A 72,089-nucleotide genomic window follows, 5' to 3' on the forward strand; every position below is an offset into this window, starting at 1 on the left:
CCAGTTTAGCTGGACAGCCTCTAGTGGCCTCTAGTGATCTGCTGGTCATTGCAATCGGGCCGCCACGCTTCGTTTAGGTGGACATCGGATCGCCCTGCTCCAGTTTAGCTGGACAGCCTTTAGTGATCTGCTGGTCATTGCATCGGGCCCCCCTGCTCCAGATTAGCTGGACATCGGTCTGCACTGCTCAGGTTTAGCTGGACAGCCTCTAGTGATCTGCTGGTCGTTGCATCGGGCCCCCTGCTCCAGATTAGCTGGACATTGGTCCGGCCTGCTCCAATTTAGCTGGACAGCCTCTGGTGATCTGTTGGGTGTTGCACGGGCCGCCCTGCTCTAGCTTAGCTGGGCAGCCTCTAGTGGCCTCTAGTGATCTGCTGTCGTTGCATCGGATCGCCCTGCTCCAGTTTAGCTGGACAGCTTTTAGTGATCTGCTGGTCATTGCATCGGGCCCCCCTGCTCCAGATTAGCTGGACATCGGTCTGCACTGCTCAGGTTTAGCTGGACAGCCTCTAGTGATCTGCTGGTCGTTGCATTGGGCCCCCTGCTCCAGATTAGCTGGACATCGGTCCGCCCTTCTCCAGTTTAGCTGGACAGCCACTAGTGATCTGCTGGTCGTTGCATCGGGCCGCCCTGCTCCAGTTTAGCTGGACAGCCTCTAGTGATCTGCTGGTCATTGCATCGGGCCGCCCCACTCCAGCCTAGCTGGACATCGGTCCGCCCTGCTCCAGTTTAGCTGGACAGCCTCCAGTGGCCTCCAGTGATCTGCTGGTCGTTGCATCAGGCTGCCCCACTCCAGATTAGCTGGACATCGGTCCGCCCTGCTCCAGTTTAGCTGGACAGCCTCTAGTGGCCTCTAGTGATCTGCTGGTCATTGCATCGGGCCACCTTGCTCTAGTTTAGCTGGACATCGGTCCGCCCTGTTCCAGTTTAGCTAGACAGCCTCTAGTGGCCTCTAGTGATCTGCTGGTCATTGCATCGGGCCGCCACGCTCCAGTTTAGGTGGACATCGGTCCGCCCTGCTCCAGTTTAGCTGGACAGCCTCTAGTGATCTGCTGGTCATTGCATCGGGCCGCCCTGCTCCAGTTTAGCTGGACAGCCTCTAGCGATCTTCTCGTTATTGCATTGGGCCACTCCATTCCAGTTTAGCTGGACATCGGGCCGCCCCACACCAGATTAGCTGGACATCGGTCCGTCCTGCTCCAGATTAGCTGGACAGCCTCTTGTGGCCTCTGGTGATCTGCTGGTCGTTGCATCGGTCCACCGTGCTCCAGTTTAGCTAGACAGCCTCTGGCGATCTGCTGGTCGTTGCATCGGGCAGCTCTGCTCCAGTTCAGCTGGGCGTTTCATTGGTCTGCCGGGCTCCAGTTTAGCTGGACAGCCTCTAGTGATCTGCTGGTCGTTGCATCGGGCCCCCCTGCTCCAGGTTAGCTGGACATCGGTCCGCCCTGCTCAAATTTAGCTGGACAGCCTCTGGTGATCTGCTGGGCGTTGCATCGGGCCGCCCTGCTTTAGCTTAGCTGGGCAGCCTCTAGTGGCCTCTAGTGATCTGCTGTCGTTGCATCGGGCCGCCCTGCTCCAGTTTAGCTGGACATCGGTCCGCCCTGCTCCAGTTTAGCTGGACAGCCTCCAGTGGCCTCCAGTGATCTGCTGGTCGTTGCATCGGGCCGCCCTGCTCCAGTTTAGCTGGACATTGGTCCTCACTGCTCCAGTTAAGCTGGACAGCCTCTAGTGGCCTCTAGTGATCTGGTGGTCGTTGCATCGGGCCGCCCAGTTCCAGTTTAGCTGGACATCGGTCTGCACTGTTCTAGTTTAGCTGGACCGCCTCTAGTGATCTGCTGGTCGTTGCATCGGGCCGCCCCGCTCCAGTTTAGCTGCACATCGGTCTGCCGTGCTCCAGTTTAGCTGGACAGCCTCTGGTGATCTGCTGGTCGTTGCATCAGGCCGCTCTGCTCCAGTTTAGCTGGACAGCCTCTAGTCATCTGCTGGTCGTTGCATCGGGCCGCCCTGCTCCATTTTAGCTGGACAGCCTCTAGTGATCTGCTGGTCGTTGCATCAGGCTGCCCCACTCCAGATTAGCTGGACATCGGTCCGCCCTGCTCCAGTTTAGCTGGACAGCCTCTAGTGGCCTCTAGTGATCTGCTGGTCGTTGCATCGGGCCGCCCCGCTCCAGTTTCGCTGGACATCAGTCCGCACTGCTCCAGTTTAGCTGGACAGCCTCTAGTGGCCTCTAGTGATCTGCTGGTCGTTGCATCGGGCCGCCCCGCTCCAGTTTAGCTGGACATCGGTCCACGCTGCTCCAGTTTAGCTGGACAGCCTCTAGTGGTCTGCTGGTCGTTGCATCGGGCCGCCCCGCTCCAGTTTAGCTGGACATCGGTCTGCCCTGCTCCAATTTAGCTGGACAGCCTTTAGTGGCCTCTAGTGATCTGCTGGTCATTGCATCGGTCCGCCATGCTCCAGTTTAGCTGGACATCCTTTGGTGATCTGCTGGTCGTTGCATCGGGCCGCTCTGCTCCAGACAGCTGGGCGTTGCATTGGTCCGCCCGGCTCCAGTTTAGCTGGACAGCCTCTAGTGATCTGCCTGTCGCTGCATGGGGCCGCACTCCTCCAGTTTAGCTGGACAGCCTCTAGGGATCTGTTGGTCATTGCATCGGGTCGCCCCACTCCAGTTTAGCTGGACATCGGTCCGCCCTGCTCCAGTTTAGCTGGACAGCCTCTAGTGATCTGCTGGTCGTTGCATTGGGCCGCCCTGCTCCAGTTTAGCTAGACATCGGTCCGCCCTGCTCCAATATAGCTGGACAGCCTCTGGTGATCTGCTGGGCATTGCATTGGCCCGCCCTGCTCCAGTTTAGCTGGGCGTTGCATCGGTCCGCCCTGCTCCAGTTACGCTGGACAGCCTCTAGTGATCTGCTGGTCATTGCATCGGACCGACCTGCTCCAGTTTAGCAGAGCGTTGCATCGGTCCGCCCTGCTGCAGTTTAGCTGGATAGCCTCTAATGATCTGCTGGTCGTTGCATCACACCACTCTGCTCCAGTTCAGCTGGACGTTGCATCGGTCCGCCCTGCTCCAGTTTAGCTGGACATTCTCTAGTGATCTGCTGGTCTTTGCATTGGGCCGCCCTGCTCTAGTTTAGCTGGACAGCCTCTAGTGATCTGCTGGTCGTTGCATCGGGCCACCCCACTCCAGTTTCGCTGGACATCAGTCCGCACTGCTCCAGTTTAGCTGGACAGCCTCTAGTGGCCTCTAGTGATCTGCTGGGCGTTGCATCGGTCCTCCCTGCTCCAGTTTAGCTGGACAGCCTCTGGAGTTCTGTGCAGGGACGAACACCGGATAGGCATAGCTCTCAACTCACCCGCTTTTGGCGGGTGTCACCCGCCTTGCAAAGGCTGACTCACCCGTCAAGCCTCCTGCACGCCCATTCATTCCAATGGGCGTCTCACCCGCCAAAACCAAAATCGGGTGATTTGACCCGCCATTGCGAGACAAATGGTTGAGAGCTATGGATAGGGCCTGAGTGGGCAAGGCCCACCCATAATCTGTAAATGCCCTCTCAGAAGCGCTGTGTGGGTATTTACAGATGTTAATGTCACTGTGGTGGGCCCTACTACATCAGCTTCAGGCCCCAGTTTCTAGGCAATCCTGGCTACGCCTCTGGTTCTGTGCATTGCATCATTTGACACTGAGGACACTCAGGGTGGTCATAAGGTGGACACGGCTAAAACTCATCCTCTAATTCGGTGAGAACGTGGCAATATATGACTTACTGTAGGATCTGGGTGATCTGCCCGCTAACGTTTTGTTCGCAGGCAGACTGCCTGCAGTAAAAGTGCTCGGGCCCCCGTTTTTACCGTTCATTGAAAACGATGGCCCGAGCAATTTTTGTCCCCTGCCTCCATTGTTAAGGATTGCGAGGGACACCCCTGCAACCCCTGAGGCCACAGATACCGAACATGTGGAGGGGGGACACCCCCGCAACCCACGCTCCTCATGTCCGATATTTTCAGACCCAAATTGTTCAAAAAAATCTGAACTAATTGTAGTGACCAAATTCGGTCCAATCTACCCTGCGTTCACATTTTTTCGAACAAGTTGGGTAATAGGTTTCCATCAGTAGCGTTATTCATGGAATCCATTAATTCATATTTGAGTTGGAACATTCTTTCTTTCTCTCTGTGGACATCTACAGAGCGAATTTGCATTATCTAAGGAAGCACTGGCAAAGCAGTTGGCATGATGATTTTTGGTATTGGCATTTATAGTTGCGCAAGAGAGCCACAATGCTGCAGAGAGTTGGCATGGCAACTGGCAAAGCTATTTGCATCCCTTGGCTGCAACACGGATTGTTACTTTTTGTGTCCTGATACTCACTGTGCTGTCTTCTGCCAGTCTTATGCTTGAGATAGGAACAGAAGACTATAGAGCCTTGTCATTCATGGATTAGGAGTCACACTCCCAGTCCTCTGTAACCTTCCTCATCCTAATTCCTCTTCCTCATCCTAGTTGCTCCCCCTTATCCATCTTCCCATTCCGCGTCCTCGACCTCATCGCTTTCCCCTATCCTCTTCCACAACCATCTTCGTTTTCCACATCCTTTTAATTCCTCCTGATCCCAGTCCCTCATTCTAATCCCTTTTGCTCATCCTTTTCTCCCTCCCTCATCTTCGATCTTCTTCCTTTTTCACATAAGAACCTCTCCATGTCTTCTTGTTCTTCACACTAGGCCCTCACCCTGATGTCTTTCATTGCCCTATTCTCTCATCCTAGTCCCAGTCTCTGTCCCACTCTTTTTCCCTTTCTCAGACACAGCGTCTCTGACCCTGCAGGGCTTCATCTACCTCCTCTAGTTTCCCCCTCGACATGTTCCTCTTATTCTCTCTTGCTTGTTTCCTCTTTCTCTTCACCCCATCCCCTCACCAGTCAGGGTAGAACTGGCACAAGCGAAGGTGACATAAGAATTCAATGCTGCATGAAGAGTTTGTAAGAGGCAGGATGATGAAAGACACAAAAGTCATGTAATCTACGAGCATTTCACTGTGTCATGCTGAAAATTCCACTTCTTATGTATTTATTTATTGTTCACTTGTTAGGTGCTTATACAGGAAGCAAATACTGTTTCAGAGCGCCCACAGGGCAACAGGGAGGGGACAGGGGATGATAGACAATGTAATTACAACAATGTTAACTAAATAAATACAACAAAATAAGAAGAGAACGTGGAGGGGATGACAAACCTACTATGCCTTATGAGTTTTCAGAATGTGCAAGTGCAGAGGGGAGAGGGATATGGGATAGGTGCTGTGGTGCTCATGGAGAGCAGCAGGTGAAGTGCTATGTGAAGTGCTATGAAGAAAGGTAAGTGCAACCTCCAGGGTTGGAGGGTGAGCCGAGGCAAGTCCATAGGATAGACAGCAGCTGGGATGATAAGATGTGGGAGATCAGGGCCCGAGGATGCATATGGGCCCTGCACACCAGTCAAGCTACTGTACAATTAGCTGGGGAGAGAGGGAGGGAAGGAAGAGGTAAAGAGGAAGGTCTTGAGGCTTTTCCGGAACTTAAGGAAGTCCTGCTTAAGACGAGGAGGGAGGAGGAGGCTGTTCCAAAGAAGGGAGCCTGCTGAGGAAAGTGATCGATCACCTGCTCTCTGTTTAGCAAACCGCTTCACACGCAAGAAGTTGTTGTCAGAGGAGCACAGGAGTCTAGAGGTGGAATTTTTGGTCAGAAAGAGTTGCAGATATTGTGGTCCCTGGCCCCAGACAGCCTTGTGGATGATGCAGAGGTATTTGAATGTAATCCATGCTGAAAAGTTAGATGAAGGAGGAGGCTATTGCAATAGTCAAGCCTAGAGAGAAACATTAAGTCTCTAGGGGAAGGTGAGGAAAGGTAGAATTCCTTTCAGAAGATAAAGCTGAAAGTAGGACTTCTTGGCAATGTCCTTAGAATGAGGGAGGAAGGAGAGAGAGGAGTCGAAGATGATTCCAAGGTTTCTGAGGTTTCTGGCTTCCGAAGAGGGGCTGGTGTCCCAATAGGGAGGATCTCAGTTTTGCTGGCCTTGAGGCAAAGATCATTAGAGGTACACAAGGCCTGGATATCTGAGAGGCAGTCAGGGATGAAGGAGGGTGCAAGGGTGTCTGTAGGAAGTTTGAGGAAGAGTTGTGTGTCATCAGCATAGCACTGGAAGTTGGCGGAGAAGGAGGAAATGAGGTGTGCTAGCAGAGTAAGGTAGATGTTAAAGAGCCAAGGTGAAAGAATGGAACCCTGGAGGACACCACAGGCGGAGGAGGAGGTAGGGGAGGAGAAGATGTCCTGTATGAATTTGGAAGAACGGTCAGTTAGGAAGGCGGTAAGCCAGTCCAGCGTCCGCTCCGAGATACCAAGGGTGTCATGAAGCCTTCTTAAGTCTACTTATGATTTTGCAGGTGGGATTTAGCAATTTTGCAACTTTATCTTTGCTTGTTTGGGGGATTGAGATGCATGTGGCACTTAAGCCTTTTATTAAGGTTCCAACCTGCAAGTTGTATAGAGCATGACGTGGAGCCGCTGCTCTGTTCATCTAAAAGGTCAAGGGTAAGGGATGCATGCTTCTGAAATATTCCTCATCCTGGAATGGGAATATGGCCGTGACATTCTCTGATCCACATTAAATCAGTAATAACTAGCATGTTTGCATTGCCCCTGAGTGGGTTTTTTACTGTGGAAAAAATGGAGCCCAGCCCACACAATATATTTTCAAAGAGCAGCAAAACCAGAGCAGGTTTATTACATTCCAGTGGAATAACAAGACCAACCACATGTCCCCTTCTAAATTGACATCATCCCCCAATCACAAGCTTATATAGAAATATATATGCTAATTAAATGGCAACCTTATCTAAAACAATGACTTCATGTGGCCTTGGATGATAGCCGCTCCTGAAAAGGCACTTCACGAGTGAATCTTTCTGTTTCCCTATTAGTTGGTCACCATCCTTCTGTGCACCTACCTGATCACGTGGCAGGAACTGTGACAGAATGGCCATCCATGTGGGTGGTGTTGTGATGGAATGACTGCTGCTCTGCAGAAGCACTAGGAGGAGGAGTGGCTAAACCACCTACTCAGCCCAAGCCAACAGTGATCACAATCACAAAGGTAAAACAGGCACAGACAAGAGATATGCTTTGCTCGTCTTTTGTGGTAACACTTGTTGAGGGCAGGCTATATTCTTTAGAGTGGTGTGAATGCGATAACAGTAGAAACGCAAGCAGCAATAGTACAAACCCTCCAAAATAAAGCAATGTCCATTCAATATTCTAGAAAAATATATACATACTTAACTTAAAAAACATACATTCAAATATTTAAAAAAAAACACTACCAAAATAAAGACTCATGCGTAGAGAACACAGACAAAGAATAACATATATGTGAAAGCACTCTGGAGCAGGGGTGAAGAGACTTAAAAAGGGATGTCTTTAGAAAAAGGTGTAAATAGGTGTCCCTATGGTCCCTACAGTTGACCAGAGGGCTTGCACCTCTCAATGGTGCCTTATTCTATTCCTGGTGGTTAGACAGCCTCGAACTAGGCTTCTCGGTGCTGTTCTTGCAGGGCAACCTTTCCCCCTGGCCCAACATTAATGGTCCTAGTGACTTGTAAGACCCCACACTGTACCTTTTTCCAAAGACATGCTCTTCATTCAGAGATTACTGCTGAGCTGAATGCCTGTCTTCAAGGCCCAGGCGGCCATTTCATGACAAACGTCTAGACACTCTTTGTTCTCTCCAACAGGGGTGGGTGTAAGCATTGTTTAGGTTCTGTGCATTCATTGTACTAATGCTGTTTGGGTTGCTTCTGTCGCCGGCTCACAATCCCCTTTGAAGAGTACAGCCCGCTATCCACAGAGGCAAAGGAGGGGTGTGATTTACGTTGTGTTCTGTTTCACCTCCATGATTAGGATCACTGTTGGTTGAGTAGCCGTGTGCGGTTGAGTTGGCGTTCTATGCACTACTCATCCCTGCACTGCTGCAGAACAGCAGTCATGTTATCGCAAGATCCTTCTCGAAGTGTTCATGCCCAGCAGGAAAGGCCTCCCTGGCGGTCAGTAACTTTTCACTATTCCACAGTCTGTATAGAATCTCCTATACTTGGCAGGTCCAGGCCCATGATACTCCCAGGACGAAGGCCCTAATGCAGAGTCAGCAGTTCCTTCTGCCAGCAGCCCTACCAGCGGGGCCTCGTAAAGGTGCACCAGCAGCCTTATGGGAGGAGGTCTCCTGTGAATGTACCAACAACCCTCATGGCAGACATTTCATTGTGTTACTCGTTTATATTCATTCACACCTATGTCAACAGGGTATCCATAGGAATGATCAATTATGAAAAATAGAATGGAGACATGACTGCACCTTTTTATTTTTGTACTTTTGGGACATTTTTCTAAAATATAGGTGTAGGATGGGGTAGGTGTAATAGTTAAGGTGTGGGAGAGGGGGGGGGGCGAGCGGTCTCCCCCACATTGTTAATTAAAATAATGCAGTAATTTCTCCATTGATCTTTCCATGGACATCCTGGTAACAGAAGGTCCATCAAGAATGCCTTCAAGGACTGCGCATGTGCGTGAAGCGCATGCAGAGCTAAATACATCGGCTCCCGGCGGCTGCAACAATCATCCTGATTATATTCCCTTTACGCGAATCAATCTCGCCCCAACTGCTCACAAGCAGAATCGGACCCACTGGAGCGGCTGTCGCTGCACCCAGGAGAAGAACGGATCGGGGGACACCAGACCCAGACCGAAGACCGCCAGCTGGAGGCCCACTGCCATTGCTGCACGGGCGGGAGTGGCCGCCCACCCCTCCCGCTCCGAGACACGGTGAGCGCCGAGGCTCCTAGGAGAGGAGACGTGCCGGAGACACGCCGACGGACCGCCAATCGAGGCCCCTCCCACCCGCCTGATCCTGGTAACAGCGCAGAGGTACAGTGTAGGGGCCAGAACATCCGAAGCCATTCACAAAACGCACCTCTCTCGACCCCGGCAGTGCAGCTGAGACGCGGCACCTCCGACCTCTGCAGCCGCGGAAGACCACGAGGGAAACACTCCGTCACATCCCGCGGACGGACCTGGAAACCATTCTACGCGCCTGCCCGAGGCCCGGGCCCGCACCGCCAGCCCCCCCCTTGCGATCTCCTCCTCCCCCCCTCATCAGCAAGACTGCAATGCCCGGGGTCAAGTCACGGCATGACAAGAGGATCTGGGTGCTGCGCTCCCCTGTTGGCGAACGACACGCCGGTTATGGACCCGACAACAGCAAGGTACACGTGTGAGAGGGGTGGGGGCTCTCTACATAACTGGACCAGCAGCAGGGCCCACGGAACCCTTGAATGGAACTGTGGGGTGCAGGGATAAGTATTGGACAGTGCTACGTTTGTGAGTGAATCAGAGGCATTACCCCACACTAGTGGGGGAGACCATATTCCCTCCCCTCCACGGAGTCTACATATAATCAGGCTGAGGTGGGGGGGTGGTGGCTGGGGGCACCCCTCCTCCCAACCAACATAACCACCCTCCAACCACGGTGGACCCCTAGTCCCCCCCTCACTACGCTGTGGGCTGGAGCCTGTGAGGACTGGCTGTGGAACAGCTCCTACGAGGCAACATCACTGAAAGATCGAATTCACCCCAGTGCACATAGCACCATCCCAACGAGACATGCAGCCCTGGAGGTGGGATCCACACCCAAGAAGAACACGCTCTACTGTTTTTGACACCGCCCTTGTGCAGACACAACGTGGGCATCACTGGTTGCTGGCAGCATAGAAATCTGAGCCACGCAAGGCCCCCCCAGCTCCAACACCAACCGTCCCTGAGACGGCAACGAGAAATACCCGGACCTGACACCATACCGGGTGCACTGACAGCGATATGGGAAAGGAAAAGACCAAAAGACAAACCCTCCAAAGTAAAATGGACCTCTACACTATGGGGGTCCGCCCCGCTGAGAGACCCAGACCCCAGAAGAGGAAGGTGCCAGAGAGGAGCCCCACGACCCTCCTATCTCTCTGACAGACCTCATGAAAGCGATTGGGGGTTCGAGAACATCTCTGTAACTCAAAATTGGAGGCCTATCCACAGAGGTGTCCCTCATTCACCAAGATCTATGCAAACTGTTGGCTAGAGTCGGTGAAGCAGAACAGAGGGTGTCAGACACAGAAGACACAGTCCACCGACTGGAACAGTAACTGGCCACAATCACCCAAAAAGTCACCCAGCTTGAATACCGCGCTGAGGACAGTGAAGGGAGGGCGCAACGCAATAATCTCAGGATTCTTCGGATACTGGAGAAGGAAGAAGGCCCCAGCGCTGATCTTTTCCTTGAAGACTGGCTGGCTCATGTCTTCGCCCCAAAAAAACTGTCCAAGTTCTTCTCCATGGAAAGAGCACACAGGGTGCCCACCGGACGACCTACCCTTGGAGCCCCGCCTAGAATGATAATTGCACGCCTGCTGAATTATCAAGACCGCGACGCTATCCTTAAAATGGCTAGGGTCTCCGGCCCAGTCACATACAACGGTTAGAGAGTTGGGTTTTACCGTGATTACACCAAGGAAGTTCAAAAGGCCCGCCAGTCGTTCGACTCAGTTAAGAAGAAACTCCAGTCGTTATCAATTAAGTATGCTCTGTTCTTTCCGGCACTGCTTAAAGTCCATTACGAGGGCACCACTCACCTGTTCTACAACCCCAAAGACGCATGGGATTGGCTCCAAACACATGTTCTCAATGGTCCTGTAGCACGACGTGCACCGCCTGACCCGCCTGCACAGAAACCCAGGCCCGGGTGGCCCTCGCCCCCTCTACACCCAGCGGGATCAGATGTCGAAACCACACAGCATCTTGCCAACAGCTCCACAGAAAATGGATGAGGCCTCCGCAATACGGGACCCGACCTACAGTTTAACACCATGGGAACTTTAATCTAGCGGCTGCCGCTCATCATTCAGTGTAGGCACTTTCCCAGTCCGGGTCATCCCGAAGAAGTTTTCTAGTTGTAAATTCAATGTTTGGGTGACAGGTGCTCCCAGTTGGGGGGGAAGTACAGGGTGGGGGGAGTTTTAAGGGCGTAAGCAACCAGAATCACAGGATGAGAAGGCATGACACGTACGCATAACGGCGCAGGAATCATACACTGTCTACCGGCGAGGCCAATGATACCCGCGATATCCAGCTACCAATCATACCATCACACAGCAAACTCTGGACGTCTCCCTCTTGTGAATACCTCCGGACACTTCAAAAACACAGGAAACCACCATTAATCCTCCCAGATGCCCCACTACGAGACCCACGCAGATAGTGCAAATACCAACATGCTCTCCTTATTGTCCTGGAATGTCAATGGCCTCGGCTCCAGTGTGAAACGCAGATTGGTGTTCCAGTATCTCAACCGATACTCACCAGACATAGCTCTCCTCACTGAAACACACCTGATTGGCACTGAAAGCAGCTTCTTCAAAAGATCCAATTACCCGCACACCTACCAACCTGGATTCACAAAAGGCGCCAGGGGTACAATGATACTCATCCATAAACGAGTCCCCCTACAGGTCAGAAAAGCAAGAACCGATCCTCGGAGCCACTACGTGATACTGCTCGCAGACATCTGGGGTGAGAAATGGGGTCTTGCCGCGATCTACGCCCCCCCCCATGCTCACTAAGGAACTACTGGTTGAGCTGCGGAACTTGCTCCTGGAGGATGAAGCTAGCCTATGGGTCATAGAAGGAGATTTCAACGAAGTGATGGATGTCACAGTCGACAGGTCCCATAGGAGAGCTGGAAGCCGACTTGCCCCGACATCGCTCTACGTGTTCACCGAAGCATTGGGGCTAATAGACACATGGCGCTCACTCCATAGTGACGAGGCCGGCTTCTCCTTCTTCTCCAGTGTGCATAAATCACTCTCAAGAATTGACTATGCTTTCATCCCCCGTAACACAACCCATAGTCTTCTATCAGCTGAATTCCTAGCAAGAGGAATCTCGGACCACTCTCCGCTCCTGAAAAATGCCTGCCGACGCCCGGATAGCAACTGGCGCCTGAACACATCCAATTTGCGGCTTCCTGAAATCGCGGAAGAACTTGAGAAAAAGACCACAGAATACTTCGAAATAAACGAAGGCTCAGTGGAGTGTCCGATCTCGATATGGGAGGCATATAAAACTGTCCTCCGGGGGGAAGCCATCTCGGCTGTATCTGCCCACCGGAAGCGTCACGCTCAAAAGGTTAGGGAGGCAGAAGCGCAAGTACAAGAATGCGAACAACAAATCCTAGCATATAACACCGAAGAAGCAAAGGAAGCCCTGGTTACAGCACAGGAAGCCCTCAGCAACATAGCTCTGGACAACGCGCAAACGGCCCATTGGCTGGTCCGGAGCCAAATCTATGAAAAAGGAGACAAAGCAAACAAAACCCTGGCCTGGTTAGAGAAACGGGAACAAAGCAAAGGACAGGTGCAAGCTATCAGATCTCCGGAGGGAACGTTGTTGACGGAAGACTCTGATATAGTGGAAACATTTGCCGCCTACTATAAGAAACTCCATACTCCACCTACCGAACACCCCACATTAGAGCCCTCTTGCTACCTTGACTGGATTGAGATCCTGATACTGTCACAACAGCAAACAGATCTCCTAGACACCGAAATCACTGAGAACGAAATACAGGAGGCGCTCGCACAGCTCCAACCGGGGAAAACTCCGTGCCCCAACGGCTTCTCAACAGAGACCTGGAAATGCCTAGGCGGCTCACATGCACCGCATGTTCCTACAAAGTAAAGAGCAAGGCGCACTCCCCCAGACCTCAGGAGGGCGTGCATAGTTGTCATACATAAAACCGGAAAACCCCCGGAGGAATGTGCCTCCTACCGTCCCATTTCACTGATCAACGGAGAAGCTAGGGTCCTCGCCAGAGCACTAGCTAATAGACTACTCAAAGTGATTGAGACACTCGTCCATCCAGATCAATGTGGATTCATGACCAATAAATCCACTCGCATGAACCTACGTAGAATTCAACTTGCCCTGAGCAGAACCGCAGAAATACCGTCGCCACTGGCCCTCCTGGCAGTGCACTTTGAGAAGGCATTTGACTCTGTGGGGTGGGATGCCCTATGGGCAATCATGGCCAGAATGAACTTCGGGCAAAGCTTCATATTGTGGGTCAAACTCCTCTATGCATTCCCAGAAGCCACTGTGAGGGTGAACGGCAAGTCCTCCAGACCATTCCCTCTGGACCGAGGTACTAGGCAGGGGTGCCCCCTGTCTCCGCTTCTCTTCCTCCTCGCCATCGAGCCACTAGCAATTAAACTCAGATCAAACAAAAATTGGTCCGGATTCGCCTGGCCAGGGGGAGGGGAAGATCGACTCTCGCTGTATGCAGATGACCTCCTTATATACCTTAGATTACCTCATGCCCGACTTTTTCCCTTATCCTTAAGGAATACCAAACCTTTTCAGGCCTAAAGGTGAATGAGGCCAAAATCATTTACTTCCCGATCCAGGGAGGCAAGTCTGCGATCCCAGAGACTGTCTGTATCAGGGAATTTAAATATCTGGGCATACGTCTTGCCCCGACACTAGATAGCGTCCTTCAACTCAACCTACAACCTGTATTAGAGAGGTTTAATAGAGATGTCTCCCACTGGCAATCACTCCCCCTATCACTAATGGGCAGGCAGCCTTGTTCAAAACGATGACACTCCCCAGACTCCTATACGTTCTCCAAAATGCCCCGCTTCCCATCCCCCAGGAAACCTTCACACTCATTGATAGGAACCTCTGCACACTGCTATGGGGAGGGAAACAACCCAGAATCGCCCTCAATACACTCCAAAGATCGGGATGGGAGGGAGGCATTGATCTACCCTGTATACGTATGTATTATCTAGCGTCACAGATAGGGGTGGTAAATGATTGGTTACACGCAGACCCCACACTGCCACACATCCATATTGAAATCGAGACCATGCTCTCAATACCGCCACTACAGGTCTTGTATGCTACCAACAACCAATTCCCGACGCTACCAAGAATATCACGCCATATCCGTCAGGCCTGGAGAGATGCACACTATCTGGTTGGCTGGAATGCAAAACCAACACTATCCCAACCCATATGGCACAATGCATACCTCCCGGAAATAGCGAAAATGGGCTCTTTTGAACACTGGGGAACAAAAGGGATAAACACACTAGTGCACGTGATCCAAGAGGGTCGCCTCCTAAACTTTGATGCCATGCAAGACAAATTTGGCTTAGCACCCATGGACCGGTTTCGACACGCACAACTAGCTCATGCCATACGCACCCAGTTCCCAGATACAACAACTATACCCCCTTGCTCTCCCATAGAGACCAATGTTCTCCCGCAACGAATTTTCTCCAAAGTCACCTCCACCCTCTACCAAGTCCTCAACTCCTTCGGGGCTAAACAACTAGATAGGCTCAAGGAAAGGTGCGAAAGAGACCTATGTGTTCTGGAACCAGAGAACTGGATAGACGCACTAATGTCCCCCGAGAGATTGGGATAGAAGCCAAGCTCAGACTAATACAACTTAGAATACTCCATCGCTCATACTAATCTCGCACAGCCATGGCCAGATGGGGAGGGACCAAGGATGAGACATGCATTAGATGAAAGCGAGAGCCGGCCACCTTCTACCACATGATCTGGGATGTCAAGTATTACAAGTTTTCTGGGGGGATTGCATCAATACGATCTCCACTGTCCTAGCGACGCCAATTCCTAAAGACCCCAAAATGACACTCCTGGGCATCTGGGGAGAAGTGGACTTTACAAAGTACGAAAAAATGTTTCTGGCGATGGCGCTTGGGGCGGGTAAAAGGCTTATTGCTGCAAACTGGGGCTCTGCAGACCCACTAAACCCGAACCGTTGCTGCAATGAACTAAACAGATGTGCAGCCTTCGAGCGCCAAATCTATAATGCACGGGGTTGCCCCAATAAATTTGAAAAGATATGGGATAAATGGCTCGATGCTCACTGAGACCCATCCCTCCCCATTTCCCTTCCCCCCCTCCTCGCTCTTCCCCTTCACCCTCCCCTTAACTCAAGGACACAAGACGCAACCAGTATTGCCAGCAATTACCTGTCTTGCAATTGTATCATGGCTCCTCGGCCGTGTGTCGCATTTGCCGCTGACAATATTGCCTTGTTTTTCTGATGTTTATATTCATGTTGTTGTTGTGCTGTTTAAATTCAAATAAACAGAGTTATTAAAACAAATTTAAAAAAAAGAATGCCTGCAAGGAAGAAACATAAATCAGTGGAAAGTTAACCCTCCAAAGAAAAGAAACATAAAACAATGGGATTGTGTTTCCACAGTACATAACATCGGTGGAATTGGTGACATCGGCAATAGCTCTTGCCATTGCTTTGACCCTAACCATTTTCATTCGCGCACAGCCTTTCGAGAAACTATCTTTTTGCTACTAGGTACGTCCCTTCCATTCAACACAACAGGAGTGGAAGTACCTGTGCCTTAATGTGCTGGCCCCGTCCATGGGTAGACAAATGCAAATTGTAGGGGCGGGAGTGCACTGCTTATTAAAGCAAAAGAGATTTAAGTGGTTTCCGTAGAGATAGAAAAAGAGCAGCTAATAGCAAATTTAGTGAAGGGGTACTAATAATGTTTCAGGTGCAGACGGGCTGGAGTCACAAGACCACTTGGGACACAAAATATGCACAAAACCAGAACTGCTTATTACTAAGCAGTGTGCCCAGATGCACTCCTAATGAACCTCAGTTCAGTTATTCAATTCTTGCCTCATTAGCGGCTTTTACACCACAGCGGGCTAGTGATGGTAGCTGTAGCTAAATGAAATGTTGTAAAGGATTTGTGCTGATTATTCTAAAACAATTTCAGTCATAATTTCAATGCAGAGTCTATAGTGAAATAGACCCTAGAAATAAAACAATGTTTGCAACAACATCTAGAGATATGGTACATTTTAATTGACCTATCTGTATTTTTTCGAAACGTGAACTCAAATATCACATGTAAGTTTCAAAACAAGAATTCTAAACTCAAGAATGCAACCAATATGACGAAAAACACTTGACATAGGCATTTACAACATCATGCACTTAATACAGTGTTCCATTATAAATCAGAAATCCAACTTTTCTTATACGGAAATCAGTTCCCACATGGGAAGCCCTTTTTGCGAATGTTGCAATTGACCGACGCGTTTCGGATCTACTGATCCATCTTCAGTGTTGGGACTTCACTTTTCATGTATAACATGGGTAATACGGAATGGACAATTTCTTAAACGCTTAACCTATGGGAAATTAAAGAGGACAGGTATTATACTCTGTACTAGTAAGAGGAGCTAAATGGTAATGGCTGAAAAACCAAGCGGGGTAAATGGTACTAACCTCTCTCCGAGGATAGCAGTATTCCAGTTCTGACCTATCAAGGGGCAAGAACGTTACTATGGTAAGTATCTAATATTAAAAAGAGCAATCAGCTTATTGTTAAATTGACTCGTAAAAGCCAGATCAATCCACTCACCCAGTCTTCAACTGAAGGGCACTGGAGACTGGGAAGCGGCAGAGTGCGGCTGGTGAGACCCTAGGATAGGATAAGTGTATTAGTTACACTTGGACTAGAGTTCGCCCATAAACTGGTATTAATTGCGTCTCTCCCAGGAGTATGTGGCTAATCACATAGTGACCAATGAAGTGCGTACGTTCACAAGCGGTCTTTCACAGACTGCAATCTCACCTGTTGTGCGAGGATCCACAGTACGTGCCGACTGCTGCAGGGACCGCGGCCCGACTGCGAGTGGCGTTCGGTGTAGTCCCGGCAACCCCGCGCATGCGCACGGGGCCGACCGGGAATCGGCCATCTTGGTGTGGGCACTCGGCATAACCAGGCGTTGTCATGGCAATGCCCAATGCTACTCGTAACGCTAATAAGGATCAATCCGTTTCCCATATGTCTGATTGGATTGTCAGGAGTCGCTAAGACAAATAGTATACAAGGAGTATTATACAGGCACACTCATGTGTGGGATGCAAGTAAGTATGGATCATACTTGCATACAAGTGGGATCACCGGGTCCACATGGAGTTCCGACAGGACGCATTCATTTGTGACCAAATTCGGCATATGTGATGCGAGTGGGGGCACAACCGCGCGTCCTATAAAGAGGATACGCTTGGTGCCCCCATCTCGCATCAATGTGTGGGTGATTTAGAGGGGGGTCTCGGGTAGACCGCTACTCAGCCCCTATTGGACCAGTGGCAGATCTGGCATTCAGGGTCCGGATGAACTAATCAACGCAAATAAAAGCAAAGAAGCCAATGCATATATAAAGATAACAATAGTTAAAACTACCCTCAGGAGTACATTGTACCTTTGATGGCAGATACAAGCATGCGACACACCACAAATCTTACAACCCAAGAGGGTAATTCAAAACAGTCAATGTGAGTGGGGTGTCCCGGGCAGAACAAAAGCTACATGATATGCACGCAGTGTCCAGAGCAGAACAAAAGTTACATGGTATGCAGGAACAACATACAAGCATGTGACACACCACAATTATTACAAACCAAGAGGGTAATTCAAAACAGTCAATGTGAGTGGGGTCTCCAGGGCAGAACAAAAGTTACATGGTATGAACGGAGTGTCCAGAGCAGAACAAATGTTACATGGTATGAAGGAACAACCTACATCCTCTACATTACTCACAGACTGTTACTCCATGTTAAACAAGACATTTGCAAAGTACAAGTCTCTGTGCAGATAGGATGGGAGTATTACAGAAAACACATTAGGTCAAACTCGGCATTCATGCCACTACGGTGCAAAGAGTCCAAAATCTCAATGCATAGAATGTCTCGTTGAGCTAACTCCCCCTCTCTTCCCTGGTGTCACTTGTTCAAGGATGACACACTTTAGTTGAGCCACTGTGTGTCGTGCCTCAGCAAAATGAACTGCAACAGGTGATTTTAAACTCTTAGTACGGATATTGGACTTATGCTCGGTCCATCTCGTTTTAGCTTTCCTAGTGGTCATTCCTATGTAGTAGAGACCACAGGGGCATTTCAGTGTATATATTACTTTCTGCGCATCACAAGTGCAGGAATGTCTTAGCTGTATGTGCTTGCCTGGGTGGGGATGTGTAATATAATTGCCTTTTATAATGTTGTCACAATGCTGGCAGTTGTAACACGGCATTGTTCCTTTGTATTGGGGTGTAGTACTGGGCGAAGAAATCTCGGCTTTCACCAGGCTCTTCCGTAGAGATTTACTATTTCTGTAGGCAAATGTTGGAAGTTCAGGAAAAAGATGTTGTAGCTGTGGGTCTAATTGCAGCATTGGCCAATTCTTTTTTATAGCTCTCTTAATTCTAGTGCTCTATACCGAGTAGTTGGTGACGTATACCAATGGTTCTCCGGGCTTGGTTGGTTTGGGTACCAATAAGGTATCTCGATTTATATTTCTGACCTTTCCTGCTATATCAGAAATCAATGTAGCGTTGTATCCTCTTGCTGTAAAATTGGTTTCCAATGTGCTCGCTCGACGTTCATACTCAGTGTTTTCTGAAATGTTCCTTCCATACCGTAAGAATTGACTGAGAGGAACACTGTCAATAGTTTGTTTTGGGTGAAAACTGGTGGCAAGTAATAGGCTCTTCCTGTCGGTTTGTTTAGTGTAAATCCTAGTCTCCAGTTTGGCTCCAGCTACATAGATTTCTACATCGAGGAAATGGATACTTGTAGTGCTTGTCTCTGTTGTAAACATGATACACGGATTCATCCCATTCATCATTGTGAAGAATTCATCCAATTCATCTTGGGGTCCTGTCCATATACTGAAGACGTCATCAATGTACCTTACATACAGTGATAGATGTCTCATCCATCTTGGTGAAGTTAAGACATGTTCATGCTCTAGATAATGCATAAAGGCGTTAGCGTAGCACGGTGCCATAGCCGCACCCATGCTGGTGCCTGATGTTTGGATAAAGAATCGGTCCTGGAATTTGAAGAAATTATTGTTGAGTACCAATTTCAAGAGGGTAAGAACAAATAGTCAGTCACCTTGGCATTTGTCAGATTTGAGTATAAGCCATTCTATTGCCTCTAATCCAGCTTCGTGGGCAACATTTGTGTACAGTGATGTCACGTCCATGGTCCATTTACAAACTGTACGTTCTTCAGTTGTTGCAAGAAATGCATTGTGTCCTTCACCTATGTTGGTGTCTCTTGAACCAATGGTTGAAGGATTTTGTCCAAATATTGTCCCAGGGGTTCAAGAATGGTGTTGGCCGCTGCTATGATTGGACGTCCTAGAGTTTTTAACAACCTCTTGTGTATTTTAGGTAGAATATATATTACTGGCATGATGGGATGTTGGTTCTCAAGGAAACGTCGTGTTTTCTCCGAAAGACGTCATTCTCTTCAGCCTCGTCCAGGACTCTTTTGATCAGGGCTCTCACTGTTTCTGTGGGATTCATGGGAACTTCAAGGCAGGTTTCCTCATCACTTAATTGACGTTCAATCTCCTCGAGATACTCTTGTGTGTTCATCAGAACAAGGGCTCCTCCCTTGTCTGCTGGTTTAAAGATGAGGTTTTGATTGTTAAGGAGGTTTTTCAATGTCTGGCGTTCTATTTTGGTGAAATTCCCTTGTGCATCTGTATGGAATCGTATCTTCTTAAAATCATCAGGATGGTCTTCTCAAAGGTAGACAATATGTGGTTCTGTATTGGTGGATTGAAAGTGCTTTTCGAACTAAGCTCTAGAAACTTATGTGGTTCCTTCTCTGTGTTTTCATCCTCCAAAGAGTTGAAAAAAACTTTAAGTTTGAGTTTTCGCATCAGTTTAAAGAAGTCAATCTTTTCACGCAATAAGGTGCTGTTATTCCTGGGAACAAAGGATAAGCCCTTCTTCAGTACTTGCGTCTCCATCTTCGAGAGGTGATATGATGAAATGTTCACAATCAGGGTTTCTTCGTCCCCTTCTTTCTCTGTGGATTTTTTCTTTTTTCCTCTTCGGATCGGCTTTTTTCTAAAAAAGCCGCTGTGTCGTTGTTTGTCGGGTCACTGACTGATGGACCTGGTATTACTTCTGCCGTCTGTCCCGATGTAACATCTAATTCAGCACTTGAGGCGTCAGAGGAAGTATTTCCAGTAGATGGTTGTCCTGTTTTCCTTGCGTAACTTGTATTTGGTTTATGCGGATAGTGGCCGTAATAAGCTTGCCAACTGTAGACTATGTCAGGTTTATAGTCTTGCGTATCCCGTCTGAACTTTCTGATTTTTTTGACTTCCAGTTCTTGTTTGTAGCTTGCCAATTTCAGGTTGGTCTCCTCAAGGATTTGGTTAAGTTGGTCTGATGTGTATGCCTTACCTAATGAGGATGTGAGTCCCTCTATATCTTCATTTAATGTTGTTAAGGAACGTGCCAATTCTTCAATCGTAAGGATTATCAAATTGAGCGAACATTTGTTAAGAATTAAGTGCCAACGTTTAACAAAGGCTGGGTTTTCTTTACACAACGTAGGTTCAAGGCTTACACGTAAACCTCTTGGAATCCTTTTTGTAGTATAGTGCTGAGCCATGGGTACCCTGCAGTCTGGGAGGAGAAATTGACAAAGACGTTGTCGGTAAGATAGCTCAGCCGCCGGTTGAGCACTTGCTGCTGCAATCTGAGCATGATCTGCAGGTCGTTGGTTTGAATCCCGGCAACGCCAACTCAACCTTTCATCCTTCCGTGGTCTATAAATGAGTACCAATTTTGGTTGGGTGATATTGTATGTAAATATGTGATCTGTAAAGCGCTTTGGATAAAGTGCTATATAAATAACGTGTCACTATCATTCTAGAGCAGACGTGGCTGCCCGGTTGATCCGCGCAGGAATATGAAACCAGGTTATCTCCTTTTATTTAGAAGGTGAGTTTTTCCACAGTAAAATGTGGTTCAAAGGGCTTTAATAAATTACAAAACCACAGAATATGCATGTGAATATTAGTACTTTTCCACCTTCAAAATCATACAAAGTAAATATTACTTTGTTGACTTGATGCTCACATCTGTTCACTGCATTGGAATTGCTGATTGTCCTGGGGTTCTTACATTGGCCTGCACTCTCTTACATGAAGGTGGCAGGGGGTTTGACATCATCCAGCTCTGTACCCACTCACCCTACCTTGCCAGGGCAATTACCTCAATTATCAGGTAAGCAGTGCCTGGTTATATTGGAGCACTTGGTAAATGAAAGGCACATTTCTAAAAAGGACACCCTGCTTACAATTGGGGGGGAAAAAAACTTCTTTCCCCCTGCTCCAGATTGTGGGTGGTCTGAATCGTATTGCTTAAAACTGTGAGGGGAATATATCACCCTTGCCCCTCCCCCTATCCTATGCCAATGGTTTAGAGTCTCCCTTGCGTACATGCGATAGCTTCAGGACCTGGATTGGCCCTGATGCGAGCCCCATCAAGTGGAGGGGGTCCTCATTAATCCACACCGCTGTTTTTAATGTTATTGTGTTCATTCATTTGTACATTTTATACCTGCAGCAATTATTGAGGTGTTATTTTTCTTTCAAACGCCACAGCTAGCACAAAAGCATGCCTCAGAAAGTGCATAATCAACGACCCACAGAAAATTGATTGTGCTCTGTATGTTCCATGGATTAGACGTGTAAAGAATGACCTACACAAGATGAACTCGCCCATTGATCCTCCAGATTATAACTTTACTCATGTTTCTTCTATGTTCTTGGTGGACATGTATAGGGCAGATTTTAGGCAGTCGGTAACTTCCGGTGCCTTCTGTGAGATGGTTACACCCTTCAACAGATTGTATGAAGTAATGTCCTCTTCCCCAAAGCCCAACCCTACCTTCTCTGGTCACCACATGTCAATCACTCTGTGGCCATTAGTACATTGTAGTTTAACTGGCTGGGTTTGGATTTTGCTACCCCGGCATGGAAGGGCAAAGAGCCTGCGTTGATTTCTTGCCCTTTTTGTCTGAACACAGCTGTGACCGTGGTGCATTTTCTTTTTTTTTGCTGTGTTTTTTGCTGTGCTTTTTGCCTGGCTGAATGCAAGACATTTTTAATTCTTGTTTTCCAGACACTTCGTTTTAGACAATGTTGGACCACTCTGTGGATTTTGCTTAATGTCAGTGATCAAATATGCACGTGGTCTTTAATGCATTATGCTTCGAAAACTCTAGCCAAAACATCTAAAAGATTGTTCATCTGTTTTATCCTCATCATACCTGTTTTCCTCTTCATTACTTTTGAATGTTTTTTAATTACCTTATCCTTTTTGTTTTATTTCTTTTCCCAGAGACTTTATGTATGGGGACATTATTACCTGATTCCGACAAAACTAAAATAACGTTTTTTTAAGAAGAACAGTATTTGTTCATTATTTTGGTTTTAATTTACCATCTGCTTTTTCATGTATTTTGATATAATGTTCAAAGTGCTTATTCACTTTACAGTACAAATTGAATTAATGAGTCATACATGTCCATACTACCTACAGCACAAACAGAAAAGATCTACTGTTCGGTACATTTCTCGATGAACCCTCACTCCACCATCTTCCTCAAAAGTGGTATTCAGCTCAAGCTGCTTTCCGCTCCTATCTCGCCTCCCAGCCGTTGAAGCTTGGCAACAACAGGATCCCATGTCAACGTATCCGTACTGCTGCCACACCCTCATCTGCATCCAATAGCCACAAAAACCAACCACGTACTCTAAACCCAAAATTCAAAGTAGCTGGAAGAAACGTATGAAATGTAGAAAGGCTGCCCACACCATGTCACATGATAGGGACAGCATTGTGATCATAAATGTAAGTCCAAATATAAGGATTCTGATTATTACTTTTATTTTAATTGTTTGTGGACATCAAAAGAGATCCACCAAAAGACATTTAAGAAAAGGTCAATCCCAAAAGGTGTTGGTGGAGGTAGGAACATGAAACCCCCCTCCTCCCCACGAGACGCAAACACTCTTATCACTAAACAAGCACCATGATGTGAAAGCCTGGAGAACACAACGAGAGGACCTGCAAACAATCCTTCTCTTCTCATGCACCCACCCTCTGGAACTCGATCCCAGTAACCGCATGGAATGCATCCACAAATCTCCAATTTGCAAAACGCTCAAATCGTAGCTTTTGCAACAACACTGGGCTCAATGGATGCACAGACCTCAACTCACAGAACTACACACACCCTGTGCAGTGCTTAGCTGCTCTTGAGCTAGATCTGCGGTTCAAACAATAACAAAAATTAAAATGAGCTTCAACCCATCCCCATACATCACAGTACACCCATAAACAAAGTGAAAGAGCATTCAGGTGCTAAATAGTAATTACTTTCCGGGGCTCAATATTATGGTACAGTATAGTGTACACTCCCAGCAACCCTGACCACAAGACATGTAGCACTGTCCTTGTGCATCATTAAATAGAAACAGCACTAAATGTTGTAACTTAGTGCTGTAGGACACACACGCTGTGTCTCTTTTTTTTTGTAATTCCACCCCGCCCCGTGGTCCTTGCTGCCTATGCACCCCACACTTGAATTCTCTTGCCTTTCCACCTCTGACTGTTCTTGACTCTTGGGCTTTCACGCCTGATTTTAGCCTGCGCACCTGCCTTTGATTGTTAGTGGATCACTGAACACTTTTCCCCTAGACCCCCAGGTACATCCATGCCGGTTCAAGGAATTATGATACCCTAAGTGAACTGTCAGATTGGCATCCGCCCCAACCTCCCCATTGGGTTTTGATGCCCACCCCGGAACCCTAGCCCGTCCGCCTAGTTGCAGATTGTCCCCACCTGCACTTAACACATCACTCATGTCTCCCGCTGTGGATCACATTCACAGTCTTCCTCCTTGCATGCATTCCGAGTGTCATGCTGCTGCTGAAGAGTAGAACTAAAAACTCGGTCGGCCGATTCATGGAATTAATGTGTGCCGAAAATTGCAGCGCAAGCATGCGAATTGCAGCGAAAGTGGCCAAAGCCGCGCACATCGATTCATGGAAGTCAGTGCGCGTGTAAATCCTGGGGTGTGCGCTAAAATCGTGGGTGGCGCACGCAGGCGCACACGTCATTAAATGGCGTGCGTTACGCGCACAGCGAAAGTGCATTTAGCGCAGCGCACACAACAAAAGTGGGCGTAACACGGGGCGTAACACGCGGAATGGGGAACAACGCGTGAAAATGTGGCCGTTACGGGGGAAGTACAGGAGGTAAATGCTCGCAACGCCCACATGCGTGGCTACAACACGTATTCATGGAATCGAACAGGGGAAACGCGTGCGTCAAAAAAGGCGCGCTAATCCGGAAACACGTACGCCAGCAGGAAGCAGGCGTACGCAGACCTGCGCTGCATAAAAGTGCACGCAAACAACAAACAAGCTCAGACGCTACGATGAATATACCGTTCCTCGCAGCAGTGGTCGTGGGACACCACAGGAGGTGGAGGATAGGCAGGGCCCGCATTTTTTTACCCAGGACCAACGACCCACAGAAAATTGATTGTGCTCTGTATGTTGACCAGGTGTATGGGAGGTACAGGTTTCCACCACACATAATACTCGACCTGGTGAGTGAGTGGCAGGATGACCTCACATCACCCACCCTGTGCTCCCAAGCACTGAGCCCCTTGGAAAAGGTGCTCAATGTACTGCACTTCTTGGCTACTGGTTCATTTCAGCGGACAAGTGCCATAGTGGGGGGGGTGGGTGTCACAGGCCACGCAGTCACGCTGCCTACACTAGGTGTTGGCCATCATGACTGCATGCCCCTCAGTCCGCAGGCACATATACATGTCCAGAACACCTGCAGAAAGGCAGGCTGCCGTCCAAGACTTTTACGGGGTGGCATACTTCCCCAAAGTACTAGGTGGCATTGATTGCACCCATGTGTCTCTACGTCCTCCCAGGGCAACTGAGCACATCTATCAAAACCGCAAACACTGGCATTCCATCAACGTGCAGGTAGTATGTGATGCCAAGGCAATCATCACCTCAGTATATGCAAACTATCCAGGGTCCACCCATGATAGTTTCATTTTCAGAATGTCCCCCCTAAACCGGGACGTAGAAGCTGGGCGGCATGCGACACATGGCTGATTGGTGAGTATAAATGCCTCTGCAGATGCATGCCTGTCAGATACTGAGTAATGTCACAACCCCACTAATGATACCCATCATCACCTCCGCAGGGGACAGTGCCTACCCTCTGAGCACCTACATGATGACGCCAATTCGGAATCCCACCACCCCACCCGAGGTAAGATACAACACAGCCCATATTGCAACCCAGGGCATAGTGGAGCGCACATTCGGAGTGCTCAAGTCACGCTTTTGCTCCCTTGACCGCTCTGGTGGGCAGCTGCTATATGCGGCCCCAGTAGTGTGCAGGATCATAGTGGCAGCATGTGTCCTGCACAACGTTGCAACCCGCCGGGGCCTGCGGGTGGACATGGTGGTACCCCCACATCCCCAACCACATGCACGGCCGCTGCGCATGGGAGGTGAAAGGGCACATGGTGAGGCAGCCCGTACCCAGCTGGTGGCTAATTACTTCACCTAAAATCCTACCCCTGTGGAGTGCACACAGCCCTGGCACATACCAGCTGACAGTCAATGATGATGACATAAGGGACAGTCAACTGTCACAACCATACCAGCCTGAGATAGTTCACCTGGAAGTGTTACATTGTGTGCCTCCCTACCTACTTAAAGACAACCAATGCTGTGTGACAAAAAGACACACATTCATGCAGCATCTCAGCTACCCAACACACCATGGCATGGCATGCAATGTGAAAGCAACCAAATTAATGCATAACACATGACACAAGTGACACAAAGTGCACAGTCCCTAATGGAAACAGGCCACAGACAATATGCTCCCAGTAATCAATAAGAAACAGCACACATGAACAAATACTTACCAGCAACCCAAAACAGCAACAAAGGATAAAACAGTGGCAAAATATGACAGTCTAAAATTCAAGTAGTGCAAGTCTCACAACCTGACTAAGGCATCACATCGACTCCTTCCAACTGCAGAGTGTTGCTGTCCGGCAAATGTGTCAGTGTACTGCATACGACCTGAACTGCATCTGCAAAGGAGACGGCCTTGTGAAGACATGTGAATAAGGATAAAGACATGGATGCACAAGCACATATCAATACACCATGCAGTGTAGAATCCAACAACAATCCCCACTAGGGATGTACCCACAGTTTTGACTACAGACTGCCCACACAGCTCATGGGAGCCCAATGTCACTGTGTAGGTTACTGTCACTTGGTCACACCCTTTGCAAGCCCATGGAAAGGGGAAGCAGGAGGGGTGTGTGTGTCAGAAACCTAAGCATCTAACCCAAAGACAGGACAAGCCTGCATGTGCCCATCTGGAAAACACAGTGGCCATGTGTGGACCAGGGGTGGGGGGCACCCAGGAGGTTCGGGGACAGGGTGCACCCCAACACCCACATGCGTGGATGTTGAGAAAAAAAATACCTCCTGGGGCTCATGGCCTGCACGGCTACGCTATTGTGGGAGAACTGCTGTCGCTCCCTTCCCCCTCTGCTGCTACATCAGGAGGTGGCCGTGCTATGGGAGGCAGCCCACACAAACCCTGGTATGGTCCTCCATGGCAGCAAGCATGCAGGCTTGGAAGGTTTCGTTCTGGAGGATGATGGTGCGGATATCCCCATGCAGCACCTCACGGGTAGCCCGCATTTCTACTTGCATGGCCTCGCGTGATGCCTGGATCGCTGCACGGGTAGTCTGGTAGTCTGGAGCTCTGCTGACAGTGAATGTGTGAGCTGCTCCAGCTGCTGTTCTGACCTAAAATTTCGGGGAGCCTCAAGTTCACCCAGAGTCTGCCTGAGGAACCTGTGTTCTAACCTCAGGGCTTCCCTGTGGGCCTGTGACTCTACAGATATGGCTTCGCGCAGAGTCTCCAGTCCCGCCCGCCTGTCCCTGTTGGACGCCAACATGTCCTCCCTGTGTGACTGGCAAATGGAGTCTGTTGCCTGCTGTTGCATCTCCATCTGCCTTTCAGGGGGGAGAATGGAAGTGGCCACCCTATCCATTGCCTGAGCCATCATTTCACACGATGCTCCCTGTTGTGCTGCTATACTGTAAACTGAATTCTCCCATACAGTATTGCCAGGTGGGGGATGACCACTGCGTTGGCGGGCACCACGCCTGTGTGAGGCAAGGCGATCTGCACCTTCCTGTGCTGGCACTGCCTGAGGCTGCAGGACTGCATTCCCTCTATCATCTGCTGGCCCAGGAACAGCAGCAAATGTTGTGGAGTGTGACCCTGCATCCGTAACTGCCAAAGGCGGACTTACCAACACTGAAATCCTCATAGAGGGGTCTACCCCCGGTGCAGGTGGGTTGGACAGAACAGCATCCCTGCCAGAAACACTCACCTGCGACGGCACATATGTCTCACTGTCCGATTCAGCACCTGAATCATAGAGGTCTGGGGAGGTGTACCCAGAGACACCTGTGACCAGTATGGTCTGCAGGAGGATTGGGGTTTTCACCCACCACCACCCCACGTCCTCCACTGGTGCCCGGTTGTGGCTGTGATTCCTCCTGGGATTGCACCATTCCCTCCACCTCAACAGCATCAAGTGCCTCATCACCTGCAAAAACATGAAAGATAACAAATGGAAACAGGCATGAGCACCATAGCACACACATAGGCCTGAGGAGGCAGAGATGCAGTACATAAATGACACATTTCCCACATGACTATAACCCTGCCATGCATGCACTGTCAATGAGCTGGAAGGGGAGGCAAAAAGCAGACACTGAGGACTCCAAGATGGAAAAGCAACACATTTGCTGCATGCTGGATAGCACTTGCAACATACATTAGCCTGTGAGTGGCATGTCCAATACACATACATGACACATAGCAGCACACAGATGGCACGTAGCATAGCCATGGTACATTTCACAAGTACAGCCATATGGTAGGAAATAAGTACTGTCACCCATCCATGTGAGATGGACATCATGAGATGAAACATGAAAAATAGTGTGACGAAATACGCATGTGCCACACGCTGCTACAGATCCAGCAGTCACTGATACAGTGATGGCAGCCAGATGGATACATCACATCAATGGTTGGTCACTTTACATTGACAGAAGACAACAGACATGTTCAACATACAAACAGGGCTCAAAATGATTGGTGCAGGTCATTACACAATCAGCCTGATTGGTTAAATCATTCCCATTACAAGGTAATACATGTGGCCCATTGTGGGGGTGTAATCTATGACAGAAGTATGTAACATCATTGGCAGTGTCTGAAAAAAAGTTGTGGTAAAAATGGCAAGGATTGATTGAAACAGTCAGGCTGAATGAACAGGAAAACATTTTCACCAATGTTGATGCAAGATGACAGTTGAAGGGCAACTGTAGAAATCTGGTATAAATTGGCAACTGTGGTCAGAAGGGATACTGTCATACCCAAACCCAAGGCCGGGGAATGGTTTGGAGGGACTACATGGGTGACCCATACCAGTCATGACTACACAGCCTCACCTGGCACTCAATCAGAACACATCACCCAAGCAACATGCACATGGATTGCACACACATGCATGGCCACTCACTGGACAATGCTTCAAGATCTGGTAGGTCTCCCACGCCTCGGATCAGTTCCTCTGTGACGAAGGTGCCAGCAACAGACTCATGTTCAGTGAGTTGGTCGTCCTCTGGTGGAGACCCACCGCCAGTCACCAGAGTAGAGGCATGATTGGAAGCCAGCTTGTTCTTTGCTCTGCGTTTCAGGCCATTCCACCGCTTGTAGCAATCATCAGCTGTGCGCCTCACAAATCCAAGGACACTAATATGGTCCGCGATGGTCTGCCAGTGGGCCCTACGTTGAGCAGTCATAGTCTTGCACCCTGCAGTCACCACCATTTCGCGGCCATGGCCCGACACCTAGCCCACAAGTGCATCTAGTTCGGCGTCATTGAAGCTAGGCTTCCTTGACGTGCCGGAGTGTGTAGCCGTGTCTGGGGTCCCAGCCTGTAGTGCAAGAGCACCCTTCTTCTTCTTGGAAGGTGGTGCAGATCATGAGTGGCTTACGCCGCTCTGGTTGGTAGGGGCAGAAGCGCAGGTGGACTGGGTACTAGGAGTTTCCGAAGGCACATTGACCACAGGTCTCACTGCAGGCATTGGCTGCAGGGTGATGCCGGCAGGACCAACCTCGGTGTGATGGACTTGGACCGACACTGCCCTGGCTGGGAGACTTGGAGCTGGGGTCAATTGAGCTGCAGCTGCCCCTGCAGCCTCCTCACCCTGGCTACTTGGGGCAGCTGATGGCATTGCTGCCCCAGATCCACGTGGCCCGGTGACAGCAACTTTCACCGCCACACGTGGCTTAGACTTGGTGACACATAAGTCAGCCTGGGAGTCATCCTGTGCCGGTCCAGTTGACAATATGTGGGCGATTAACAAGGCCTGAGGTTGGATGGTGTCTGCTGCCTCTCCCTGACCCATTGGGGGGGGGGGGGGCATAGCTGTGCCTGATTGGTCCTCCACACACTGGCCTCCTGGGCCACCCTGAACATCCTGGCCACATCCCCTACCGCGGTCACCTCGCCCACCTCCTTGAGCTCGGCCACCTTTGCATCCCTTACTGCTTGGTCGCCTCCCAACCATGGCACTGATGTTGTTGTGCGTATGGGAGTTGCAGTAAACAATTGTCCTGGGCAATCGGGGTGAAAGGGGTAGGGTACTAGATGGAATTCATACCCTAGTGCTCTAGCAAGGCTGTCTGTGACCCCTGGGGGAAGATGACGGGTCACACAATGCACAGGCACCCCGAAAACAAAATTTATCGAGGACGCAACCCCTGGTAGACCACGTGCATGGAAGAATGAACCCGCACTACGCTGTGGCACCTAGAAACACAAAAATAAGCGTACGCGTGATACACGCAGCCTACAATGACCTCTGAAGGGGTACGCGACACACGGGTGCAACCACAGTTGGAAAATACGTGCGCGACTCACCGTCTGCCTGGAAAAAGAACATAAAAAGATGCGCGTGTGCACATTGGCAACACCCCCTCCAAAAGAAGAATTGAATGCTGTCTGAGGGAACAGGGAGTACGAACTGGAACCGTTGTGAAGTAATCGCGTGTGAACCGACAAGAAGTACAAAATTCATCCACTCGCTCTCCACAAAAAGCACGTACAAGAAAATGGCGTCCTATGCGTACCTTTTATACCGGCCCACACCTGCAACGTCACTTACGCGCGTGCGCGCTAAGGCCCTTTCCTCCAATTACACGCAGTGACACCCGGACGTGCCGTTTTTTCACATGCTGAATCACTATGCACCCGTCACGATGGAAACGCCCGCACCGTAACATCACAGACGCGCTTACGCGCTAAGGGCCTTTCCTCGAATTACACACTGACGTGCACTTTTTTCACATGCCAAGTCACTCCATATCAAGCTGGCCATGCGACAACAGACAGAAGACCACGCTCCTGCCCTGAAGGCCATTTCCCTGCCCCCCAGAGCCCCGAGCACGCTCCCACCTGCCATCTGCTGCTGCCTGCCTGCCTGCTGCCGACGTGTCCTGCTTTTTGGTGCCTGCACATCAGCCATCTGCAGGGATCCAGTTGTTGTGACCACCCCTGCTGGATCAGTAGACTCCCGATTGCTATTCCATTGCTCCACAGCCCAGCCCCAAGACACAGTTGCCCACCCACACCTGCCTCTGGGGTTGCCATGTCGGACACAACACCATCTGGCACCACTGGCAACCCCCAGCCAGAGAGGCAGAGGGCCACCAGCTTCAGTGCCTGTGAAGTTGGTGTCCTGGTGGATAAAGCCCTGGGGCAGTATGATGCCCTCTACGGAAGTTCGCGCCTCGACAATGAAGGACGGAAGAGGATCTGGTTGGACATTGTGACTGCCATCAACGAGGAGGGGGTGGCAGTCCGCAACATTCAACACGTCCGGAAACGATGGGAGGACTTTAGGTCTAGGACCCTCAACAAGGCCCGGCCCCTCATGGAGGCAGCGGATGTCAAGGGGTGCCGGGTCCGTCTGAACAACAACCAAATTAGGGTCCTGGAACGTATATGCCCAGCGCTCCACATCCAGGTCCTTGAGAGGCAAACCCGTCTGGAGTCGAGCGGTAAGTGTACATGCGTACTGATTGGATGCTGTGCGTGTTGTGGTGTGCCAGGAGTGTGCAGGTTGCACATATGTCTGTGTAGGGACATGACCCTGCCACATGTGATTCCTCCCATGTGTGAGACACATCGATGGTGTATGTATTGGTAAGCATGCCTTGCAAAAGCATGCGTGGGTGCACACATGTAAAAAATTATGTGTACGTACTGTGCCATGGATGTGGTGTCACACATGGATGCTGGTTCCTGCTGCATGTTTCTGCACTATGTACATGTGCATGTGTGTGTATTTGATACGTGTGCAACTGTGATGCAACATGGATGCATGTGACACTGACATGTAGGAGGCTGATTGCCAGATGTGACATGGATGGCCATGTTATCACTGCGACAGGTGGTGGAGATGTACAGTTGCATGTAAGTCTGGTGGCGTGTGTGCATGTGTTCTGCACTCCCCGTGTTGCATGTGACGTCAGGCTCACCTTCGGCTGCTCATGCTGTTGTTTGTGTATGGATGGTGCTGCCTGGTGCAACATTCCTGTTGATTTTCTCATATGTGTGAGTTTAAATGACATGTGTGTTGGGGAGTGTGATGCCATGTGTGAAGTTTGACACTGCCACTCATGTACTACTGTCATGTGTGTGTCAGTCCATTGTACAGAACCCTGATGCCTGTGTTCTATCTCTCCCTGTCTGCACCCTCAATTGATGAAGAGTGCGGAGAGGGTGTTGTGGAGCAAACCGGCAGGGATCGCACCACCAGCCGGAGACGCAAGGCCCAGCTCCCCTCCCATGTTGTCATCTTGTCGGGGAGTGAGGAGTCTGGTGCCGCATCCCAAGCCGCAGCTGCCGAGGGTGGGTTCAAGAGGCGGAGGTTGGAGGTGGACTCGTCGGTAGCAGAAGGGGCAGCTGAGACCCCACAGGGTCTGACGGAGGAAGATGGAACGGAGTCATCCAGGTTGGTGGGGGGTTTGGTGGAGGAGGAGGCCGTGGAAGGGACACACAAGGGATATGGAGGTGGGGATTCAACTGGTGTTAGTGGTGCAGTGCAGGAGCAGGAACAGGAGGCAGCACAGGACGCCGCGGAGGTGCCTGTGTGTAATCCTGTCCCCGATCCTGTGACTGCATCATCCCGCACCAGCAGGGATGCCTACGTCCAGACCCTTTTTCAGGGAGGGGATGAGCACACAACAACTGGCCTTCCTCTCCCTGCGGACATGTCAATCCGGGACAGGGTTGAGCCTGTCCTGGCTGGGATAGCGTTGCGTCAACGGGGCATGCGAGGTGACCTGCAGTGTTTTCGTCAAGACACTGCACGTCATCTCAGATGCCTCTTTGACCATGTTGACCTACTGGGACGGGTCATCAGTGCTGGATTCCTCCGTGTGATGGACCTTCTTCCGACCCCCTCCTCACCTGAACCCCCTATGCGCCAGTCGTCCTCCATGCCATCTTCCAGCCCATGTATCACCTGGGTACCCTGTGGAGCTGCCTCTGACCCAGCGGCCAGGCTGGTGGATGACACGTCCCTGCCACAGTCGGGAGTCGGACATCCAGCAGGGGTGGCCACCACAACAACTGCACCCCAGCCAGAGGAGGACGTGCAGGCAGCAAGAGCCAGGGCACAGGCACAGCAGCAGGCACAAGGTGGGAGCAATGATGGCTCGGGGCCATCAACATCCGAGGGGCAGGCATCGGCCAGAGGGCAGGAGGACCCAGGATTGGGTGTGTCTTCCATGTGGCAGCGGTTGGGCCACGCCATAGATGCGAGCGGCGGCGGGCTGAAGAGGCACGGCTCACAATGGTTAGGGCGGAGAACTCCATGCAGAGGGCGCTGAGGCGGGCCGAGTGCCTCGAGGCAATTTGCAGGGAGTGGAGTTGAACAAGGCATCGTCCCTGTGAACCCTCGGGGCCATGGAAGAGGACCGCCTCCAGGACATAGAGGTGGAGTACGATGATGCCCTGGCCCGGGACATCGAAAAGTGAGCCGTAGGACTAGCCCACCGCCATTGTATATAGTTTTTAGTGTTAGGTTTCATCTTCGTTTTCCTTTATTTTGGGGTGATTGGACGATGCCCCACACCTTTGTATATAGTTGTTTCTTATGTATTTTTTAGGATAGGTTTAATTTATTTCGTTGGGCTCATGGACCCTTAAAATATTCGTTGGACATGCTTGAACATTGGAGTGAGGAGAACTCTTTTTTGGATAATCACCATGGATCAATGTTTTTTTTTTTTTACATTTCATTTGGATTTGCTTTGGTGGACGGGGACTTTTGCTGATTTATCTTTAGTATTTCTTTGGATTGGTTCTACATTTCTTTTCACCTTCTTTTGGACATGCATTTAATTTTATGTTTGACATTTTTTCATTATTTCATTTCATGACATTCATTTTGTTTTTAATACATTTTTACATTTTACTTCCATGTGTGGAATTTGCTCATTGGGTTCATGCATGTCAAAATGTGGGTTTACACAACCAAAGCCACCCAGTGTGTGTGTGTGATGGACATGTGTTGATGTACATAGGTGACTTTTGGCTTGTGTCATGATGAAGGCATGTCAGTGTGAGGTGGATTGGGGAAATCATTCCGTCTCAACACTGGGGTGGCGTGCTGTGGGATTTTGGTGGACATGAGGGCCATGACTGTGCATCTTTGTGACGTGTTGGGGGGACATGAGTCGGGGCCTGCTGGCAGGTGCCCGTCACTGCTGGGGGGGGCAGAGGGACATGAGTCAGTCGGGGCCTGCTGGCAGGTGCCCGTCACTGCTGGGGGGGCAGGGGGACATGAGTCAGTTGGGGGCTGCTGGCAGGTGCCCGTCACTGCTGGGGGGTCAGGGGGACATGAGTCAGTTGGGGCCTGCTGGCAGGTGCCCGTCACTGCTGGGTGGGGGGTGCAGGGGGACATGTGTCGGTGCTCACTTGTGCATGGTGACTGCGGCCTGGCTGGGGGGCATAGCAAGGGTGGATGGGCTGCCTGCGGGGCATGGCCAGGGGTGCAGGGTAGTCCCCTGTGGTGTGGGCTGCCTGCAGGCCCTGGGGAGGGTGGTGAGGGCTCACCTGGGAGGACACACACTGGCAACTCACGCTGGCCCATCCCAGTCATACACGTACCCCGCTCGGCCAAGGCCTATCGCGTGTGAAACTCACCGCGAACCCCAGTCACACACGTACCCCACTCGGCCAAGGCTTGTCGCGTGTGAAACTCCCCGCGTTCCCCACAAATATACGTAGCCAGCTTGCACAGGGACTATCGTGTGTGAAACTCCCCGCAAACCCCAGTAACACGTACCCCGCTCGGCCAAGGTCTATCACGTGTGAAACTCCCCGCGTACCCCACAAATACACATAGCCAGCTCGCACAGGGCCTATCGCTTGTGAAACTCCCCGCAAACCGCAGTCACACACGTACCCCGCTCGGACTAGGCCTATCGCATGTGAAACTCCCTGTGTACCCCACAAATACACGTACCCTGCTCGCACAGGTCCTGCCGCGTGTGAAACTCACCGCGAACCCCAGTCACACACGTACCCCGCTCGGACAAGGCCTATCACGTTTGAAACTCCCCGCGTACCCCCCAAATACATGTAGCCAGCTCGCACAGGGCCTATCGCATGTGAGACTCCCCACGTACCCCCGAAATACACATACCCTCTCGCACAGGGCCTATCGCGTGTGAAACTCACCGCGAATCCCAGTCACACACGTACCCCGCTCGGACAAGGCCTATCGCGTGTGAAACTCCCCGAGCACCCCCCAAAGACATGTAGCCAGCTCGCATAGGGCCTACCGCGCGTGAGACTCCCCGCGTACCCCCGAAATACATGTACCCTGCTCGCACAGGGCCTATCGCGTGTGAAACTCACTGCGAACCCCAGTCACACACGTACCCCACTCGGACAAGGCCTATCGCGTGTGAAACTCCCCGCGTACCCCCCAAATACACGTAGCCAGCTCGCACAGGGCCTGTCGCGTGTGATACTTCCCGCACACCCCCGTAATACACGTACCCCACTCGCACAAGGCCTATCGCGTGTGATTCTACCCGTGCACCCCCGTAATACACATACCTCCATCGGCCAAGGCCTATCGCGTGTGATACTCCACGCATACCCCCCAAATACACATCCCCTACTCACACAGGGCCTATCGCGTGTGGAACTTCTCGTGAACCCCAGTCATACACGAACCCCCTCGGCCAAGGCCTATCGCGTGTGATGATTCCCGCGCACCCCCAACATACACGTACCCCACTCGCACAAGACCTATCGTGTGTGATAATTCCAGCGCACCCCAGGAATACACGTTCCCCTCTCGGCGTTTGCTGTGTAGCAGCCCTGTAAGCTGGTCCAGGGTTAGCGCAGCCCTTTGCGCCGCATTGGGGATTTTGATGGCTTTTCCTTGCGCAAGGGGCGTTCTTGGGGGCGTCACTTGCGCTGCAGGATGTTCTCTGCGCCAGCGCTCATTTTGGCTTGGGAATTCCATTAATACGCGGTGCGCCAGAATGCTGTTTAGCGCACACGCTGGCGCACGATCCCTCTCTGTGCTGCTCGTGTGCGCTGCCTCTGCGCTGAAATCTATGAATTACCCCCGGTGTTTCATAATTACTTATTTATTAAACAAGCAACGTGTTCACTATGCGTTGCTCTCCCCTGTCCCCGGAGGCGCTCTCCACTGACTTTCCATGTTGTTCTGAGGAACAACTTGGCTTGCGTTCATAGATCGGCTATGATGCTGGAGGAAGCGCTCGAGTTGTGTTCATAGATTGGCTATGACGCTGGTGGAAGCGCTCGAGTTGAGTTCATAGATTGGCTATGACGCTGGAGGAAGCGCTCGAGTTGCGTTCATTGATCGCCTATGACGCTGGAGGAAGCGCTCGAGTTGCGTTCATAGATCGGCTATGACGCTGCAGGAAGCGCTCGAGTTGCGTTCATAGATCGGCTATAATGCTGGAGAAAGCCGTCGAGTTGCGTTCATAGATCGGCTATGACGCTGGAGGAAGCGGTCGAGTTGTGTTCATAGATCGGCTATAATGCTGGAGGAACTATGACACTGAAGGAAGCGCTCCAGTTGCGTTCATAGATTGGCTATGACGCTGGTGGAAGCGCTCGAGTTGCGTTCATAGATCAGCTATGATGCTGGAGGAAGCGCTCAAGTTCTATTCATAGATTGGCTATGACGCTGGAGGAAGCGCTCGAGTTACGTTCATAGATCGGCTATGACGCTGGAGGAAGCGCTCGATTTGCGTTCATAGATCGGCTATGATGCTGGAGGAAGTATGACGCTGGAGGAAGCGCTTGAGTTGCATTCATAGATCGGCTATGAAGCTGGAGGCACTATGATGCTGGAGGAAGCGCTCGAGTTGCGTTCATAGATTGGCTATGCCACTGGAGGAAGCGCTCGAGTTGCGTTCATAGATCGGCAATGACGCTGGAGGAAGCGCTCAAGTCGCGTACATAGATCAGCGATGACGCTGGAGGAAGCGGTACAATGACGAAGTAGCATGGAGAGACACAACGAAGAATAAAGGCGTGTTTATGTACTCGCTCCAAGACTCCATCACTTCTTTTGATTGTTAGAGGGCCCTCACTGCCAGCATGAGGGGGGCACCCATGAAATTGACAACAAACAGGAATAAACTGTGTACCCTCCTGGAGGATCACATCTCCCGCTGTGTCCTGCCTGTGTGCCTCACATACACCTGTGCTTCCGCCTGGTGGCATCTGTTTCCGGTGCTGAAGAAATCGCTGAGGTCAAACTCTTCAAATGCAGGTAGAAGCACGTTTTCTACTCCCCTTCTCGCAATGGAACTTGGTGGCTTGCCAACCAGAAGTACCTTGTTTTGAACCCATGGTTTTCAGCAGGCAGGGATGAGTTCAAGTGCCTGACTCCAGCATAAACTAACATCCCAGAGTGCATGGCTGCTAAATCTTGCTAGAAACAATGCCATTCGTCCACATACATGTTGAACTACAAACACAAATGTGAGAGTCCAAAGTGTCCTCACCAAACCAAGCCAGTCTGCCACACCCGCCCCCTACAATGATCATCAACATGTTCCCTGTGCAAGCAATCCCACCTTTCAATGTGTCATGGACGACCAGTCTGTGGAGGACACTCAGGGCCCGATTCTGAACCAGGCGCAGTGACGGTGCTAAACAGCACACTTCACTGCACCTTTTATACATAACGGGTGGATTGCAAGTCTTGGCAGTAGTTTAGTTAAATAGCGTGTCACGGTTTATTACATGGCACATGCCAGCCAGGGAACTTCTCCCCCCACAAGGAATGTGGCGCACAATAAAACGCTTTTTATTTTTAATATACTACTGATTCTTTTTGAGTAGGCCTCCAACCCATCTTGCACCCAACCTCCACCAGCACCCCGTGTCACAATGGACTAGGAACCAGGCCGGTGTGTATTAATCAGATATTTTATTAATTTATTATTCAATGTAAATGAGTATAATCAAAATACAGCAGCCACCAACGTTGTTGCAAAACATAATTCAATAATCTCTACAAAACCACCAGGTTAAGATAAACTATTACAGTTAATTCCGTTTTTTTATGGCAGAACAGAAAAAGAACAATTTACCACAAAGTGATAGCACCAACAGTTAAGCACTCCCCCCTGCAACAATGGAAAAATGAGTTTTCAATGATTCAATACTACTGCTATGGGACAGTAAACAAGGGTACTTCCGGCTGCGTACATTAGAAGACAAATCGGGCTTCAAAACGGACAAGCTACTGCACTTAGGAAATTCGATTTGAACACAGGCAGCATATGAGAAAGAAAATTAAAGAAAATAAAGGGACTGCAATACAGAATCAGTGATCACGGTATCGTAGGGGAAGAGATATAAACTAGGGACAACAAGTTTTCCAATGTTAAAAGAAATTTTTAGAAAAACGAAAAGGCAAATCACACTAATTTTGCTGGGGCTGTGAAGTGACAGGCAGGCTCTGAGCAATGAAAAATGAAGGAAATGCAATTTGAAATATGTGCTCAGAATATGATAGAGGAAGGGGAGTACTCTAGGAAAAACACTTCTTAAAGGATGAAAATAATTTTTTGTAAAAACGAAAATGGAAATCACCTTAATTTTACTGGCAATTTGGGGTTTTCAATGGGGAAATATTAAATGCACTGCTACCAAAATTGAAGGGATTATGCAATTTAGGGCTGGGGTTATTGCTACTTACATAGCAAGCCTTTGTTTAAATTTCAGGAAAGCCAGCTGGATCTCAGGACACTATGGAAAGATAGGGCAAGGGTCTGGTCACTGCACTCTCAAAGATGGTAAGTTTCAGCAGCCTTCTCTCTGTCCTCCTTTTTCTGTCTTGCCCGGTTGTTATGTGTCCTGAGTCCTAGTACTGTCCCCCTTATTTAGCAGAAATGACATCACAAATTGTACAATCTAGGGGAAGTACCCTTCAATAATCGCTGCCACCAGGATTGGAAAGTTTCTCTCTTTCTCTCTGCCCCCATTCAGGATTGGTTTAGGGATGTTGTAATACCATCTGTCTTTTCCCCTTTATTACCATCCTTTGTTCTCATTTCAACTTTTTGGTAAAAACTAGTTATGTATCATAACTTCATAATTGTACTAGCCACTGCCATATGAAACATATATTCGGTTTGATCATGGGGAATTAGATAAGCTGACTGCCAAATCCGTAAGCTGTAGCATGGCCACGTATCACATTTTTGTCATTTTCATAAAATGTACAACAGTCATGAATATGAAGGTCATCAAGCATATTCCCAATTTCATTAACCATCTTTTCACCCACTTTTACATTTGTCACATGTCCAGATCAGCCAGAAACCTAGTCTAACTGGCCATTACACCTCCCAGAGTCACAGGTAAATACAATTTATATCCCCAAAAGCGCCTGGAAATTACATGAAAAATGGCGTAAAATTGAAATCAATCTTCAGTCTGATGGCTGCGCAATATGCCTAAAACAAAAACAGTCTTTTACTATTAAGTGTGAGCGTTTCTGTTCATCAAATGAGAGGCTGCATTATCCCCCACAGCCATCTGTCTCCCTGGGCCTAGCCTGTGACCAGAGCTTGTTATAAGTCTCTTTGAAGTGGTGTAGGCTCTTTTGATGTGGGTGCAACAAGGGCTCACACCTTTTTGTCATGCTTCAGCTAGGGGTGATTTTACCTTGAAGTCCCTTGCTTTAACTGTCTTCATGGCCAGACAGTCTGGGGAACAGTGGGCTTTCAACACCTGCAGTAGCAGATTCTATTAAAGGGTGTCATTAGATGGGAGGTGTAACATCCAGCTGGAAGTGGGGCTTTTCATTGTGAAGTTTAGAACTCAGCCAGAAAAGGTTTTTCCTGGAGTAAGTGTCGCTTCACATGTTTATAGGAGTTTTGTGGGTGAAACATAATATACATTTGCTTTGGTCACCCCCACACCTCAGGTTTTGCTTTCCTGACATTTTTCTGTGAGCAGTGATATGTTTCTCCATTTTTGCTTTTTAAAGCCGTTCTTATTCACAAAAACATGTGCAGGCCGTTTTTGATTTTAATGTTTAAAAATCCTGTTTTCCATGTCACAGGATTCTTTGATTCTTCCTTCTTGGGTGAATTACATTGCTGCTTGTCCATTGATAATGACAGGTAGGCCCCCTTCCCCATGGTTCTCAAACTTTACATGAAACAAAAGAAAAATCCAGGCTGTTTTTGTTGCAATGTTTAAATGCCTGCCATTCATGTGACAGGGAAAGTAAAAGCCAGGACGTTTTTGGTTGCAGTGTTTAAATGACTGCTGTTCCTGTAAAAGGGACTTGTGTTTGGGACCTTTAAATGCACCCTACAAGCGAGTTAGTTGCAATTTAACGAAAATGCTGTCGAGAACATGATAAAACACAAATGAATACAATTAAGCAGAATTTTTCAGTTTGGAAATGTCTTTTTTTTTTCAATGAAAGTGTAATGTGTACATTTGCAATAGTGTACACAGCATGTATAAAGCATGCTTTTAAAAGTGGTGGCCCCAATCCCGCAAACACGAATGACGGCTGGGGAAAGGAGTGCAGAACATCAAAGCCCTGCCCAGAGGTTTACAGGCTGTATCACACATCGCAGCATAGCTATCCATGGCACTCCTCCACAACAGCCACACCAAAGTGTTGCCGTACATGGGCGCCACTTTTTTCCTTTTGCTAAAGCGGAGGGGTGCCACAGAAGTTGATATGTAAAATGCCCTATATCGAAAGTGCCGGTGGCGAGGTTGTTTTATCGCCCTTCCTAGCAAACCGGCACATATATTCCGAAAATTGGGGCATTGATTCCGACTTCGGAACAATGAGCCACCTGCAGGGCGCAATTCTGATGTTGGTGCAGTGAGCATGCTAAAGAGCATGAATCACTGCACAAAATCTGGACACCCAGGCTCCCCCAATATTCTTAAGTGGTCCTGGGCGTCCTCGGAGTGCACAACAGTGCACCGCCTGTTTGTGTAGTCAACGGGCAGAATGGATATTCCCGGCAGCACTTTTGTTAAATAACGAGATATTTATTATTTTACGAAAGTGCTGCAGAGAACAGCACACCTTTCCATTCACACTCCTGTGGTACAGACTACAGTCTACACAAGGTACACACTTGTGTAGACTTTTAAATTAGATTTGCCCTTTGCGTAAATGTAGAAGTCTACAGAACATGCTTTCTACCACGTACTGTGGCACCGGAACTCCAACATTTCTACACCTGCTTTCAAACAATAATGTGCCAGCTGTATGCTAACATTACCAAGTCCACACACATTATATCAATATTTTACCCCTCCATGCCCCCCACACATTAATCTTTGCCCACCCAATGGCCATGGAAATCCCCATGTCCATTCCCACCCATTCTTGTCTCTGCCCGCCCAAAACACCTCCTCATGTGAACTCTTTGAGCTTGTTGTAATCAAGCCTTACTATCAGGCTTTGCATTCAAAGTGCCTGCCAGTGATTGTTCAAAGTTGTCTTCTTAGAGTTAATGGGCCTCATTCCGACCCAGGCGGTAAGTTACCGCCTGGGTTGTACCTTTACCACCATGGCGTAAACTACGTTTACGCCATGGTGGTTGGCGGACTTACCGCCCCATTCCGAGGTTGGCGGGGCGGTAAGTCCCCAATCCCCATTTACCCTTCCCCATTCCCATTTTTGCCCCCATAGGGCATAATGGGAGTGGGGAAGGCGTTAATTACGCCACCGTAAATTACGGTGGCGTAATTAACATCAAGGTCCCTTAGCGCCATGGATTTTAACACCTGCTAAAAGCAGGTGTTAAAACCTCCATGGCGCTAAGGGACCTCGGAATCAGGCGGTAAGGGTCGGCGCTGTTTACGCTGCCGTAAACCCCTTACCGCCTGGGTCGGAATGAGGCCCAATGACTTAACTGGAGTTGTAAACCAACGACTGGTGTAATAAATATGTCTTGCCTTCAGCCACTCAATTTATAAGCACTCTGTGAGTCCTTCATTGAAGTCCTATTAAAAACTACCATTGGCAAAGCCACTGAGGTCCTTACTGCCTGCTACCTAAAACGCCACAATAGACACCAGCTTTGTCTTTGCTTTCTTGTTGTGCCCACTGTGACTATCCCTAAAAAACACATGCTATCAGTAATTTTCTTTTGACACAGCTATCTTGGATTCGATCTACATTGCAATCTTGACAATACAGTTTCTTGTCAACAGCTGCCTCACTTAATGGGAATCTTACACAGAAGTGCACCACAGTACACGCCTTTGATCACAACCCAATTGGCTTTGTTTGGGCATGAGATGTCTGCCGAAAGAAGGCAGAGGGAGAAAAGCAACGAGATTTGCAGCCAGGCAGGGGCAGAACTGGTGACAATGGAATAACGCTGGTGCCTCCTCGAGGGAGAGCGCTGAAGCCTGGTTTCACAGTCACCTGACACATAGCACAGTGAATTAATGTCTTTTTTATATCGGACCACTTGGTGGGACAGACAATAAACTCAAACATTTTGCCCTGCACCTACTGCGACCAATCCCCAATCAATTGTCCCTGCGCTAATATGATGCGACCTACGCTCGACATCCCTGGAGGTTTAAGTCACTCGTTTTTCAGGACTTAGTGTTCCGCACTGATGTAGAAAACAACATACTCTCCTATTTCTCTATAAATGACAATGGGATAGTGTCACAGGCCACACTTTGGGAAGTCTTTAAAGTACACATTAGGGGAATAGCCATGTGACATGAATTTGCGGTGCTGAAAGATATACTCAGGAATTTGGCTAAGAGTGAGAGCGAGCTCCAGAAACTAGAAGCTGAGTGAGTATGCAGGACACCTAGACTGCACTAAGGTAACAGCGATTAGAACCTAATTGGAGACATATAAACAGTTAGCAGATAGGGAAGTGAGATATTTTTCTAAATCTGCCATGGCTAGACGCTACGGTGAAGGTGAGAGACCAGGAAGGGTACTATCCACATCTGAGCTATCAGTGGAGGCCAGATCTCAGATTGGTGCCCCATTCACAATAGAAGAAATACTCTGGTAAATAAAATAATTGATGCAACACAAAGTTCCAGGCCCGTATGGCCTTACAGCTGAATTCTGTGTGGAATATGGCGTCCACTTGGTCAGAGGGACAACTCCTGCAGTCACTTCATGAAGCAGTCGTAACGGTTCTGATTAAACCGAATAAACCACGCGATGAATGCAGCACCTTCAGACCACTATCATTGATGAATGTTGACACCAAAATCTATTCAAAGATAATAGCTAATCGATTGCTACCACTCATGCCGGCATTAATACACCAAGACCAAGCCAGTTTAATACTTGGGAGAGCAACATCACTCAATCGGTTGTTCAATGTTGTTGCCCATATATCCCCTGAGACCCATGCAGTAGTCGTAGCCTTAGATGCCTAGAAGGCCTTCGATATGGTGTCATGGTCATATCTGTTTATGGTCCTTAAAAAATGCAGACTGGGCAAGGCTGTTATAGACAATGTTAAAATATTGTACACTAAACCCATAGTCTCGGTCCTAACTAACACGACACAATCAGCCTCATTCAAACTGAGCAGAGGGACGCACCAAGGGTGCCCATTGTCTCCTCTACGCTGTACCTTAGTCATAGAGTGGCAGATCTAATCTGGGCCTGGCATGCGAACAAAGGCATATAAATAGCTGGAACCCCGGACATAATCATGTTGTATGCAGATGATGTTCTTTGGTAGAGACGTAACTTAGACCCCATAATGCAGGATGTAGACTGAATCGGGGCATATTATAGATGTACAATAAATTCTGGAAAATCGGAAATGTTCACCCTTACAGATGCTACGCCTCGACCTCTAATACAAACCCCGTTAAAATTGACACCTGACCAACTGGGATACATGGGAATAAAAGTCTCTAGATCTGAAGAGGTGTTATTAACAGAGAACTATACTGCTCTAATGAAATGTGCGAACACGAAAATAACTGCATGGGCATGGATTCCCCTTTCAGTGACAGGCAGACTCTCGCTTATTAAAATGATACTAGTACTTAAAGCACTATACACATTTGTAAACGTACCCATCTGGCCCCTCTAGCTGGGTTCCTATGGCATTCTGGCACCATGTGGAAATGGGAATAAATGGCACAACAGTTTACAAGGGGTGGGTTCAACGGGCCTAACCTAGAGGTCTACTGGGCAGCATCTCAAGCACAATTTGCCTCTTTCTGGTACGATCAAGGAGAAACCCCCCCACGCGTCAGGTTAGAAGAATCAGTGGCAGAAGGTTCAGAAATTAGGACACTTATATTAGACAACACATATAGAGAGGGCTGTCCCTATAACCCCATCTCAGCCACACTACATGCCTGGAAGCATATCTTTCGCAGAACAGACACAAGGACTCCATACTACCACTGGCCACCATTGTGGGACTTTCCACACCTCTTCCCTACACGAGATGCTGCAATCCGTAGGCAATGGGAATCTCTGGGATATAATTGCATAGGTGAGTTGTTTCCGTGGGGGGAAGTTCTTGACAATTGAGGAATTTAAAACAAAACATGGCAACACACAAGTGGGCCGCTACAATACTACAGATTACGGGCGGAAATCCGGGCTAGATCGGACTCATACCGCACTGAACCACTTGAAAATAGACTATGTAGCAAACTCCAGTGGCTGCAGACATGTTCTCGCCACTATATACCGGCAGACGCTGCTTGGAACACAGACACATGAAGACCCATTGAGAGAGAAATGGTCGAGGGAACTAAATCAAGAAATAAGTGACGCACAATGGGGGGACATGTGTAAGTTTACCACGTCAATCTCTTGAATGGCCAACTGAAACTAATACAGTATAAAATATTGCATATGCTGCACTACATGCCATACAGACTCAAGAGAATTTTCCCGGATCACACTGGACTCTGCCCGAGATGTGGGATGGGGGATGCGGGATGTCTACACATGCTACACATGCTCTTGTGCTGTCCTAATCTATCACACTACTGGACACATAGATACAAAGTAATGTCAGAAATAATGGTAAGACCCTGGCTACTACTCTGATGTCTGCATTATTTGGAAAGTGGCATAATTTGCTGGAAATTAAAGCTAGGTCCTTCCTAAATGTGTGTAATATGGTAGCAAAACATATATCCTTTGGAAATGGAAGGTTAGTTGCCCCCCATCTACACAGGAATGGCTGAATGATTCAACATGGGTAAATGAACCTGAAGAACTGTACATGTCATTGTCTCAGTGCATGCCCTACCCAGGAGATATCTGGGGAGAGTTTAGAAACCTCGTAGCTAAAGTCTGAACAACAAGGTGAAACGTATGAACTAAACAATGAACGTACTACCCACATCAATGTATACATCTGCACTACACTGTGTATGGAGTCCATGAATGTGCAATCAACGCACTGGACATTGTTATGCTATGCATTGTTCTACTTACATTGTGACTGCTGACCTGAAAAATAAAGTTTAAAAAAAAGGTGAAAGACATATGAATATCAGGCTTGGTCCCACCCCAAAAGGGGCAGTCCTGCCCAAACTGCTAGGTCACATCCCTTCTGCACGAGACCACAAACATCCCCAGAAATGTTTTGGCCTCGTTGGGCCTCATCAGTGAGGAGTGGCTTGGGTGTCTAGGCCGAGCAGGCACGGGACCCATGTCTGCGCCTATCCGTCCCACTCGGGTGGCTAGTGCAAAACAAAAGAGGTCATGGCTGGAAGGTTTAGAATGAATCTTAACCTCTGGCATTGCTCTGGGCAACCCTCCAGGCCATCGTGCTTTTCCTTCCAAGCCATTACAAAAGGGTATAGACCATTTGCAAATCAGGCATGGTCCCACCTCAAAAGGGGCAGTCCAGTCCAAACACAAGCATCCCCAGAAATCTTTAGGCCTCATTTTGCCTCATCAGTGAGAAGTAGCTTGTTTTCTCCAGGCCCAGCATAACCGTCTCACTTGGGGTAACTATAGCAGAACAAAAGAAGTGATGACTGGAAGGTTTAGAATTAATCTTAACCTCTGGCATTGCTCTGTGCAATCCTGCCAATTTCACAGATTACTCATCGATTTAAACTCATTGGCTTTCAGCAGACAAAGATAAGAGGAAGATAAGAGGAATTGGCCACTGCCTTATTTTATATGTGTCTTTGCAAGGGAAGTCATCTGTACTGCCCACTGCTATCATTCCTTCCATTTGTCAGGCCTAGTTGTAGAAACATAAGGCCATCGTAGCCTGTACTATGATGCTTGAGGGATCTGTAAGCTGGTTCTCTTACTGTAACGCACACAGGAACTTTCCCATCTCTCGATACCTATCTCTCTATACCAAGGGAACCTCTCTGCCGCCTCAAAGGAGTGAAATTCCTCCACTTTCTCTTTAGGAAGCCCAGAAACCCTACAACATGTTCTATTTCTGTTCCCTGAGTACATTCATACTCGTACGAGAGATCTGAACCCATGGCTGTGGATGAACAGTTGCAGTACCCCGTCCTCTGCATTGACACTTTGTAAGTCCCTGTCCACAAGGGACAGGATACACACAGTTTCAAGCTACCTCACACACGCTTGGCCAAGAATGAGATCATTTGGAGATGGTTTTCAGAATCTGGTTCATTTATTGATTCTTGGGCAGTTGCATATTATTAAGGGCAAACACCTAAATGCTGTATAAACCCAGTCAAGAGTTTAGAACAGATAGTCATGTAATGGACTCTTACACTTCATGTATTGTGTTCTTAGTCTGTACATTTTATCGTATTGTAATATCTGTGGCACCTATGTGTTTAATGTGTTGATATGTTGATGGCTGGTGCTATGCTTTTATGACTATTGTCGAAATAAAGCTGAATGAAATTCATGATATGAGTAGGTCTTTACAGAGAGAGAAAGCACTATTCTGACATCCGCATTTTAACCCAGGCCCCTGCTCTGTACAGATGCACTTGATCCCTAATCCAATCCTTTTCAGCCTCCTTTTGCAAATCCATGCTGGCTGTGGATCATGAGGCTACCAAGATCTATTTTTAGAAATGTGATTTGCAGTTGTATCAATGGAGTTAAACATCCTTAGCCCACCTACTCCTGCCACAAAAGTGCATGTAAAACTGAGGCTTGATGGCAGAAAGGTTTGGAATTCATCTCAAGCACTGAATTGCTCTGGGCGACCCTCAAGACCAGTGTTGCCCAGACTGCCAAGCCACCACAGAAGGGGAAAGGCCATATCCAGAGCATGCTTGGTCTCACCCAAAAGGGGACTGTCCAGCCTGAACTGCAGCATCACATCCCTTCTGCAGGAGACTGCAAGCAACTCCAGAGATTCTGCTTCATTTAGAAAAGGGCCAAGATAAAAAGTACATGTTGGAGCATGAATCATCAATACACGTGCTTGGGGACAAAGCTACATACATGTATCAGAAGGGCAGACTCTCTCTGTGGCAAATCACTGCGTATAAAACACCTCATTATACCCTCCGCCATAATACATTCAATTAATCAAAAATCCTTAGAATGATAACGATAGAAAAAGATACAGAAAAAAAGAAAACGTGTCATCAGTAGACCAGACCTTAAAATGTGCTTTGCTCTAAATGTCTAAACCTTTACTGACTACGAAGAGGAAAGGTGCCGTTGTAGAAAACATATTCAAAATTCATATTTATATATAAAATAAAATCCCAGCATACAAGGAACTGCATGACAAATACTAAAAGCAGTTTAAGCCTTAAAATAAAACAAAATCAAAAGAACCTCATGCAATTCTCAACCATCACCTCCTAAAAAAGAAAGGCAGCCTGCTCCCAAATCCGTTCCCATGATGTCATGTGCTGGGTGACTCACATTATTTGCAGAAATAGAAAACAGTCTTACAGTGTCCACTAGGAGCAGCAACATATAATACTGTTCATTATTTGCACCGTGTTGCACCATGGGAGAAACGTTAAATGAGCCACACCTGATTGCACCTGGTAGCCCTGGTACAGAATGAAAGAGAGGCCACAAAGATCCAGTGTCAACATATTCGCTCCATGTAATTAAGATATTCATGTGGAGTCCTCCCTCCAATTTGCTGTGCCCAGTACAATCTATATTTCCTTACACCTCTCAAGAACTGGTCCTTGATATAGCTCAGGACCACTCTCCAGGTGTAAGTGACCTATTTCCAAGTACCAAAACATTTCTTGCTCACTATAAACTTTGTTTAACAGCAGTCAGTGAACACTGTAAATCATCAGATCCCAGGTCTTTAAGTGGGCTGGGGCCTGCCGGGGCCCGGGACCCGGCAGGCCCCGAAATCTCATTTTGAGGCAGGGTCCTGCCAGGCCCACTAATCTGCCTTGGCAGCCCCGGCCACTACACAAAAAGGCTTTTTTGCTAAAGCCTGAATCTCTCGCTCGTGTGCGAAAGCTTCAGGCTTAAAAAAAAATATGCCATAATGGAGGCGCCGCACCTGCGAGGCATTACCTTCAAGCACGTGATGCACTTGGGCCGGCGCCACCATTATGCAAAAAACGTGAGGCCGCTGGAAGCAGAGGCCTTGTTTTCTAAATCCTGAAGCTCCCGCGCATTCGAGTTTCAGTCTTCAGGAAACGGCCGCAGCTTCCAGCGGCCTCACCCTTTCAGCCTTAATGGTGACGCTGCCCTTCCCCAGCTGGCGAGGAGCAGAGCCACCATTAAGGCTGACTAGGGGAGGCGCTGTCCCATGCCAGGCAAGACTATAGAAAATAAAGGCAGAGATCAGCACCCTCTCCCTTCTGGGGAGAGGGTGCTTGTTAAGATGTTACTTATTTATTTATTACATTCATATATATATACTCTCTGAATAAGTTTGTACACATGTTATACATTGGGTGTTTCACTCACTTGTCCTGATGTTCTACTTGAACTGTGATTTCATGTTATTCTATCTAGGAGTGTTTTTCTTAATGTAAGATTCCAACGGAGTCAGTTGAGCTCTGCCTTGAAAGGCAGTGCCTGCTGTCGCGTAGCTCTGTACTTTAAATAAATCCTAAACCATATCTCCAGTGTCTGGGTTTCCTCCCCTTAACAGTGCTGATCTCTGCCAAAGGCTGCCTGCATGGCAGGGTTGCCAGTAGCCCAGGGCTCGCCAAGGGGGCATGGCCTATCGGGCCAGTGGATGACCCCGACCATTAGGTCACACCCCGTTGATGAGCCCCAGCTCATTTTGTAGTGCCACTTAAGCCACTGACAGATCCTTACTTCACGAAAGCTGCTTGTCCATCAAATGGCCATCTTTCTTCCAGACATGGTTGTTAGGGAGAATTCTCTCTTTAGGCTGAATTTCCTAACCTAGTGAGTCCCCCAGCAGCTTTGCTGGATTTCTGGAGTTTGTTTTTTTTCCTCCTGCCAAGAGAGAGACTCTTTTCCTCCCACTCTTGGACATGATTTATGGTATTCCTTTGACTGGTAATGTGTTTTATGGGCTATGGGGTCCTTTACTCCATAGGGTCTCATGCGTTTTTTTTATGTGTGTTACACAGCACCCTCCGTGCAGTAACACAGGGGTGTCATAGTGACACCCCACCATAGACTCCATACCCTGGGACTGACTACTGTCTCCCAGAGCATGTAAAGTCACCATTGGCTTTGCCAGTCCCACATTATTAACAGAAACCAGTACAAACAATCATATTGTGGACGTACTGGTCGGGGCAATTCGATTGCCCCGGGGTCTGTTAGTCGAGGGGGCACATCTCCGTCCCCCCTGATCAAGTTTTGGCTCATAGCCTCGAACATACCGCTGGTTTATTTAATTAATATTAATTCTCCGGTTGGTATTTTTTGCCAAGACTCGATTCTAAAATGGCGTTTGTGTTCTCTTCTGTGACTCCAACCCAAGTCGAGCCCTTTGTTCCACTTTTTGGCGGGCTTCTCCACAGAAGCCTCCAAAAGTGGTGCCACTCTGTCTGGGTACCACAGGGGTGTAGGAGGGGGTTTAGGCACTCTGGACTGAGTTACCTCGGTAACTCAAGTCGCACTCTTGTGTGATTGGCCCAAGTGGTGAGCCGGCCGGCTCACCACTTAGCATGTTTGAGTGACAGCTGGGCTGAGTGAATGGGGGTGTGCTGCATAAAAGCAGGGCGTTGGGGACTGGAACTTCAGAAGTCACCACAGGACCTGAGAATCCGACGAGGGAGAAGCTGAGCCGACCCACCACGATGACACCACTGGTGGAGCCCTGCAGAACCGACTCACCACTTCCCGACGACAGAGAAGATCTCCCGGCTGGAGAGGTTTCTTCCCCTGACTGGTGGGCACAACAAGTTTACCTTTCTTTCCTCGCACCCCAGCCCGGTTTGTGGTCGAACTTCCCGTGCCAAGCACCCCAGCGGCCGGATAGCCACTCACCACTGAACCGCAAATAACCGTACTGCTCCTTGTACCTGAGAAACTCTGCCGCTGGTTTCTTCCCTGGCAGTGCAACAGACTCCTATCTTCCTCCACGACGAGATCCTCTCTTCCCCCGGACGAAGCACCGACTTGCATCCACTGCCAGGAACAACTGCCCCCGCTGGAGCGTTCTCACCCCTTTGAGGTACCGCGTCCACCAAGTCTCCCTTTCTAAAGATTGCAACAAGATAATAATAACTTCTTAACATTCTGGACTGGCCTTGACCCTCTAACTGGTCCCTTTCTCTGATCCAACTCCTTTTTGAACCATTACAAGGACTTTTGTGCACTGCAACGGTGTGACCTTGGACACATTTCGTTTTGATCCTCTTAAAGCGGATCCGGCCTACTGACTCTGAATTCACGGTTTTACTTTGCCTTGCTCTCTTGTTATGTTCTTGTAAAAGTGTTGGAATCTGTTTCAATTTGTTCTCTGCTTTTCTCTCCCTTTTTAAAACAAATTATTAGAGTGCCATCTACGTTAAGCGCTAACCGCTGTCTGAAAATAAGTGGGGCTTTACTTAAGACTTGTCTAATATTCTTTTAAGCGAGTGTATATCTTTTAGTGACCGTGTTTTTGAATTGCTTACTATTAGTGCCTGTGTGTTTCTCTAGATGTGGTTTTAAATAAATAACTATATCTCTTTTACACCAAGCCCTGGTCAGTGTTTACTTGTTCTACTGTGTGCTCTTGACCTATCGTGAATACTCTGTATACTGCCTAACTCTTCTTGAGGGAAGTCTGACTGCTCAGCCACAGCTACCAAGTGAATGTGTGTGGTGCAGACTGCTACCAAGTGGGTTTACTGCCAACCACCCGTAGTCCTAAATCTTTTGCAGTGGTCCCAGAGGGAACTGCACAGGTTTCTGCTTAACAATGGTGAGCGTGATGGCAGTCCCACAGAAAGTCTGCTGCTGGCTTCTCCTTTGTACAGCCTTCATGTGCACACCACAGAGTGCTGGACAATGAGCAATGATACATAGTTTGCTTAATTCAACTCCTGGTGACTATTCAAGAGACCCGGGTGCAACACCATTTTCCATCTCTCCTGCACTTCCTCTAATAAAATCTGACTCACTCTGGATATTTCAGCTCTGTCCAGAACAAATTAAATCACACATTTAAAATGTCTTCACAAATCATGATACCGTTTATAAAATCATAAGGAGGCAACATCTTTCCAACTAGTGGGTACCAATAAGGGACATGGCTTTCACCCACGTTGTGCAGGCGAAGATGGCTAGTAACGACCCACCATCCTGAGCCAAGGTAGGCCTGAGTCAAGCATCGTCCACTGCCGGCCATGCCACCCCCATCCCGCCACAGTGGAGGTTTATCTGGGGGGAGAATGGTTTATTTTTTTTCCTCGTCGGCAATCTCCCGAGGGAAAAAAAAAAACACCACTGCCATACTGAAAAAGCACTAAGTCCCTTTTCCATTTCAATGGCAGCGGCCATGAGCTAGTAGAGCGCAGGGATCAGAGCACAAAGCTGCGGTCCAGCAGGTAAGTGGAGGGGCAGGGAGGGGTTGAGGAAGGGTATGGTTTGTTTTGGGGCGGTGAGGGGTTGGGAAGACACATAAAAGAAAAGATTGAGACCCCCAAAGAGTCTCAGGTGGCTCGAAACAGCAGGCAGAGAATATGCATTCTTTCCAGCTGTTCCAGCCACCTAATTGGCTGAACGCCTTCCCCGGGTGCGAATGATTATGTTGTTTAAATTTTATCTTTTATAAATGTGTAATAGTTTTAATAAACTAGATGCACACACAAAGGAAACCTTGCACATTCACCATAAACAGGATTTACCCATAAAAGAACAATTTAACAGCACAGCTCATCCATTTCTAATCCGTCCATAGAAGGAACGGCCACGTCATTGTTGTCAGTTCAGCCCCCCCATTACACAAATTTACTTTGAAGCCCGACCAAAAGGCTGCATCTTAATGCCACTCGATTTCCCACTCTATATGTGCCTCTCCACGTGGGATTCCACAGTCCTCCAAACAAAAGATGCCAGCAAGAACAGACCACCCCTCAAAGGGATCCTCAACACACTTTCATTCAGGGATGCAACTCAAAGGGCCCTCGATAATAGCCCAAGAGAAATCCAGGGCAGCCCCATTTCTCCAGCTGATGAAACACAGAAATAGAAGCGGTCTCCTGGAGCGTTGCTCCCTCTGACTGTGATGAGCAGGACACCACCTCTGTCTCACCGGCCCCCAAAGCCATAAAACTAGCAGGCTCAATGGACTTAAAGGTTCAGCAGTAGGATTTGGAACCAACATATCAGCACTTCCCCTCTGGCACGCTATCGTGACCACGGGAGGATAGCTCAGGAGCAACGTGCTCGCCTTGAAAGCACGACAGGTTCGATCCCTGTATCCGCGCTTAGAAACCTCTGTGTATTAAGCATATTATAAATAACTTATCATATCATCATACCACTGAGTTGCCCCAAACTGGCACCTTTTCCAATCAGGTACCAGCTTCCGTATCCTCTTGTGGGTCACGACTTTCCTTTACTGGTAAATCGTCCCTAGATTCATATTGTGTGTCGCCCCTCTCCACCTGTTTGTCCCCCTCTCCACCTGCGTGTCTCCCCTCTCCACTTGCGCGTCTCCCCTCTTTTTGATCAAACCGCTTTCCTCCGATATCTCTATATATATATATTATTATTTTTATTTTATTTATTGGGCATGGACCTAGCTTATACAAGAGAGCAGGAGCAAACAATGCAGGGGGGGGCAATTTGGCAACAAGGGATCAACAAGCATCCCGAGGCAAAAAACGGGGTAGAGCAGATCCCCCAGTCTCAGATTAGGTGGGAGCTTGTGTGGACCTACGTGTTGGGGAGGAGTCCTCCTGTGCCTGCAAGAGTACAGAAAACCCACAGCCAGCACAATCATGAAGGTGAAACAGGCGCAGTTAAGAAATATGCCTCTTTCGCCTTGTATGGTTATGTGGGCCGAGGGAAGGTTACGCTCTCAAGAGGGGAGTGTATGTGGTTCAGTAGCAACACAAACAGCGAAGTAAAACAGTCCAAAATAAAGCGATGTCCAGTCAAGGTTCTACAAAATAAAAGATATACTTTAATTAAACATGCCATGTAGAATAATAACTAACTAGAAAAACAAAGCCAACCCCAGTGGAAAGAGCAGAGAATAAGCAAAGATAGCAGGAGAACGCTCTGTGAGTAATGTCTCAGGGTTGAAAGGTGATTAATAACCACAATGTTATTTAAAATTATATGTTCTTGGGTGCAAAAGGGGCAAAACATTTATCTAACCAGTCCCTAAGACCCAATAATGGACCTTTGGGTGGGGGGAGGCAGTTAGCAGCCAATAGTATCTTTTTACAGTTCTTGGTGGTCTGGCAGCACCGAATCAGACTTCTTGGTGCTAGAAAATCAGTAGAGTGTAAAAGGCAGCACCGGGTGGCCATGGTGGTTCAAATGTGTCACACGGTACTGGAGCTCAATGGCAAACACAGTAGGATCCCAGCTGTCTTGGCTCTCATGTTGCTGTGAGTCCCAATCCAGGGGCTGAAGGATAAGATGAGCCCTTTTCTCGTGCTCCCAAACATAGGGGAGGCTGGCACACAACTTCAGGGGCCCTTCAACACAGTGAGGTCCTTGGCACCGCTGCGGCTGGCAGGGGCGGGTTCTTGCTAACGCAGCAGGTCACGTCTCAGGTTGCTGTGAGTCCCACTTCAGGGACTCAGGAAAAATAGGGCTCCTGTTTGGTTCTATGATACTCGAGAACATTTCCTTGAATTTGTCTTTTTTTGGTATACATTTCACCGCAATAAAAATGGGGGGGGGCGCACTGCTGCCCACACAGATCCCCTCACCTTAATGTACAACTAAACCTACCCCCATCTACTTTTGCAACAAAATGTATAAAAAAACACTCGAGCAAATGGGCCTGCAAGTAAATGGGCCTACAAGTAAATGGGCCTGCAAGCAAATGGGCCTGCGGGCAAATGGGCTAGTACCTGCCTGTTCAGGCTCCACGTCCCGCAGCATTCAATACATGCATAAAAACCAAGCATACCATGTTTATGCATCATCTGATATGGAATTAAATATTTCCAGCAAGTCTTTATGCACATAAACATGTACACAAAGTCTGCTTCCATGAGGTGGTAAATATGAGCATATTTTGCGCATGATTTTTGTGCATTGGCAATACGACTCTGGGAATTCAGAACCATCATTGCACGTATCGGACCACCGACATGTACTCACACAAACAGCTCAGAGCAGGTGTAAACTGGGGTTGGCGTCACAGAGGAGTTCCAAATCAGCTGACCAAGCATTGCTTCCCCTGGAACCAGCCACATATGGAACAAATTACCAACTGGAGATGGGGACAGCACACACAGCACAGATGCATGGCAGAACCACAGGGTTACTTTCCATCACCATGAAAGGAGCTGAACACCTGTCAATCAGCCTGAGAAAACGCCAGGGAATCCTGGGTTCTGGGCACAGATAGGACAGTGGCAGCAACTTTATCAACCCCAGCATGCATCTGCACTTCAGGCCTCTACCAGAGCTCACCTGCCTGTCCCCTAGCCTCCTCCACCGGAAGCCCATAAGCCAGAGTCCCATCTCCTCCCCAGGCAGACCACCAGCCTGTCCCCCAACTTCCTCCACAGGCAGCCCATAAGCCAGAGTCCCACCTCCTCCACAGGGAGCACACCAGCCTGTCCCCTAGCCTCCTCCACAGGCAGCCTATAAGCCAGAGTCCCATCTCCTCCACAAACAGTCCACCAGCCTGTCCCCCAACTTCCTCCACAGGCAGCCCATAAGCCAGAGTCCCACCTCCTCCACAGGGAGCACACCAGCCTGTCCCCTAGCCTCCTCCACAGGCAGCCTATAAGCCAGAGTCCCATCTCCTCCACAAACAGTCCACCAGCCTGTCTCCCAACTTCCTCCACAGGCAGCCCATAAGCCAGAGTCCCACCTCCTCCACAGGGAGCACACCAGCCTGTCCCCTAGCCTCCTCCACAGGCAGCCCATAAGCCAGGGTCCCACCTTCTCCACAGGCAGCCCATCAGTCTGTCCCCTAGCCTCCTCCACAGGCAGGCCATAAGCCAGAGTCCCAACTCCTCCACAGGCAGCCCATCAGCCAGTCCCCTATCCTCCGTCAAGGGCAGTCCATTAGCCACAGTCCCATCTCCTCCACAGGCAGCCCATCAGCCTGTCCCCGGCCTCCTCCACAGACAGCACATAAGCCAGAGTCCCACCTCCTCCACAGGGAGCACACCAGCCTGTCCCCTAACCTCCTCCACAGGCAGCCCATCAGTCTGTCCCCTAACCTCCTCCACAGGCAGACCCTAAGCCAGTGTCCCACCTCCTCCACAGGCAGCACACCAGCCTGTCCCCAAGCCTTCTCCACAGGCAGCCCATAAACCAGAGTCCCACCTCCTCCACAGGCAACACATCAGCCTGTCCCCTAGCCTCCTCCACAAGCAGCTCATAAGCTAAAGTTCCATCTCCTCCACAGGCAGCCCACCAACCTGTCCCCTAGCCTCCTCCACAGGCAGCTCATAAGCTAGAGTGCCATCTCCTCCACAGGCAGCCCACCAGCCTGCCCCCTAGCCTCCTCCACAGGCAGCCCATAGGCCAGAGTCCCATCTCCTCCACAAGCAGCCCACCAGCCTGTCCCCTAGCCTCTTCCATGGTTGCAAAAAGTAGTGGAGCTGTTAACAGTAAAATATAAAAGTACTGGAACTCGGCTCCCGACCATTTTTGCTCACTTTGACCGCTGCTGTAAATGCCATAAGATGCGCATGTGGGCTATAGTTCTAGGGCCAGACCCCAAGACGAGCAGTGGTTCCATACAATGAACATCGCACAGCCTTATGCGATCAAGACTCTAGGCCTTGTTTAGAGATGCCATTTCTGAAGAAAGACCATTCCCTAACTTCCATTTCACAATGCAGATTGTTACAGAGGGGATCTTATGTGATCACAACATTGTCATCATAATGGCCTTCAGGACTTACCAATGCGCATGATCGGCCCTGTTTCTGATAAGAGATAATCTTCATCTTCATCAGCAAGTTTATTCTGTATTAAAAATATCATATAGTTAGGTTTTTTAGTTTCAGAATTGTTTCTTATTCTGTTAAGGTTTTCAATAATGCACGGGCATGTCACTGTTTTTCGTTGACTATGTTCCAATGGATGTTTATAATGTTTTGTTTTTCTTTTCCTCCTCCCCTCTACACTCCCCTTCCTCCCCTCTCTCCATTGCCTTCCTGCTATAGCATTTGCACGAACCGAATGTTTCAAGATCTTTTAAGAACATTTTGTTTTTATTTTACACTTTCTTCGCCATCCCTGCTTCCCCCCTCCCCAGTGTCCTGATGCACCTTGAAACACATTTCTTGCTGTATAGTACGCATTACAAATTACCAATAAATAAATGAGCAATAACCACCTGCCTAACAGCCTGGGGCGCGAGTTAAGATGGCCGCCATGGATCAGGAAGGCGGGGCTCCATACAGAGTCCCGCTTCCTTTTCCATGGCGGCCATGGAGCGGCAGCAACGCCGGGCGCAGAAGAAATTAGGTAAGTGGGGCTGGGGGTGGGAGGGACAGGACCTTCTAAATGAAAGGGAGGATGGGGGTAAGATGGTGGCGCAGGCTTGCGAAAGCAGCCATCATGTACCAGGTTTCAGCCCACAGGAACCTGATTGGTTGTTCCCCTGCCCCAGGTGCTAATCTGAATTCCCACAGGAACCTGATTGGTTGTTCCCCTGCCCCAGGTGCTAATCTAAATTATTTGCCCCACAATGAACTGTGCCTTCACTTCAGGTGCTCTTTTGTTATTGCCAAGACGGTTATACTGCCTGCTACAGTTGTCTATGCGTTTTGTGAACACACTTTTTTGTAATGATGCTGATGATGATTTAGATGCAGGATTATTTTGGGTATTTCGACTAGGAGCCTTATTTCGTTTTTCCTATTTCTGTTGTCCACTTTCTTTGTTTCCTTTTCTCTTCTATGACTTGTTCCGTGCTGAGCTGTACGTCTCTGGCTGGTGTTTCTTTTTCCTTCTCTAGGTTTTCTTCTGATTCTGGTCATTGGTATATGATATGATATCATTGATATGATATATTTTATTTATATCGCCCCCATACACAAGAGTTTCAAAGCACGATGAGGCAAGGCAGGGGTACAAGGAGGACAAAAACAACTATCTGACTAGGCCCAGTGACATTGAGAACGCGCAAGTGCAGACTTGTCTCAGTAATACATTCTGGGCCGATTTGCGCAAATCAGACCTCTACAGATTCCCACGGGTGTCCTTTTTTCAGAAATGCATGGGGTTCCCTGTTTTCCTTGGTGGCTTGGACACCTGAGGCCCATATCTGTTTGGTGTGCTTGTCTGGAGAAAGTGTGAAATTCAGCTGTCATAACAGACTTGGGGTTACCTGTGTTTTAGGCTTTCCCCTTGGCGCCCAGGTAGGTGCACCCACACATGTGAGGTACCATTTTCATCGGGACACCTGTGGGAATGCGGGACGGTAGGCCATGTGTTCTTGGGGCGTGTTTTTCAATGGGTGAGCCAAATGAAATGTGCGGAAAATGCTTTTTTTCCCCCACATTTTGGAATTTGCGGGTGTGTCTGGGTAATACATTCTGGGCTGATTTGCACAAATCATACCTCTGTGGATTCCCACGGGTGTCCTCTTTTTGGAAATACATGGGGTTCCCTGTTTTCCTTGGTGGCTTGGACACCGAGGCCCATATCTGCATGGTCTGCCCGTCTGGAGAAAGTGTGAAATTCAGCTGTCATAACAGACTTGGGGTTACCTGTGTTTTAGGCTTTCCCCTTGACGCCCAGGTAGGTGCACACACACATGTGATGTAGCGTTTTCATCGTGTCAACTGTAGGTCATGTGTTGTTGGGTGTGTGTTTCTGTGATGCTGGAAATGCATCGGAGGGACAGGGCCTCCGTATCCTTGTCCTTTACAGCTTTTTATCGTGTGTTCTGTCGTGTTTTCTGCGCCGAAGTTCATGTGGGACTCTTGGCGGTGCAGCTCTCCCTCTTTTGGTTTGGTGAACGGACCCGTGGGATACCCTTATGGCACCCATGGGTGGGGGTACAACCCTGTGCCCCTAGTGTATGTTTTTGGGAACCTGTGGGTGGCCCGCAGAGCAGGGTATGGGCTGGTGGCAGCTCCATGCTGAATCTGACAGGTGCACAGAGTATCATCCATTTTGGGATACCCCGGCCCTGCCATTGGGATCAGTTGATTCCTGATGGAAAACAAGATGGCCCCGGTGGCCTCTTGCTTTCTATTACCCATTACCTTGTTTTCACAAAGTCCTGGGAAGCCCTGACTCTGTCCCTTCCCCCTGACTGACTGTTGGGTGGAAATGCCATATATGGTGTTGTTGTGAAGGCCCGGCCAGACTAGCTTTCGCCTTCCTGGTGATGTATGTTGTGGGTACCTTCTGTGGGTGGGACCTGGGTGAATAGAGTGTATGACGAATATGCATTCTGTGTTGTGGGTGTCTAGTATCTGGTGGTTGACACAATGACTGAGACAGCCCTGCCTGAAACCGGTATGAATGCAGCTTGGAGTGTTGAATGGCTCGGTACTTGTCCCAATACACATAACTTGTTGTGAGTGTCTGGAGAGAAGTGAATGGCCTGAATACCTTGTGTGCCTGATTGGCTGCCTGCCTGCATGAATGCCCATAGTCGTGATTGGATGCTTGAGTGTGACCCAGCGGAATGAATGGGAGATCAACAGTATATCTGGGGACCTCTCACTGCTAGGAATCGTGTTCAGAAGCTGAAGTCCACTACAACGAGTAACTGGAGTAACTGAAGCTTGACCTTGAAGCCCTGCTGGACGAGAAGAATTGCCGTTGCTCTCCTTCACAATCTGAAAGCTGCTGTGCCTCCAAGGACTGACCCAGAGAGGACCTGGTAAAGCGACCTCTCCCCGAGCTCTGAGGGACCATCGTGCACAGCTGATCTTTGCCAACGCTCCCTGGTAGACAGGCCTTCGACAGGCTGCCAACCCGATACGGGGACTGCTGCGGAACTCCAAGGCGAAGCACTCGGACTGTTGTCCGCCACTGTCGATGACCGCCGTCGCCGACTGGAGCCGCCGTGCTCCCGTTTGCCTAAGAACTTCAATTGATCATCGGACGCTCTAGTCTGCATCGTCACCCGCTTGTCTCCCGCTGGAGAAGGCCTGACCGTCAACGCGCTGAGGAGCATCCACCGGTGGGTTTCCTACCACCTAATGACCACAGAGACGCCGACGACTCGACGCCCTTGCTGGGCCACAGTTCTTCATCATCTCTTTGCGGTCCAAAACTATCTTCACCGAGGTGCCCCGCACGCCTCGTCCTTGCAGGACGCCAACGCTCTGTCGTCGACGAGCACTGCTAGGAACGAAGCTGCCACTTTCCTGCCGTAGTTCACCCTGTTCACTGTCGGACGTTCGACGACCCGTGACTCCTGCCTTAAAGGGAGGGCACTCAAGAAGGGCCGTCAATTCCCTGACACCGGACGCCAAGTTCCCCGACAACTCTCGACGATCCGTGGCTCCCGCCTGAAAGGGAGGCACTCAAGAAGGATCATTCAATGCATCGTCGGAGAACTCTAGTCCACCAGGTACATTGGGGGGGTAAAACCCTAATAGGAAGAAGTGAGAGTATTGAACATATGGACTGGGCTTGTGCGATATATCTTTATTTACAGGTTGCCCAGGTGGGGGGGATCTCCACACAGAACTGTGCCTAGCGGTAGGGGTCAGCATTCTGCCTATTTTTTCAACCATCTTACGTTCCTGCCTATCTCTATTGCTGGTTTCCTCGTTATTAATGTGTGTGACATTTTAACCATACAGTTGATGCACTTTAATGAGATTTGATAACATTGGTGGTACCACTTTAGAATTGTATATATTTATCATTATTGACTTCCGAGTACAAAGTGCGTTATTGTGATCGTGTACATACCTTTGAATATTATATAAAGACTGTGTTTTCAGTAATACAGTGTGTGGACATTCCTTTGTGGGGGTTCGGGGACTACACTGTACTTAAGAAACAGCCCGCATCACCTCCTGAGAAGCTAGGCCTTGATTGCTCGTCCATTGCTACCTTATAGAGAATCTTGGCTGGGGTCCGCTGTGCCTCTCCTCTACCATATAGAGAGCGGAAGTACAGACACCCCCTACCAGTCTTTACAGTTTCGATGGGTGAGCCGAGAGAAATATGCAGAAAATGTGTTTTTTTCCCACATTTCAGACTTTGCAGCGGTGTCTGGGTAATAAATTCTGGTCCGATTTGCACAAATCATACCTCTGCAGATTCCCACGGGTGTCCTTTTTTCGGAAATGCATGGGGTTCACTGTTTTTCTTGGTGGCTTGGACACCCTAGGCCCATATCTGCATGGTGTACCCATCTGGAGAAAGTGTGAAATGCAGCTGTCATAACAGACTTGGGGTTACCTGTGTTTTAGGCTTTCCTTTTGGCGCCCAGGTAGGTGCACCCACACATGTGAGGTACCATTTTCATCGGGACACCTGTGGGAATGCGGGACGGTAGGCCGTGTGTTGTTGGGGGCGTGTTTTGATGGGTGAGCCGAGTGAAATGTGCAGAAAATGCGTTTTTTCCCCACATTTCGGACTTTGCAGGGGTGTCTGGGTAATAAATTCTGAGCCGATTTGCACAAATCATACCTCTGTGGATTCCCACGGGTGTCCTCTTTTAGGAAATGCATGGGGTTCCCTGTTTTCCTTGGTGGCTTGGACACCCGAGGCCCATATCTGCATGGTGTGCCCGTCTGGAGAAAATGTCAAATTCAGGTGTCAAAACAGACTTGGGGTTACCTGTGTTTTAGGCTCTCCCTTTGGCGCCCAGGTAGGTGTACCACACATGTGAGGTACAGTTTTCATCAGGACACCTGTGGGAACGTGGTACAGTAGGCCATATGTTGGGGGGCATGTTTCTCAATGGGTGAGCCGAGTGAAATGTGCCGAAAATAGTTTTTTTTCCTCACATTTCGGACTTTGCATGGAGGTCTGGGTAATAAATTCTGGGCCGATTTGCGCAAATCATACCTCTGTGGATTACCACGGGTGTCCTCTTTTCGTAAATGCATGGGGTTCCCTGTTTTCCTTGGTGGCTACAGCTTTCTCTTCTCTAATCCATTGGATAAGTGAATTGCTGCCAGGTACCCACACAACCAAACCTCCCCACATCAGGGCGAGGCTGTGCATGCAAATTCAGAGAGATCAGAATCTGTGGAAGTCAGAATCAGACAACACAGATATTATAAACCCTGAATCAGAAAGTAGATTTCTCGATAAGCACACATGCTGCTATAAAATTGTAAAATTGGCCTTTGGTTCTAAAGAAAACCTCACCTAAAAATAGGCTATTGTGTTTTTGTTTCTCAGTCTACAGGGCAGGGTGCAGTACATTGTGTATGTGAGATAGAAGTGGGTGGAAAGTACATCCACCTGAATAGTGTCACAATTGGAACTATTTGTCCTAGGTGAGCCTACATGGGTAATAATTTGATCATTTTCCAAGCATGCCTTCATTGCATATCATTTGAGATGACTAGGTTTCCCAAATTCATTGTAATTAATGTATCATTATATTTGTAGATCACGGGGCTCACCCCATTTATCATAGAGGAAAATGACACTTACCTGTTATCCTCCGTCCTGAGGAAGGTTGGCTAAACAACTGGGGCAAGACATCCTGCATCCACAAAATACAACCGAAACACGTGTCAACAAACAATCATCCCCTAGATGTGTATAGTGGGATACTTCTGTGAAATATATGAGTGAAATTTAGGAAATGTGATATATATGTTGGTTTAGGTCACACTAAGAGGCCGATTCATGGAATAATTAGCGCGGCGCAAGTGGGCAAAAACGTGCGAATCGCAGTGGAATAGCGAAAATCGCAGTGAACGTGCGAAAATCGCACGAAAAGCAGCGCACGTCGATTCATGGAAGGCCGTGCGCGAGAAAACCAGCGGATGTGCGAAAAAAAAGTGTGCGGCGCACGTTGGCGCACGTTGGCGCACAGGCCATCTAACAGCGTGCGCCAGGTCACAGCGAAAATCGCACAGGCCACAGCGAAATTCGCACATAGCGCGGCGCACGCAATAAAAGTAGGCGGAACACGGGCGTAACACTCGGAATGGGGAACAACTTGCCAAAACGTGGGCGTCACGGGGGAAGTACAGGGCACAAGTGCGCGGAACGCCCACACGCTCGCCTACAACACGTATTCATGGAATAGAATAGGGGAAAAAAGCGCACGCTCAAACCAGCGCACAGGCACAAACACGACCGCCACAAGAAAGGAGGCGGTAGCGTCTCTGCGGCTGTAAGAAATGTGCGCCAAAAGGTGCGCCAACAAATAGCACCTATATACTGCCATGATGAATGTCCCATACTGTGGCCCTCCAGGAAAAATGACGTGCAAAGGGGTACCCACAAACACGGACACCCGCTGACAAAAAATACGTGTGCATGTATACCGGGGTGCGCGGGAAGTGTCACACGCGATTTGCAGGGTACGTGCATCACAGGGGTTCGCGTGAAGTTATTCACGCGATCGGGCCTGGGGGAGCGGGCTACGTGTATTACAGGGGTTCGCGTGAAGTTCCTCACGCGATCGGGCCTGGGGGAGCGGGCTACGTGTATTACAGGGGTTCGCGTGAAGTTCCTCACGCGATCGGGCCTGGGGGAGCGGGCTACGTGTATAACAGGGGTTCGCGTGAAGTTCCTCACGCGATCGGGCCTGGGGGAGCGGGCTACGTGTATTACAGGGGTTCGCGTGAAGTTCCTCACGCGATCGGGCCTGGGGGAGCGGGCTACGTGTATTACAGGGGTTCGCGTGAAGTTCCACACGCGATCGGGCCTGGGGGAGCGGGCTACGTGTATTTCAGGGGTTCGCGTGAAGTTCCACATGCGATCGGGCCTGGGGGAGCGGGCTACGTGTATTACAGGGGTTCGCGTGAAGTTCCTCACGCGATCGGGCCTGGGGGAGCGTGCTACGTATATTTCAGGGGTTCGCGTGAAGTTTCACACGCGAATAGCCTGGGCGCGTGAATTTGAGGGGTGCGCGGGAAGTTCCTCACGCGATCGGGCCTGGGGGAGCGGGCTACGTGTATTACAGGGGTTCGCGGGAAGTTCCACGCGCGAATAGCCTGGGCGCGTGTATTTCAGGGGTGCGCGGGAAGTTCCACACGCGAATAGCCTGGGCGCGTGTATTTCAGGGGTGTGCGGGAAGTTCCACACGCGAATAGCCTGGGCGCGTGTATCACAGGGGTTCGCGGGAAGTTCCACACGCGAATAGCCTGGGCGCGTGTATCTCAGGGGTGCGCGGGAAGTTCCACACGCGAATAGCCTGGGCGCGTGTATTTCAGGGGTGCGCGGGAAGTTCCACACGCGAATAGCCTGGGCGCGTGTATTACAGGGGTTCGCGGGAAGTTCCACACGCGAATAGCCTGGGCGCGTGTATTTCAGGGGTGCGCGGGAAGTTCCACACGCGAATAGCCTGGGCGCGTGTATTTCAGGGGTGCGCGGGAAGTTCCACACGCGAATAGCCTGGGCGCGTGTATTTCAGGGGTTCGCGGGAAGTTCCACACGCGAATAGCCTGGGCGCGTGAATTTGAGGGGTGCGTGGGAAGTTCCACACGCGAATAGCCTGGGCGCGTGTATTTCAGGGGTTCGCGGGAAGTTCCACACGCGAATAGCCTGGGCGCGTGTATTTCAGGGGTGCGCGGGAAGTTCCACACGCGAATACCCTGGGCGCGTGTATTTCAGGGGTGCGCGGGAAGTTCCACACGCGAATAGCCTGGGCGCGTGAATTTGAGGGGTGCGCGGGAAGTTCCACACGCGAATAGCCTGGGCGCGTGTATTTCAGGGGTTCGCGGGAAGTTCCACACGCGAATAGCCTGGGCGCGTGTATTTCAGGGGTTCGCGGGAAGTTCCACACGCGAATAGCCTGGGCGCGTGTATTTCAGGGGTGCGCGGGAAGTTCCACATGTGATTTGACAGTGTGGCTCCTCCCAGGTGTACCCTGTACACCCTCCACGGCCCCTGCAGGCAGCCCACACCACAGGGGACTACCCTGCATCCCTGGTCATGTCCCGCAGGCAGCCCACCCAACATGGGCATGCCCCCCAGCAAAGGCACATGTCTCCTTGAACTAATGAACACCAACACATGTCCCCTTGCACCCCCACCCCCCAGCACTGTGGGGCACCTGCCAGCAGGCCCCCACCCATGTCCAACTCATGTCTCCCACCACCCCCAAACCCCAGCCACCAGGGTCACCCTCCACCATGGTCCCACTCATGTCTCCCACCACCCCCACCCCCCAGCACTGTGGGGCACCTGCCAGCAGGCCCCCACCCATGTCCAACTCATGTCTCCCACCACCCCCACCCCCCAGCACTGTGGGGCACCTGCCAGCAGGCCCCCACCCATGTCCAACTCATGTCTCCCACCACCCCCACCCCCCAGCACTGTGGGGCACCCTCCACCAGGGCCCCACTCATGTCTCCCACCACCCCCACCCCCCAGCACTGTGGGGCACCTGCCAGTAGGCCCCCACCCATGTCCAACTCATGTCTCCCACCACCCCCACCCCCCAGCCACCAGGGTCACCCTCCACCAGGGCCCCACTCATGTCTCCCACCACCCCCACCCCCCAGCACTGTGGGGCACCTGCCAGCAGGCCCCCACCCATGTCCAACTCATGTCTCCCACCACCCCCAAACCCCAGCCACCAGGGGCACCCTCCACCAGGGCCCCACTCATGTCTCCCACCACCCCCACCCCCCAGCACTGCGGGGCACCTGCCAGCAGGCCCCCACCCATGTCCAACTCATGTCTCCCACCACCCCCAAACCCCAGCCACCAGGGGCACCCTCCACCAGGCCCCCACTCATGTCACCCACCACCCCCACACCCCAGCAGTGCAGGGTCACCCTCCACCAGGGCCCCACTCATGTCTCCCACCACCCCCACACCCCAGCTGTGCAGGGTCACCCTCCACCAGGCCCCCACTCATGTCTACCACCACCCCCACCCCCCAGCACTGTGGGGCACCTGCCAGCAGGCCCCCACCCATGTCCAACTCATGTCTCCCACCACCCCCAAACCCCAGCCACCAGGGGCACCCTCCACCAGGCCCCCACTCATGTCACCCACCACCCCCACACCCCAGCAGTGCAGGGTCACCCTCCACCAGGGCCCCACTCATGTCTCCCACCACCCCCACACCCCAGCTGTGCAGGGTCACCCTCCACCAGGCCCCCACTCATGTCTACCACCACCCCCACCCCCCAGCCACCAGGGTCACCCTCCACCAGGCCCCCACTCATGTCACCCACCACCCCCACACCCCAGCAGTGCAGGGTCACCCTCCACCAGTGCCCCACTCATGTCTCCCACCACCCCCACCCCCCAGCACTGTGGGGCACCTGCCAGCAGGCCCCCACCCATGTCCAACTCATGTCTCCCACCACCCCCAAACCCCAGCCACCAGGGGCACCCTCCACCAGGCCCCCACTCATGTCACCCACCACCCCCACACCCCAGCAGTGCAGGGTCACCCTCCACCAGGGCCCCATTCATGTCTCCCACCACCCCCACACCCCAGCAGTGCAGGGTCACCCTCCACCAGGCCCCCACTCATGTCTACCACCACCCCCACCCCCCAGCCACCAGGGTCACCCTCCACCAGGCCCCCACTCATGTCACCCACCACCCCCACACCCCAGCAGTGCAGGGTCACCCTCCACCAGTGCCCCACTCATGTCTCCCACCACCCCCACCCCCCAGCACTGTGGGGCACCTGCCAGCAGGCCCCCACCCATGTCCAACTCATGTCTCCCACCACCCCCACCCCCCAGCACTGTGGGGCACCTGCCAGCAGGCCCCCACCCATGTCCAATCCATTCCCCCCTGCACCTGGGTCCCAACATTCCCCAATCATGTCCGTAATGGCCATCCTCCCCTGCCAAAAGGCACAACCAACTATCACACCCACCCACATATCAAAGGCAATTACATGTTACACCCCCAATGTAAATAATGCAATTTAACACATGTCTGTCACACACAATGGCTGCAAGTGAATGACAAAACACCCAACATGACATGCCTGAAAGCAATGAGATGATACGACACATTGAAGATTAAAAAAATAATATGTATTGAACAGCAAATAAGAAAAAACACAAAGCAAATCAAACAAAACAAGATGAATGTCCAAGAAAAAATTTTGAAAAATTAAAATAAGCCAATCAAGAAGATCATCCTGGGTCCATGAGCCCTACCAAATTAAACCTAACTGACTACTAACTAAAAAGGGAACTATATACAAAAAAGTGGTGCATTGTCCAATCGCAACCAAAAAAAAATTCAAAAAAACAAAGGAAACCTAACCCTAACTATACAACTATATACAAAGGCAGCGGGCTATTCGGACGGCTCACTGGTTGTTGTCATGGGCCAGGGCATCCTCGAACTCCTGGTCAATGGCTTGGAGGCGGGCATGTTCCCTGGCCCCGAGGTCCCGCAGGGATAACGCAGTGTCAAGCTCAAACTCCCTGCGAAGACCCTCGAGGCACTCAGCCCGCCTCAGCGCCCTCCGCATGGAGTCCTCCGCCCTGACCATCGTGAGCCGTTCCTCCTCTGCCCGCTGCCGCTCCGCACCTATCCGCTGGCACAACCTCTCCCACACGGAAGCCACTCCCATTCCAGGGTTCTCCTGCCCTCCGGCCGATGCCTGCACCCCTGATGTTGATGGCCCCGAGCCATGATGCCTCCCACGTTGAGCCTGCTGCTGCCTCCGACGCAACTGCCTGTGCCAGCACGACGGCATCCAGGCTGATGGAAACCACCGACGCCGTCGTGCACGTGCCCTGCCCGATGATGCCGTCACATCCTCCATCTGCTGGGGTCCAGTTGCTCTGGTGTCCACCTCTGCTGGATCTCTGACTCCCGACTGTGGCAGGGATGGGATCCCCACCGAGCTGGCTGCATTGGTCGGGGCAGGTCCACAGGGGGCCCTGGTGGCATCTGGGCTGGAAGACGGCAAGGAGAACGACTGGTGGATAGCCTGCACAGAGGAGGAGAGGGCCGCCACATTGGCCAACACATGCAGGAAACCCCCGAACATGGCCGATCCCAATTGGGCCACGTCGGCACGGTGCACTTCGTGATGACGTGCGTGCTCCTCCCGGGAAGCACGCACGGCATCACGAATCACAGCCGTGCGCAACGCGACCCCAATCAGGACCTTCTCCGCACGGCCAGGGGTTCCCACGTCCGCAGGTGGAGGGGAGTCAGGTGACATGGACATCCCCTCTACCTGCGGACAGGCCTGGGACGGGGCATCCCTGCTGGTGCATGGTGGTGCACTCACAGGGTCAGGGACAGCGACATGCACAGGCCCCTCCACGGTGACCTGTGCTGCCTCCTGCCCCTGGCCCTGGACTGCACCACTTGCACCAGCAGGGATGCCCCCACCAGGCCCCATGTGTGCCCCAGTGGCGGCCTCCTCCTCCTCTGTGCAAACCACCAACCTGGATGGCTCCTCACCGTCTCCCACCGTAGCAGGCCCCTGTGGGGGCTCACCCACCCCTTCCGCTGCAGCCGTGGGGGCATCCCCGCCGCCTTGCTCCACAGCGCCGTCTCCGCCCTCTTCTTCACTAGCCGCTGCGTAGAGGGAGACAAAGAACACAAGCATCAGGGCACTGTACAATGGTCCCCTAGACAGGAAGCAATAGCAGATGAGCACCACTGTCAAAGTACACTTCCATCATGTCCCTCCACAACACATGGGCCAGTCCAGGCAAAACACACACAGTAACAGGCCTGGTGCATGCCATGGACATTTCCATGCATGTCCAATGGACTCTTGAAACATTCAATGATATGTAACTCACATGCATCATGCCTCATGCCCATCACATGCACACACTTCACCTCAGTCACATCCATCTGGCCCCAAACACACCAAACACAGCGGATACAAGGGTAATTTTGCTGCTTTACTGAATCTCTGCATTGTCACACACATGTGTCATGCATCCATGGCATGCACAAGTCACAGACACGCAGGTCAGGCACACAGACATGGCTACCATATATGTACCTGGCATCAGCACCCATCCCTCACCCCCACCCATGTTCAGGTACAGAGACTGGCATGCTCTCATGTTCATAATCTGATTAGGGCTCCCCATGCGGCATTTCAACACATGCAACAACCATGTGCATCACACATCACTGGTCGCACATGCATTACCATGATGTCCCTGCACACATACATGCATACATGGGCTATGGCACACATACAGGCAAGTATCATAGAACCAGCACACCGCAACATGCCCTGTCTCACACAGTAATGCATGGACACTTACCGCTCAACTCCAGACGGGCCTCCCTCTCAAGGATCTGGGCGTGGAGCGCTGGGCGTACGCGTTACAGGACCCTCATCTGGATGGTACTCATGCGGCCCCGGCCCCCCTCCACGAGGCGCCGGGCCTTCACAAGGGTCCTGGACCTCAAGTCCTCCCAGCGCTTCTTGATCTTCAGGACGTCGCGGGTTGCCACCCCCTCCGCGTTGATGGCAACCACACAGTCGGCCCAGATCCTCTGCCGTCCTTCCTTGCTGGCGCGGGACGATCCAAAGAGGGCATCATACTGCCCCAGGACATGCTCCACCAGGACACCAACTTCGGTGACAGTGAAGCTGGTGCCCCTCTGCCCCTCTGGCCTGGGGTTGCCACTGGTGCCAGATGTGGAAGTGCCCGACATGGCAACCCCAGAGGCAGGTGTGGGTGGGCAACTGGGTCCTGGGGCTGGGCTGTGGAGCGATGTAATACCAGTCGGGAGTCTTCAGTTCCAGCAGGGGTGGACACAGCAACTGGACCCCTGCAGATGGCTGATGTGCAGGCACCAAATGGCAGGGCACGGTGGCAGCAGGCAGGCAGGCAGGCAGGCAGCAGCAGATGGCACGTGGGAGGCTGCTCGGGGCACTGGGGGGCAGTAACTCGGCCTTCTGGGCAGGAGCGTGGGCTTCCGTGTGTTTTCGCGTGGCCAGCTTGATACGGAGTGATTTGGCACGTGAAAATCCTGCACGTCAGCGTGAAATCCGAGGAAAGGCCCTTAGCGCGTAAGCGCGTCAGCACGCATACGCGATTCTATTGGACCAGAGTCCCTCAGCGCGTAAGCGCGTCTGTGACGTGACCCGCACGGGTGTTCCCCACTCAGGACGTGATGACGGGGCACACGTGGAGATACTGCACGTCAGAGTGTCATCGCGTGTAATTGGACAAAAGTGCGCGTACACGCGATTGGCCTATGTACGTGTATTTAATGGGTGCGCGGCCACTTACACACGCAAGTACGTCAGCGAACCTGTATCCCGTGGTGCGTGTGAATTTCCACACGCTATTGGACTGGGAACAGGATTCCAGGGCTGCGCGGGTCACACGCTGTATCCCGTGGTGCGTGTGAATTTCCACACGCTATTCGACTGGCAACAGGATTCCAGGGCTGCGCGGGTCACACGCTGTATCCCGTGGTGCGTGTGAATTTCCACACGCTATTGGACTGGCAACAGGATTCCAGGGCTGCGCAGGTCACACGCTGTATCCCGTGGTGCGTGTGAATTTCCACACGCTATTGGACTGGCAACAGGATTCCAGGGCTGCGCGGGTCACACGCTCGCCTAGAACACGCGCTAAGCATAAATTGCGGACTTTAACAATAACAAGCTCAGACGCCAGGATGAACATACCGTTCCTAGCAGCAGTGGCAGTGGGCTACCAAAGGAGGAGGAGGAGGATAGTCAGGGCCAGAATATTCACACCCAGAACCAGCCTTTTCGGGATGCTTGATGACCAGGTGTATGGGAGGTACAGGTTTCCACCACACATCATACTGGACCTGGTGAGTGAGTGGGAGGATGACCTCACATCACCCACCCTGTGCTCCCAAGCACTCAGCCCCCTGGAGAAGGTCCTCAATGTACTGCACTTCTTAGCCACTGGATCATTTCAGCGGACAAGTGCCATAGTGGGTGGGGTGTCACAGGCCACCCAGTCACGCTGCCTACACCAGGTCTTGAATATCATGACTGCACGCCCATCAGTCCGCAGGCACATATACCTGCCCAGAACACCTGCAGAAAGGCATGCTGCCGCCCTGGATTTTTACGCAGTGGCACGATTCCCCAAAGTGCTAGGTGCCATCGACTGCACCCATGTGGCTCTACGTCCCCCCAGGGCATCTGAGCACATCTATAGGAACCGCAAGCACTGGCATTCCATCAACGTGCAGGTAGCATGTAATGCCAAGGGAATCATCACCTCAGTATATGCCAACTATCCCGGCTCCACCCACGACAGCTTCATTTACCGAATGTCCACCCTAAGCCGGGACCTAGAAGCTGGGCGGCATGGCGATACATGGCTGCTTGGTGAGTATGTATGCCACTGCACATGCATGCATGTTGGATACTGAGCAAGGTCACAACCTCACCAATGATACCAATCCCCACCTCCACAGGGGACAGTGCCTACCCTCTCAGCCCCCACATGATGACGCCAATTCGGAACCCCACCACGCCACCCCAGGTAAGATTTAACACAGCCCACATTACAACCAGGGGCATAGTGGAGCGCACATTCGGAGTGCTGAAGTCACGCTTTCGCTCCCTTGACCGTTCTGGCGGGCAGCTGTTATACGCTCCCCCAGTAGTGTGCAGGATCATAGTGGCAGCATGTGTCCTGCACAACGTTGCAACACGCCGGGGCCTGGCCGTGGACATGGTGGTGGCCCCACATCCCCAACCACATGCACAGCCGCTGCGCATGGGAGGGGAAAGGGCACGGGGGGAGGCAGCCCGTACACAGCTAGTGGCTAATTACTTCACATAGAAATCACACCCCTGTGGAGTGCACACTGCCCTGGCACATTCCATCTGACAATCAATGATGACTCAACCTGACACTGATCCTGAATGTGTGGAGAATGAACCGGGAATTCCATGTCAGCCTGAGATTGTTCACCTGGAAGTGTCACAATGTGTGCATCCCTACCCACACAGACACCACCAATGCAGTTTTGTGAAGTTACACATTGAAGCAGCTAAAATGAATACCCACTTGCAAAATGCAACAAGAGGACAGTGCCATGTCAGCCAACCCAACCCCAGCACTGCCACACGACACACCGTGCCATGTCATGCTAATTGCAGGTAAACAAAGTAATCCCCACAACATGACATCACTCTCACTATGTACAGTGGCACTATTAGAAACCTGCAACACCTGAAATGCTCACAGCAATGCCGGACCAACAACATACTTGAGCACGTAGTACCATTAACATGACATCAAAAATGTTACATATTAGTAGTCTCACCACCTGGAAATGCCTGCACTCCCACCACTACCAACTGTGCAGTGTTGGTGCCGTGTAGAGTTGTAGGTGCACTGCTGCCAACATGGTCCCCATCGCCAGACTAGAGGTCCTTGTGTGGACTTGAGGAAGGGACCTGCAAATTGGGAGGTAGACACAGAAGAAGAGTTACACATCAATGCAACATGCAGTGTACAACACAACAGCAATATGCACTATGAATGTATACACAGTATTGACTACAGACTGGCCACACAGCTCATGGGAGTCCAACGTCACTGTGTAATTCACTGTCACTTGGGCACACCCTTTGCAAGCCCATGGAAACGGGAAGCAGGAGGGGTGTGTGTGACTCAAACCCAAGCATCTGAACCAAATACATTACAAGCCTGCATGTGCCCAGCCACAATGCAGCGTATGCCCACAGGAACCACGGAAGCCAACAGATCGGAGCCAACAGA

Source organism: Ambystoma mexicanum, chromosome 3p (assembly GCF_040938575.1).
Source record: "Ambystoma mexicanum isolate Mex_15411 chromosome 3p, UKY_AmexF1_1, whole genome shotgun sequence".
In the NCBI taxonomy this organism is placed as follows: domain Eukaryota; kingdom Metazoa; phylum Chordata; class Amphibia; order Caudata; family Ambystomatidae; genus Ambystoma; species Ambystoma mexicanum.